Source organism: Coenobita brevimanus, chromosome 76 (genome assembly GCF_032717465.1).
Source record: "Coenobita brevimanus isolate Jiangsu-jjx chromosome 76, ASM3271746v2, whole genome shotgun sequence".
Taxonomy (NCBI): Eukaryota; Metazoa; Arthropoda; class Malacostraca; order Decapoda; family Coenobitidae; genus Coenobita; species Coenobita brevimanus.
The window spans coordinates 30,537,247-30,609,335 of record NC_137029.1 but is presented as its reverse complement, the minus strand read 5'-3'; the positions used below and the strand labels follow the sequence as shown (position 1 = coordinate 30,609,335).

Here is a 72,089-nt window from a genome sequence, read left to right as displayed (position 1 = left end):
AAAGAGCTGGATTAATATTCGTTTGTCCGTTCGTTAGTAAGGGCTTCAATACGCCTGCGTCAGCCTTGGTCACATGATATCGGTTCTCCACGCTGCTCGATCTCTAGCAGCCTCTCTGTTCAATCCCTTATCCTGCAAGAAGAAGGGAAAGGTTATCAGTTTTAATGGTTGTGGAATTATTAGATATTTTTGCTAACAGTGAAGGAGACTTTTCCCAGTGAAAGGGTTGAGAATGAAACGGTGAAATGTCTCGTTAACTGTGCAGTGGGGAGAGGGAGGGACGTATGGGGGAGGGAAGGGAGGGCGACGGGGGGAGGGAGGGGGAATTAGAGGGAGGGAGGGGGAGTTAGAGGGAGGGAGGGAGGTGTGGGAGAGAGGGTGAGGGAACAATCCGGTATCTCACAAAGCAAACAAAACAACATTGATAATTTCTGTGTACTGAGGAAAGGTTGACGGGGGTGACTATGAAGACTGGGAACAGAGCCATATCTTGAGTTGCAGTAGTAATAGTAGCAGTAGCAGTAGTAGTAGTAGTAGTAGAAGTAGTAGTAGTAGTAGTAATGGGAGCAGGAGTAGTAGTAGTAGTAGTAGTAGTAGTGGTGGAAGGGTGACTATAAAGATCAAGGAAATTAAATATATGTGGATTGAGAGAAGCTAGATTGATTTCGGAGCGAGAGAGAGAGAGAGAGAGAGAGAGTTGTGGGAAGGGTGACTCTATAATTTTTCAGCCATAGAACTGTATTGTCGTCAGCTTATGTGGCTCCCCAGCACTTCTTCGTTACTAGCATTATTTCTCTATATGTCATTCATGTGAGCCAGGATTCCGGTGGCTTAAATGATGAGGGGATGAGAGTGCGGCCCATTTAACTGAGCAGACTTTGGTTAGTTCTCTCTCTCTCTCTCTCTCTCTCTCTCTCTCTCTGGACCATGGACCCTTCCTCACTCTTGCCGTAGGTGAGAAAAGAGGTCTGGATGATGATGATGATGTTGATGATAATGATGATGATGATAATGATGATGATAATGATGATGATGATAATGATGGTGGTGATGATGATGATGACGATGACGGTAATGATGATGACGATGATGATGATGATGATGATGATGATGATGATGATGATGATTTTCAGTGCTTATCCACGAATCTCCAAACCAGGGAACTGTTATCAGATTTTTGTCTTTTTTTGGTTTTCTTTTCACATTAATATCCATTTTTGTTTACTTTTGAGATTTTTGATAGCATGGGCGTATCCAGGAGCGGGGGAGGGGGGGAGGGGGACGTTCCGAGGGGCCCAGAAAATATATAAACGAAAAAAAAAAAAATGGAAAAGTTAGCCATGTAGCCATTTGTTTATATTCTTATTTACCGATTTACCTGGTAATTATTTTTTCCTGGGTCTTATTTCCTCAACTATTTAAAACTCAATATATTTTTTTAGTAATCTAGATGCATTTAATACTTTCCGAGCATCTAAAAAAACTGACAACCAAAATTTAGCTTCCCCCCTTCCCCCCGAAAAAAAAATATATATATGAGCTGCACCAGTTTTTGGCAGCTGTAAAAGTGAAAATAGCGATAAAAATAAACACTCCAACTTCAGGATAAGAAATTTCGTGAATATGAAAGGCGGTATATGAGAAAAAGTAGATAAATGGAAGGTTAAGAATTTTTGTAGATGTGGATGGGGTCGTTTGAGGGATAAAAAATGGAAGGATGGAAGTTTTGTGAATATGGAAGGGACCGTGTTAGAAAAAAAAATAATAATGGAAAGGCAGACATTTTGTGAATATGGAAGAAGGAGTTTCAGGAAAAATAAATAAATGGAAGGGGAGAAAATTCGTAAATATGAAGGAAAGAGCGTGAGGAAAAACAGAAAATGGAAGGGCTTGGAAGGGTGACTCTATAGAAGTCTTGAGATGTTGACATAAACAGGATTATAAGGTAGAGGGAGTCGAGTGCGTTTTTATTGTGTTGGGGGGGAAGGATGGTGACTCTGTATATCCTAACTCCTTTACTTTTTTCTCTTTTTCTTTTCATTTCCTTCTCTCTTCCTTCAGACGATTTTATTCAGCTTCTTTACTGGTTTTTATTTCTTTTATTTTCTTCTCTCTTCCTTCAGACGATTTTATTCAGCTTCTTTACTGTTTTTGACGTTTTATTTCCTTCTCTTTTCCTTCAGACGATTTTAGTCAGCTTCTTTACTGATCCTTACTTCTTTATTTCCTTCTCTCTTCCTTCAGACGATTTTCTTCAGCTTAACGAGAGATTAGTTTGTGAGAAAGTTCTTTTTTTTCACTATTTTGGCTACTGTCATTTTCTTCTCTCTTCCTTCAGACGATTTTCTTTAATTTAGAGAGAAAAATGAGGCTTTGGAGGGGTTAATGGAGATTTTTTGACCCTTTCACTACGGATTAACTCTCCTAAACTGAAATCGACTTAAGGCAGCGAGAGTATAGTCAAAGAAAAATGCGTCATCGGAGTGAAAGGGTACTGCTTCTAATTTCGTCACTAAAAAATGGTTTATTCTCAGGTGAACTGATGTGTCCTTAAGCGCCTTGCCACAGCGAAGCGCGGGTAAGAATGTGGAGGTTTGGTTCGATGCGCTTGAGAAATCTGCACACAAGCTTAGTTATATGATCGGAGAGAAAGAGAGAGAGAGAGAGAGAGAGAGAGAGAGAGAGAGAGAGAGGCGAGGTGTTTGCATATAGACTGAGGCGAAGTACGAGGAAAGGTATATAAATCTTGACTAGGAAATGACAAAGATGGGAGGAAGAGAGAAGTGTGTGTGTGTGTGTGTGTGTGTGTGTGTGTGTGTGTGTGTGTGTGTGTGTGTGTGTGTGTGTGTGTGAGTTGTTGGCAGAAGGTGTTTGTAGAGACACTGAGTTAAAGGATGAGGAAAGTTATGTAAGCACTTGTTTAGGAAGTGAGAGAGAGAGAGAGAGAGAGAGAGAGAGAGAGAGAGAGAGAGAGAGAGAGAGAGAGAGAGAGAGAGAGAGAGAAGGTATTTACGATGTGGCAAGGTGTGAGGGAGTGATGTGGTGAACGGCAAGGTGTGACTGTGGTCTTTATGACTGTGGAGAAAGCGTATGATGAGGGAGGTGGTGGTGGTGGTGGTGGTGTGGTAGAGGATGGTGATGGTGATGGTGGTGGTGTGGTAGAGGATGGTGATGGTGTTGGTGGTGGTGATGGTGGTGGAAAGTGTGATGACAGTGTGGGAAAGTGTGGTGGTGGTGGTGGTATTGGTAGTGAAGTGTGGTGGTAGTGAGCGAGGGTGTGGTGATCTGAATGTGGTGTGGTGGTGAAAACGATAATGATGGTTATGTGAGAGGATGAGGAAGGATTTTATTTTTCCTTTTTATTCTTTACCCATCCATCACTGGGCATATAGAACCCTCATTGCGTTTCCATAGTTTAGCAATTTTCCAACTCGTAAAAGAGAGAGAGCTCATCCCACTTGACCACCGGCTCCCTCTCAACCCCTTCACCTTTGTTTCCTATATTCTTGCTATCCATAGACTATTTTAACTATTTTGTTCAATTCTGGAGACGTTTTTTTTGAACCTGAGAAAATATATATACTCTTCGTTCTCCCTCCCCTTATGAGAGAGAGAGAGAGAGAGAGGGGGGGGGAGAGAGAGAGAGAGAGAGAGAGAGAGAGAGAGAGAGAGAGAGATCAAAAGCCGAATTTAAAAGTTTGTTGATGGCAAAAATGTACTGAGAATTCTGTATTAAGACTGAAGGAGCAAATTATACCCTTTTTATTCTAACCTGACCTAAAATTGCCATCTCTCCATCTTTAGCGCTGATTTTGAGTACTAGATAAGCACTGGATTATGGTGCTAGTCACGAAGAAGTGCTATGGAATGGATGAAGAGCCTTAGCACTGTCTTTTTCGGCCGCTGAGCTACGTGACATAAGCTGCCAAAGGACGAAAATCTAGGCCAAGTTACAGTGAAAAGAGTATATTTTTTCTGATGAGTAAAATCGTCTGCCCTTGAGCCTGGAAACGTGATTTGATTTTGTTCCAGCATCTTAGACTATTTTCTTAAGCTGGGGAGGAGACACTCGATCTGAAGGGGTTAAGAGAAGCTTGGCTAAAGATACGAAGGAGTGTGCTTTGGTGGCTTAGAGTGTGAAAGAGAGAGAGAGAGAGAGAGAGAGAGAGAGAGAGAGAGAGAGAGAGAGGAAGAAAGAGAAAAAGTAAACAGAAAGAGGTAGATTATGAATATGTGTGTATGGACCCCTTTGTGTGTGTGTGTGTGTGTGTGTGTGTGTGTGTGCATAAAAAGCAGAGGATACTAGAAACCAGCAGGAAAGTGAAAGTACGAGGCTTTAGCGGAGTGACCAGCGGTGAAAGAAGCGCCAAATTTTTACGAGCCTGCAAAAACGGTGCTTGAGTTAGGGAAAGGGGAGGAGAGAGCGAGGGAACGATGCTGTAAATCCCTCTTACACTACTACAGAGCTCCCCAAAGCTGGATAAAATCGTCTGGCGGTAGTCGGAATAGCCAAGAGTGTGTAGATCTTTTTTTTATAAGCCTGCAAAATTAATGCTTGAGTTAGGGGAAGGTTGAGAAAGTGAGGGAAAGATGCTATAAACTCCTTCACTAAGAGAGTCCAAAAACTAAAGAAAAATCGTCTGAAACAGTGGTAAATTATGAGTACATCTGCGAGTTTTTATGAGTTACAGGATGGTAGGGAGTAAGCTAGGAAACGATGCTATAAACCCATCCACTACGAGACACACACACACACACACAAATCGTCCCGAAAAACCTATCCACAGTGAACAAATAGAACAGAACAACATGTATAGCTGAAGAATATGTGGTCAAGAGCATATAAAAATAACAGATAAAATAAACCAAGGTAGATTAAAATAAAAAAAATCGTGTTATCCGTGTGTCATGTGTTTAGATCAGAAAATTGGGAGTGTGAGGATGTACCCTAGATCAAGATGTATCATAAAGTAGGTACACACACACACACACACACACACACACACACACACACACACACACACACACAAGCCTCGAGGGGACAATGGGGAGGGACAATTTTCAAGCTGATGGGAGAACGGGTCATCCATGGCAGCGTTACAGATTTTACATGACTTGATGACCGCTGATCGTCTAGTGAACTCTGACCTACCCCAGAGAGTGATATCCCGGGCGAATGCAGGCGACGGTCACATCGCAGCTGCGGGTGAGGGTGGGGTGCTTGCCGTAGACGCGTTGCACCCCACGGTAGTCGTCGCAGTGCTGGGTGGTGACGCTGGTGGGACGTTCAGTATCAGTAGGCAGGGCTAGGACCTCCATGGCCCCCTCCCGAAGGATTCCCAGGACAGACGCCTTGGACACAGGGAGGCGAGGGGCAGAAAGAGGGGAGGCTACAAACCGCTCAGTTCAGGAGATCTACCTGCTCGTATCGAGTGTGACCAACATGGGCTGCATCCAAACAAAATAGGGCTTGAAATCTAGCCCGTGAGCCTATGAAGACGGGGCTAGAGGAGGAGGAGAGAAGAGAGAGGAGGCGAGGAGGGTTGTGAAGAGAGGCAAGGGCTGCTTGGGAATCGCTGATGATCGAGCCTGAACGTTTTATAGGGGAAGGATATCAGGGGCCGAGATGAGAGCCAGTTGGGGAGACGGTGGGAAGTGAAGACTGGAGAAGCAGATTAAAGGCAAGGCAAGCATCCCCCGTTCTGCCATTAGCAAGGACAGAATCATGAGTATAAACGTGGAGCTACTGAGTTGAAGGTTTCAGTGATTGGGAATGAGATTTTTTAAAATGTATAATATAGTTTCCCATAAATTTCTTTTAACATAGAAAACAAAACTGAATGTGTACCATAGAAAACGGATTATTTTGAGGGCTAACAAGCTAATATCTTCCTAACTGTATATCTTAGATTTCCTTAAGCTTCACATTGTTGACATTAGAATGTTCAGCAACCCTACAGAGGAATGAAAAACAGCCACAAATCACTCAGTGACACGTGAAGAAAGAATGTACATAACAAAGCATGATGATATACAACATCAGTTCTAACCCAATGCCCTGCATGGAATTTAGAGTTCGCACTCTACAATATAGCTCCTTTTTCAGTCATTCGTTTATTTCTGATTCTTTCCTCCATGTATCTAGCACACAAAGAGCATGAAAATTCAGTTGTCAACGCCAGGTAAGTGGATGTACAGCTTTCTTTTTCACGAGGTCAATCTCAAGAGGTTGCGAAGGCGATGGAAGCCACTAAAGTTACCAAAGGACATAAAAAAAGGATACAGTGGTGTAATACGCTTAAGATGTCGCAAAGTAAGAGGTGCCTTCAATAGAACAAACGTCTTCGTTCGCTGGCATCAGGGGGGAGCTTATAACTTCATCATCTCATTCTCACTGTCGGGGGGCGAATGCAGGGAGGCTGTGAAATGGTGCTCCACTACAAACTTACCTGGTAGTGTCTTATGTGCTGCAGGGATGGCTGAGTCTGCTGATGTAGGCAGTGGGGCCAGGAAGCGAACAACTGAAGCAGGGAAGACATTAATTCGGGTGACTGGAATACAATGCACACATTTTTAGTACACACCAGCCACTCTGAGGCACCAATTAGTAAAAAAAAAAAAAAAAAAAAAAAAAAAAAAAAAAAAATCACCCGTACTGTTTACCGCATCACGAGTCTAAACACAAACAAACAGTGGGTGTACTAGTCATATTTGTCCGCAGGTGTACATTTTCGTGTGGCACTCTGATGGTAGTCCTGGTTGTGATATTTCCTTTTCCTGTTTCTTGATGCCTTTCACTAAATAAATTACAGCGAGAAATGGATGATGACTGATAATGATGATCTCTTTCATGACAGTTTTCCTGCTCTTTGATTTTCCTTTTCCCTGCTTCTTGATCCTCTCTCTTGTTAGAATAGAGGAGCTTGTGTTGATGATGATGATGATGATGATGATGAGGAGGAGGAGGAGGAGGAGGAGGGGGAAAGGGAGGAGGGGGAGGAGGATAATGATGATCAGGAAGAGAAGGATAATGATGAGAGAGAGAGAGAGAGAGAGAGAGAGAAACTTATTCCATCTGCCTTGGGGTCCTTTCTATTTTTCACCCTCAGTGGAGGATTCGTCTCTCTCTCTCTCTCTCTCTCTCTCCTTCACCTCCTTCCTCCCTTGTACCTCTCTCCTCCCCGTTGAACCCTCCTTTCCTCTTTCCCTCCCTCCTTCCCCTCCATCTTAAACATCATGCTTCATAATCTTACTTTAGTGACTCCTTCAATCCTTTCAGTACAAGGACATGCTATTTTAGTAGTAGTGGCAGTAGTAGTAGTAGTAGTAATAGTAGTAGTAGTGGTGGTGGTAGTGGTTGTTGCTGTAATCCCAGGCTCTACTAAATATGACCCCAGTGGACTGCAGACTGAAATTACCCTCCTCCTGCAGGCCACCATCCTCCATTTGGGGGGATAGGAAGGGAGTTACGGGACATTTGTATATAACCGGACAGCTCCACCACCCACTTATATCGGTGCCACCACATGAAGGCGTCCCTCTCCACCACCCGTTACCCATTAAAGGAGATAAAGTGAGAGGCAGACAAGGCGAAGATTACTATACTCTGTCTACTTTAACTTGGCTTAAAATTGCCAAGTCTCTCCATCCTGAGCGCCGACCTATACAAGATATTAATGGTAGTTGTGGTAGTTGTGGTAGTGGTGGTGGCAGTTGTGGTAGCGGAGATGGAAGTTGTGGTGGTGGTGGTAGTGGTGGTGGTAGCTGTGGCAGTGGTGGTGTGTTACTTGCATGATATGGCCCTAGTCACGAAGAAGTGCTATGGAAACAGACGAAAACCTCCATCAAAGCCCTCTCACGGTCGGAGCAACTCTAAGACACTCTCGCTCACACCAAGACGTTAAGAGTCAGGTGAGAGTGAGTCATAGGAGCGTGAGAGATAAGGTGAAGGAAGTGTAAATATGAGGGTAGGAGGAACAAGCGTGTGAGTAAGTGTGGAATATGGTATTAGGAAGGATGGGGCGATTTGACTCTCTCTCTCTCTCTCTCTCTCTCTCTCTCTCTCTCTCTCTCTCTCTCTCTCTCTCTCTCTCTCTCTCTCTCTCTCTCTCTCTCTCACACACACACACACACACACACACACACACACACATTTGAGTGCATAGTTTTAGCCTGTACAGTTTCTCATATAGAACTGTAGTATATATATTTCCCTACTGACCCTCTCCACCCCCACCCCATGAAGGCTTCTTGCGCCCCCCTGTTAATTGCTCTCTTACTTTTGTGCTTAACTGTACCTATTTCTGGATCCTTCCCACTTTAAGCACTTGTAAAGGATGATGATGATGATGATGATAATGATGATGATGAAGGTGGTGGTGGTGGTGGCTGTGGTGGTAATGATGATGATGATATTGAGGATGATTGTGGTGGTGGTGGTGATGATGATGATGGTGGTGGTGGTGGTGGTGGTGACGTGGCTGTAAAAATGAATAACTACACAAAAATATAACGTAACTTTAAACCATACTCAATTTTTTAAAAGTCAATGAACGCTCTCTCGCCTTCCACCTACACGTTATATGATCGTTGGTATTACAATCATTAACCACGTATAGGCCTCCGTTCCGCCGCTCTCTCTCTCTCTCTCTCTCTCTCTCTCTCTCCAAACTTTTCCTTTTTCGCTCTGCTTCTCTCTTTTCGTTAGTCCCTTTTTTTTAATTCACATTCTCTCTCTCTCTCTCTCTCTCTCTCTCTCTCTCTCTCTCTCTCTCTCTCTCTCTCTCTCTCACCATAAATCGCGTTACATATAACCCCACGACACGCCAAGGGAAGCACTTCTGTACATCTGTGTTACATATATACGAGGGGGGGGGGTTCTGTAATCTCCCTGCCCTTCGTTAATGTATTTTCGTGAGTGGCGCGTAAGAGACACACCTTCACGCGGTGGTGCACGTATAGTTGGGCGGAGGAACGACCCAAAACTCCTTCCTATCTCTCTCTATGTGGAGGAGAGTGGACTGCATTGATAAACCTTCAGTAATTCCATGGAGGCGATTTGTTTGAGGTCACCCCTTACGGGATTAAGGCGTCTGGCAATAGATAGATAGATAAATAGTAATTGCTTCAGTGGTAACAGCAGCCTGCAGTTCACTGGGTTCACGTTTCAGATGAACCTGGGGCCACAACAACAACAACAACTACAAAAACAACAACTACCACTACTACTACGTCTTTTACCACTACCACAAACATCACTACCACCGCCACTACTACCACTTATACTACTACTACTACTACTACTACTACTACTACTACTACCACCACTCTTTCAGTACCATATCCATCCCAAACTGAATGTAACAAAAAACACAAATTACCTTCAAAATCTACAAAAATAAATTACTAATGGACGTTTGTGGAATGCGTCTCCACAAACTCTTTCCTTTATTGATCTTAGTCGCATTCTCGAGAGGGGTGGGAGGCGCCTTAGCAGCTATTCCCTTGCGATTTATTTTGAACTTTCACCTTAACATCCTCTTGCGTACTCTGTGGAGCTCTTTCTTAGGGACAGCGATTATAGAAATAGAAGAAAATTTTAAAAGTACTACATCAAGAAAAATCAAGAAAATCAACTGCTAGAAAGTCAGGTGGATTTAGGGGGCATGGGGGTCATCGCTCCCCTCCTCCTCCCCCTATTTTTGGCAAACTCACTTATAATAAAAATGAGTGCTGTTTACCAAAATGCATGCAATATCTCACATCAATATCATAAAATCACTTAAATGATAAGAGAGAGTCGTGACACATTTTGAGGAAATAGGTAATGAGTCAATACGAATTCAAGCTTGGAATCAGGTACCCCTTTTTTCTTATCTTTTTTCCTTTTCGTTTTTTTTTTTTTTTTTTTTTTTTTTTTTGTATGTGCTAGATCTGCCATGAAAATCTCCGTCGTTGATGAGAATACGACCCGGTGTGAGAAATTTGTGTATCATTTTTGCACCTTATCTTATGCAGGGACAGGTATGGATAGGAGGAAGGGGCGTGAGGAGTGTACGCCCTCTATTTTCGCCAAACTAATGATAATATAATAAAAAAAAAAACATTATTCTCTATCAAAATATATGCAATAAATATCTTACTGTCCTTGCATTTGCTGTATTATTGTATTACTTTTATTAAACATGTAAAATGAAAATAAATTTTGATAGTTGGATTGTTAATTAGTCATTCTGGTAGGAATCACCGCCTTCTCCCCCTTTTTTAAGCCCTGGATCCGGCCCTGAGGAAAATCAAGGTCAGGTCAAGATCTAAATATGTTTCTTTAGCATCAGGTTAGGTTAATTTGCTAGTCAGGTACGTGAATCCCTAGGGTAGATAGTTAGGTTAGTGTAAGAAAATGAGAAAGGAAGAAAGAATCAAAGAAAGAAAAGAAAGACTGAAAAAAATAAAGAATGAATGAAAGAAACAAGGAAAACAAAAGAAAATATAGAAGAATAATCATCCCTGGAAAATCGAACTTAATGCGTGGTGTAAAAATTCTATAAGTAACAGAAATCTGCTACGGGGCGCCATTTCCTGCAAGGCTCAATACAACGGGGTAAAGAGGAAGGGACAGCGCACGTACCCTTGCCCTAGATCGGGATTATGTACTGGGGGAGGCTTTATTTATCGATTTTCTTTATTATTTCAACGTCCTTCTTACTTGGATTTGATTTAGAAGCCGGATCTTTCTTGCTTTCTTTAGTTTTATGTGTTTTATTCCTAGTTTTTCGACTACATTCTTCTGTTTTCTGTGCAATAGTTTTCTGTACAGCTTTTCAGTCAGTCTACTAGAGGCCGAGCTGTAAAGAGACCTTGAAGTCAAGGTCACTGATCTGCATATCACCTTAGGTCGTCAAGGTTTGTAATTCCACCAAGTTTGGTGGCTCTAGCTTCGTTCTTTCATGTAAAATCAGGTGATTTTCTTGTCTTCCGGAGTAGTCCAAAATTTTGGACCATAGGTGATCTCAGAGAATAATGATCCAATCTGGACTACATTACGAGTAAGCACCGCATTCTGGTCACGTCCCAAGTATATGCCGTAAAGATTTTAGCCATCTAACTTAAGTGGTTCTTGAGCTTTAGGGCCGCTTTTTTTTCTGGATCTTCTCCAGTTTCTGGTAGTCGAATCAGGAGGATATTTGGTAAGAAAAAAAGTCCAACCAGTACTATAATATGGCAATGAATGAAGGCTGTAGCTCGAACGGTATGAGAATGGCAGCGATTTAGAACTTCCCTAGAATATTAATAACATTGACAAAAACAAGAAAACTCCCCACACGGATGTGGGAAGTTTTGACAGTAATAATAATAATAAAAAAAAAAAAATGGTTCTTAACATAAATGTGTGAAAGTGCCAGCCATACCCCAACCTGTGCACTCTGTTAAATCCACCAGCACAACTTTCACTGGCCGTATATTGAAAAGGCAGCACCACGCGCAAGAAAAGAATCAGTAGGTGAAGATGTGGAAAGAAGAAAATGCCTGACCGATGTATCGAAAATGAATAAGAGAGGTGTATGGAACTGAGAAGCATGCGAAGGATGTAGAAGAGTCAAAATAAAAAGAAAAATATAACACAAGCAATATTTTGTAATTTCCAGGGTGTGTTTTAAGTTTACTAGGTGTCGTGGTGGGAGGGAAGTTGTAAAATAAAGGCTGGCGTGAAGATAAATGGTAATAAGATATGGCCTTGTCAAAATAAAAGAAGATTATGGACGCGTAACACCTTTTACTTACTTTTTCCTGCACCGATTATCTTACTATCCTCCATTGACGCAAAGTATATCGCTATAGACACGATCTAAACAGCACTGAGGATACTGTTCAGGTGTAATATGCAAAATAAATCGCTTAGAATACGACCATTACATCAGAAGAAATAAGCCGCTTAGAGTACGACCATTACATCAGATGAAAGTCTGGGATGATCAAGAGGGGTTTCAAACTTAAATTAGCAAGATATCTCATATGTATAAGAAAATTGTATTACGCAAAATGTAGACTAGAACTTTAGAAGGTATATTTTGATATGGCCAAAATATTTCAAACCTGATGGGAGTGGGGGTGTGGGGGAAATATGATAAGCTATCCGATAAGGAGAAAAACGGTACTATATGAGTGAGATGACTAAAGCAAAGAAAAATTATAACAAGGAATAGTTTAAGACAGCCAAAATGAGGGCTTTAAACTTGGCGGGCATGGTGGCGCGGTGGATTGTGGTGTGGCAGAAGACGCGGGCAGAAGACGCGGGGTGGCGAGCCAATGGGAGGGCGAGGGAGCCGGCGGCAGTGAGGCAGACATCAGCGGCAGGACGGGATCCACTCGCTCATCCACCTCAGCACGCCCACCCTTGCCTCGCCAGGTGCGTTTCCTAGGCCTTTTGTCACCATTCTAATCCATTATTACAGTATTTTCTAATGTCTGTGGTGAGTTGGAGGGTGGATCTACCTGTCTGGATATTTATTTTGGGCTGTAGAGGTATTTTTGGCGCTGAATTAGGTGTTTCACGTCATCTGCATCATTACTACTACTTCAGCCGAGGCCCAGGACCACATCAGGATACTAGGAGCCGTCGCCTCTAATTTTAACAAGGCGAGAATGGTTGAAGCAGATGCTCTCAGTCCCCACATGGCCATTACGCGTCAGTAGTAGGGTTTGATGAATGGCAGGTGTGTTTGTATGCCAGTCCTGTCAGTCATTCATTCAGTCTGGGCTTTCGAGTGAGGGGGGGTGGGGGAAGGTTGCTTCATGACAGGTGACAAGTTGCAGACAAATTGATCACAGAGAAGCAATCTTATTTTGGTTTTTATTTTGTGTGAATGGAAGGCTATTAATATCGTAGATGTTGAATTAGTGTATAATAGTGTGTGGTTTATATTAACGGGGGGAGGGAGATTGATTCTCTGAATAGTATTTAATTATATGGCATATTTTAAGAGAAGTGCCACACAGATTAATGTTTACTGTATACATTTCTAAATCATAATTTATTGTGATATAGATTTTTTTTTTTTAGATTACATGTGATTGTACAGGATTTTATCAACAGGTTATTTATAGACTGCAGTATTTCATAATTGATGTTAATAAAATATGTAGTGTTTACATCGCTTCAATCCCCATTGTTACTATTAATACATAATATTTGCAAATTAATCTTTCTTCTCAGGAAATGGTGTATGTATACAGTAACCATAGCAACCAGGGTTTTCTTATTTTTAACAGCTTGTTTTAATAAATAGATGTACTGTCATATATTTCGACTTTGACAGTAGGCTAAAGAGTATATTAAACCTTTAGGTGTATTCACAAGTTACTCCAAACACCTTCAGCCTGGAGGACATCATTTATATATAGCCTATACAGTCTAGTTCTTGCTCTTTCCAGGTGACTATATTTACCTCAGGGATGTATGGAACCAGAGAGGTTTGATAAAAAAAACTTGAAGGATTTGATAATAGCCCTAATTGTCCCCTTCTGTGCTAGGGTGATGTACTAAGCTGAATAGAGTGGTGTGATATAATACATTCTTCTGGTCTGACAGTGGTCTATAATACACTTTCAGCTTAAATGTTGCCAACTGTAATCAGATTTGAGGAATAATTTGTCTGGTATATAACCAAAGAGACTTCTGTATCATGAAAATGGCTCGGCAAAAATCACGCAGCCATGACTAGCTGGAGGAGTTGCCAAGTTCTGTCAGATGAAAACAAATCAGCAGTAGTACAGTAGCAAGAATACATTATAAATTATGTTCTCAGGCAGAAGGTGGCAAAGGAAACAATGCTGGTTAACCTTGGAGTAACATATAGTGGGATGAGACAATGGGCTATATCTTTCATGGCGTAGGAGACTTTGTAGGGCCTCATGCTTACAATGATTTGCATGTATATTCTGTATTACACCATAGTAGTCATATGTGGTGTTTATTCACAATCTTCTTGATAGCAGAATGGTGCTAAAGAAGGATGCTCTCACAAGGTGGCACCGATGTAACAGGGCAACTACACTGCTTGGCTATATTGTACAGATGTTCATCTGCCCCAAAAGGAGGATGGTGTACTGCAGGAAAAGAGCAACTTCAGCCTGCAGTTCACTGGGTTGACATTCAGATGATCCATGGGCCACAGCAAATTAGAATAATATGCATCAGTATCAAAGTTACTTGCATCATCACTCAGATATCCCATACTGTACTGTATTTTAGGCTCGCTGCCTCCAGACAATTTTCTTAAGGGACTTTTCAGACTGAAGGGGTTCAGTATAGTACTTTATAGTAGTAGTTTTTGTTTAGCTCTTCACTAACAGTGGGTCGTCTGAGCTAAAATCTCTGGTGTTCCAGTGTTGATGGCAAAAATAACTACAAGAAGAAGAAATCTTTTGGAAGATGTGTTTGTGTGTGTGTGTGATGTGAAAATTAATCTCCATCACTATGGTGATGTATGTTTCATTAAATTCAATATACCAGCAAATGATTTGGTTCTATTGTCGTTTCAGCCAAAAACACAGTTACAAGATTTTGATCCGTTTTTTCTGTATTTTGGACAATTCTAAGACACTTTTCTTCTGTGGCATTTTCGTTGCAAATTATTTGTGTTTTACTCCCAAAGGTTAGGTTAGGTTAAGTTATCTAATCTTCAAAAGTAAAATAAAAATAATTTGCAACATAAATGCCATAGAAGAAAAGTGTCTTAGAATTGTGTAAAATATGATAAAAACAGAGCAGAATCTTGTAATTGTGTTTTGGGCTGGAACTATAATTTTACTTATGATTCATTATTAAAATTTGGAAGGATCTCCTAGTGAAGGGACTAAGGAGGGCCATATTTAACTTCAGAAAGGTAAGTTCTTCATAAATTGTCTGGAGATAGTAAGAATCAGATAAATAATGCATCACTGTAGTGAATCGGGGATTTAACTGCTAAAAACTGGGTGCTGCAAAGTCTCCAAAGCTGAGGAGGATACAAGGCAAAATGACAATAGTATCATAGGCCTCCAGTAAATCCTTGAATGCAGGACAGTATTGACAATTATCATAGGCTGCCAGTAAATCCTTGAGAGTATTGATTGCTTCCTGGCACAACCCAGGACCAGTATTTATTTCACCGTGATATTGATTGTCTTGTTACCCCAATTAGCCTCTAGGGGGAGCTGTGTCAGATATACACCGTGCGAACTAATTAGGGTGTCGTCATATTTGAAGAGATCTCTTAGTTTAGTGACCCCGGAATGGAGCTGACTTGCCGATATTCGTGACATTACTGTACAATAACTGCTTGTCATTACTTGCTTATATTACATTTTTTATGTTTGTAATATATTATTACTTAAAACTTGTCAGTTGCCTCCTTCAACATGAGAACTTTTGTTCTGATTAATGTAAGATGATTTCATTCATCTGAGGAGAAAACCCCAGTGGTGAAACGGGTAAGGTTCGAATTCTTCTGCTTACCTTAATTTACCAGTTTCACCCAAAAATAGGCTACAGCATCAGTTGTCTAGAGAAATATATGTTGAAACACATCCTTGATGTACAGTACTAAATGAAGACCTCATCGGTGGTTGTAACGAGCTTTTAACAAACAGCATACTGTATTATACTGTATTGTGTATGTCTGCCAATCATCGAAGTACCTTGCAGATTACCGGTACTTAAATTTACGCAGAAGTATCTCTCTCAGTGTACAGCACAGTCATGAATGGCTAGTTAAAAAAAATGCAGTTACCGTTCAGTACTAGAGGGCATCCCCTATCATTGGTATTACAGATAGCCTACTCACCAATACGTGGTAGGTGGTTTCAAATCTTAACCTGGTCACTGCAATTGTGTATTGTATTTTTTAGTTATGCTATTGTGATTTTGTTTAGGGGATAGCTTTGATGTAGCTACTCCATAAACCCATTCTTTTTGTCTCCTGTAAATTGAACACTGTTGTCGGCAGTAGCAAGAATTAAATAAGACTATGTCATCAGATTGAAGAGCTTAACTTATTCATTTTGATGATCTCTGATTTGTTCTTGCTGCCATTAGATTATTTTTCAGCTTAGGTCAGACCCATCAGAGTGAAGACAGCATCACTCCTCAAGTTGGAAAGCTTTCCTTAGCTGAATAAAATATCTTGCAGTAGTACAAACACAGATGGGGGCATCGTCTAGGATTTAACAATATGGTAGTAGGTCATTGCTTAGGCTGTATTTAGCAGGTGATTACTATTAAGATTATCCAGAACGCAGATTAATATATTTCATAGTATATTCTTCTATATTGTTATCCTGCAGAGTGTTAACATCCTTTTTAAATAGGAGTTTTAATTTTGTTCCAAGTTCCCACTCAAGCAATTTTTATAACTTTTTGTTTATTCTTGTACAGTACTGTTCTACTCTTTACAGTGAGCTGTAAGTCCAATGAATTAATACAAAAATTTCAGTTGGAGTATGTTTATTAAATAATTTTGATCTTATTATTTAGCAGAAATGGTTTTCTAAAATAGTTTTCTAAATTTGAAATGACCACAAAACTTAGTGAAGTTTTAGCTCATACTGGTACCATACAGAACTGAGGTAGACGGAGCTACCCCTAGTCCATGCAGTGATATTCAGTTCCTGTTAGGGCCTGGATTGGTTTCAAAGTAAAACTCATGGTTAATATTAACCAGTGTGTAATCATACTCAAGCTCATTAAATGAACAGTGTAATTTGCCTGACATTAATAAGCCAAAAATATATTTCCTCCCACTGTGACGTTGCTTTGGGTCTTACTAAAAACTGAAAACAAACCATTTTTGAGATTGTAATGGTGGCGTGGGTTCAATTGCAGCCTTGTAGAGAGCGGGTAGGGTAGATGTAGATGTTCTGCTGCCCGTCGCTTCTGGCCAGGTATGGCAGGGTGTAGCATGGCCGGTTTTCTATCCCCTCCCCCTCCCTCACATGACTTAAGTGACTCCCTCCCCCTTCTGATGGTCCCTGAAACCTTTGGGAAATATTGTAGGTGGCATTGGGTTCTTTATAGCATGTCATCCTTAGTGATTTATTTTGCTTGCTATACCTTAACGTTCTCTTGTACGTTGTTTATGCTGAAACAGTATGCATCAGTAACGAACAAGAGGATATTGGGATATAATGTGTAAAATTCCTTACAAAGGATGAGGTGTTGAGAAATATCCAGAGCCACTTAAGAATATGACCTCCACTCCTGTCGTGCCACCCACCATACCCCACCCACTCTGAATCATCTGAAAGTACTTGATTTCTCCCTCCAGTTGCTCTCATATCCATCCCCCACAAGCCATTGCCTACCCCCCAGTATTAACATGAAAAACCCTGACATGCGTATGGATAATGGATGCTCGGCCTTTTGAATCTCTTGGCCCGTTTGGACATCCCGAGCTTAACACCTGTAATTTGAATGGCCTGGCTTGATTAACCTGTAGACTTGCCCACCGTGGATGCATTTGATGTTAATTGTGAACTCTGTAGCTACCTGTTTGCTCTGTAGCTACATTTAACCCCTACTTTATAATGACAAAGCTGTATTTTAGCATATTCTTGCTGCCCCCAGGTGATTTTATCCAATTTAGGAATGGTCTCTTATTGAAGGGGTTAGAGTAGGCCATGTCTTAACCCTCCAGTCCCAGAGATCCCATAAACTGAGTAAAATCATCAGGAAATAGCAAGAATTAATAACGTGCCACAAGATTCAAGGGGTTTGGTGCCGAGACTGGAAGTGTGGGAGGGGGTAGAGTTAGTCTCAGAGTCCTTGGAAGAAATTATTGATCATTGTGAAACTGGAGTTGCAGCTTGGTATTGCGTGGCCCTCACCCTGTGTTCAGGCATTGCTGTGCCATTTTTGTCAAACATTTACATTAACTGTGTGGAACTGAAGGTATTGGCAGCATCATGACATTTGTTGCATTAACTGTTTGTTCATACTGTTGGTGGTGTTTTTTGGTGGCAGTGTGATGTTTCCTGCATCCAAGAGAGATCTGAAGTTTTTGTTGTTGGTCTACACTTTATAATGGATCATTGAATTCTTATTTACACTATTGTATATGATACATCATAAGGTGAATATATATTTGATTTTGTTGTATTAATGTATGTTGGACAGTTACAGTATGGTATGTGTTGTGGGTTAATATCAGAATGTTTAGGCCTACCAAATTTTTTGTACTGCTCTAACTTACATAAGACAAGTTAGCAAAAAATCATTATTAAGAGCACATACAGTATTTTCCTGCACTTGATGTCAGGATATTAATGGCTGAGGTTTACCATGACTCATTATGTGATATAAAGGCAGTGCTCAGTCAAGGTCAGGACTATTTACTGCCTTTCAGGATGTCATCGGACCGCAAAGCTGTGGTAAAGAATGCTGACATGTCGGAGGAGATGCAGCAGGATGCGGTGGACTGTGCCACACAGGCTATAGAGAAGTTTAACATTGAAAAGGTACTGTTATGTATTTGAATATTGAATCATTTCTCTACAGTTAATAGAAATGCTGCTGATTCATTTCTCTGTGATTAGAATGGATACTAACTTCAGAACCCAGTGAACAAGTTCTAAACTTACTGTTGGGTCAGTGCTATGACTGGTTTCCAAATCACTTCATCTGTCACACAGTTTATCAGAAAACTTTGTCCATACAAAATACACTACAATAGCATTCCCATGTCTGAGGTGGTTATGCAGTGCTGGGTTTAGTGTACCTTGATTCCTACTCATCTCACTCTGTAGTAAAAATTTTACATGGAATGATGTTAAAGAGCAGATTTTGTAATCATTACTGGGATGTTTCAGAGAGTAATCTATGGTTTCTGATTCAGAGTCTTTGCTTTGCAGGATATTGCAGCTTACATCAAGAAGGAATTTGACAAGAAGTACAACCCCACTTGGCATTGCATTGTGGGACGAAACTTCGGAAGCTATGTGACCCATGAGACGAAGCATTTCATTTACTTCTACCTGGGACAAGTTGCCATACTCCTTTTCAAGAGTGGCTAATCCTCGACATGCTATCCTTCCCCTCCTAATGTCCGACTTGGAGGTATTCACTCTAATAGATGTAAATTTTTTTTCATCCGGGTGAATAGCCTGCTGTACCTCCCCAAATTTTTTCTGAGCAGGTGTTTATTATACCTCCCCCAAATTCCTTGAGTGGATCAGCAAAATGCCTGTAAACCTCTCCAAAAAAAAATTTTTCGTGCAAATGAACATGTCAGCGTGTATCTTACTAAATTATGGTCAGATTCATTAATGATGCTTGCTGTTCCTTCCCAGATTTTTCATATTGGTCAGTCTGCCTGCTGTACATTATCACATTAGTTCTGGTAAGAGACCCTTAAGGGTGGGCATGACATAACCACCGCACCAGCTGACTACAGCTTGCCTGCCGTACTGCCAGGTTGCTTCGGCTCTCCACTGCCTTAACTACTTCAGTACAGTGACACTTCTGTCATTTTATTCTTGTTACTGCTAGACAATTTTGTTTTGCTTGGAAAGATCTGTACGGAGGAGGTTATTGAAGGCAATATCTAACCTCGCCAGTGAAGTCTCTCCAACTAAATGGTCTGTTGGTAGCAATAATAGGATGTAAAATGTCTTCGTAGTGAAGTGGTTAAGCTACACATTTAATCATTTGACCCTGGGAACCAGGCTGATGGAAGTACTAATTCCATGATGATGAAATTTATTCTTAATTTTGAATAGTAGTAACCTGGTGGTACAATACCCATTATGTTCAAACTTTTTTTTTTTTTTTTTTTTTTTTTTTATCCTCAACCATAATTACTGGTTGGTCCAAGGTTGTTCTTGACTGAACTACAACAGTATGGTTTGTCCTTGTTGTAAGTTGCCTTTTTCTTACTTTTTTGTGCAGTTAGGTCCAAAATTAATTACAGAAAGTGCGTAAAGTACTGTTGCTACCGATAGAACCCAATTGCCAGTCTCTCACAGTTACTAACTGCAGTACAGTTAGTCTTCTATTTAAAGGTGTCTCATCAAGTTGCTTATGTATTAATGCTGATTCTTCACAAAAATTGTTTGTGATTCTTTGTAAGTTGTATTTAAGTCAGAAATGAATGTTTTGTGTACGTTATAACCTCTTAGTCATGAACAAGACGCATTTTTCATTTAATATCTCACAGAAGGTACCCTTTTACATGCATGCATCATGAACTTTAAGTGAGGGCTGACTGTACTACTTACATGGTGAAAGTTGTGATAAATGGGGGAAAGTGATTATTTTGGAATGCATCTTTCCTTGTAACTAGGACAATACATCCTACACTTACAACAGGGGCTGGCTGTAATCTGTGGTAGCGTCATGGCAGCACTTGCGTTGTGTGGAGCTGCCTTCGTGTGGCTCGGGGTGTGAATGTTGAATGACGTACTGTAAGGTATTTAGTACTTGTCACTCCTGTGCACAACTTTATAGTATTTACCTCTTAACCCCTCCAGTCCAGTGATGTCATTTTAAGACTTATACTTACTGCTACCAGGTGATTTTATTCCAATTAAGAGGGATCATACAAGCTGGAGTAGTTAATCTCTTCTCTACTACATATCCTTTTAGAGTTTAATAAAATCTGCTGATAGGAAGTGTAAAGTAAGAAAATGCATCATTGGATTGAAGGGGTTAAATATTTCCATATTAGGTAGGGACTATTTTCTCAGTACTGTGTCTCGCATTTGGATAATAATGGTCAAGTGTCGGTCCTTGGTGCAAAGAGTAGGACATGAAGCATAATCCTGCCTGTACTGAATCAAGTTCTGTACTTAAAAAAGTCTATTTGCTTGTGATGGTAATAGCTAGCTTGTAGTTCATCTCCATTCATCTTGAAAGTAAATTTCAAATTGTTGGTCTTATCAGCTTTCACATCAGTAGGTAGAGGCTTCAACCATTCCCCAGAAACTTTGAATCTCTGACTTCAGCAGAACTCACTCATAACTGAATTCACCATTGAGGAATGGTTTCTAGGAGCACTGTACTAGAGAATTTCATCCTCAGTAACCTCTTTCTTCCCTCTACCTACCCGTCATGTCATAAGGTGTCATGTATAAGATTCCTGAAAGCAGCTTTGCACTCAGATGTAGCTAGCTGATCAACAAATAGGTTTGTGCCACTGTGTAAAGAAACTATCATTGTCAGTTTAGGTTTCTGAGTTCAATATTTTTTTTTCTATGATTTTTTTTTTTTTTTTTTCACTGTAAATGAAAAAGCAGATTTGTTTTTGTCATGTCATTGCTGTGTTCTGTGATGTTCAAAGCAAATACAGTCTATTTGTGTCTTGATGTCTTATGTATCCCCTTATAAATGTTAGAAGCAAATTGTTTCTGGTAGAGAAAATAACCCAACATGGATAACAGTGCAGTGTAGGACGAGGGCAGGCATATTTGAGGAACCAGGTGTTTACCAGAACAAACATTTTATGAGTATCATAATTGGAATTATTTATCTGACAAGCCTATGATATTGATTCTGCATATTTGAGGGAGGGATAGGAAAGGAGAGACTGCAGATGTGATGAAGGGATGGGATAGAGAGATGTATGATAGAGTGGGGTGAGTTGGAGGGAGGGCAGCCTGCTGATAGGACAGTTGACGTGATAAATTTGCAGGCATCTCTAGAATTAAGGCTTCTGCTATAGATAGATATACAGTTGATGGAATGAAGTTGTTTGTACTGTCATCATCATCCAGACCTCCTTTCCCACCCTAGGACTGGGTGAGGAGTGGCAACGTCCAAACAGCCTAAGTCTGACCAGTCCAATGGGCCATGCTTGCATTCACTCATCACTCAAGCCCCCCAAGTCCTGGTTGTATCTGATTTGCCAAAAAAATTTACCACATTCTGTAGCATCACATAAATATATCTGATAGAGTCAATCAGGACTCTTTCACATTAAAAAGAGATGCCAAATCCTTAATCATGCACTTCTTCTCAACATTCATCCAGCCAGCTCGATATCTTTTCAGTTCCCTAGCCTCACCAACTTCCGTACCTCTCTTCCTCACACACTTAACCCCTTCTCCTTGGCCTATCTCACCTCCTCCCGCCTTCAAATTTGCTCAAATATACCTTTTTCACCACTCTGTTATCCATTCATTCCACATGACCATACCATCTCAGTACACTCTCTTCGATTTTGGTGTCCACAGACTTCCACACTCCGCATCTTTAACGAATCAATATTTCGTATCCTATCCACTCTCTGTACTCCATGTACATCCTCAGCAATCCCATCTCCACTGCCCCCACGCTTGACTTTTCATTTTTATGCCACACCATAGTCTCTCATCCATATGTTAAAACTGGCATCAACACCCCTTCATGGAAGCTTCGTGTAGTTGCAACACTAAAGCCTCTGTTTCTTATCAAGTTCTTCATAGCACCAGCTACTTTCCTTGTGTCACCCTACTTTCCAGTTCTGCACATTTTCCTCTCTTTTCTACCACTGCACCCAGGTATTTGAACTCTCACCAGTTCCAGTCTCTCTCCATTCATTGTAACATCACACTGGGAGTCACCTTCTCCTTCAGTTACCATCTCTTTACTCTTCTCTGCATTTACTCTCAAGGCACAATGCTCATAGACATCAACAGAACTCTGCACTAGTCTACCAAGTTCTTGCCTGGTATTTGCAAATAGCACTGCATCATCAGCATACATAAATTTTAGATATTCCATCCATCACCATTCATTACCAGTGCCATCCCTCTCTCCATTACTTGTGTTTTTACCTCTCATCACCCCATCCATATACAGTATATATATATATTGAACAGCCATGGGAACATCATACAACCTTGCTGCACACCCACATTGATTGTGAACCATTCACTTAGATGCCCATTTACCCTTACACATGCCTCACTATCATCATAAAAACTCTTGACGGCACCTAGCAGCTTACCATCTACACCGCACATGCGCAAAACCTTCCTCAATCCTCTGTGTACTTTGTCGTATGCTTTTTCCAGATCCATAAATGCCATAAACACCTTATGGTCTTTCTCACAAGCCTTCTCCACTATCTGTTTCACTGCAAATATTTTATCCACATCCTCTGCCACTCCTAAAGCCACCCTGTTCATCGCTCACTAGGACTTCTGGTATCTCTGTGAAAGAAGAGTGAGGAAGCCTATTGATGGGGTGGTGAAAAATGTATATGGGGGTGAGTTTGAAACTGGGAGATGTATCAGGCCAAAAAGGTGAATGGATATGAGTCTGATAGACATTCGGATATTAAAAGTTGAAGAAGCCGAAGGTGACAAGGGAGTGGAGTATATGAAGGATGTATAGAGAAGCGCATGACAAGTGTTTGCCACCCCTTTTTTAACGTAAAAGTTAACAATTATTTTGACAAGTGCATCTGTTTAGGATTATAAAAAAATGTCTGATGATTTTGCTTGTGAGGTGGATCTCTGTTTCTATTTCCAATATTATCACTTGTCTTACTGCTTTCCACATCACACATTCAACAATTTTTCCCCCTGCTTCCTTCTGCTTTAGTGCCATATAGCTTTATTATGACATAGTGCTAGTTCTTCATTCTTTCTTTCCTTCCTTGTAAGGTGGAGGCAGGATTCTGAAGGCTAGAAAGATGTGTGAATGCATGACACATTTCACCAGGCATGCCATTTGATAGTGATCCATCTTGTATTCTTTCCCTTTGTTTTTGGATTGTAACTCGCTCCATTTTTTTTAGGTGAGAGGGTTGGAATTATGACAGTGTTTCAAAGTGTTTATTGAATGAAGTCCATTTGGTTTGGTCATTTTTTTTTAAATGCTCCAATAGAACAACATTCACTGCAGGCTTGGTGCTGGAGTTGTTGAGGCCCCAGAGTTATGTTGACATGAACTTGCTGGACGACAGTAGCCAACTTACTTCATGCAGGTAATCCAAAGTGATTTTTTTGTAGACATTTGAGGGAGTGTAAGAGCCCATTAAATTTTGAAATGGATCCAGATCCAGATGCAGGAATAAATAATAAATTTTATTGGATGTGAGACAATAAAAGTACAGGTACTGTATTCATCTGGTAGAAAGGAATTATAGCAGGAAGTCATAGGTTTTATTTGTGTTGGTGGAGATATGCTAGATACATACTGTAGTCTTTGCATTGTGTTCTTTTCATATTATAGCCAGAAACTATATTAAAGTTCAAACATGGCTGTCATTCCCCATTCTTTCTCATTTAATCAAACGTACAGTTTTGCTGTAGTTTGTGGGCCTGAATATATTATTCAGACTAACATCAAATTACATTCATCTGAGAGTAATGTTAACAGCTAATCTTCAAAAACCATCTCGACCAACCCACTCTAAGGATACCTAGATGTTTTACTGAGGCTAACACCAGATAACTTTCTATGGTTATGAAAAATCCCAGCACTCAAAGGGTTAAACCAGTCAGTTCATACCATCAGGGTTTGTTTCTGTATGAAACATCATTATTATCATCATTAGCATCATACCTTTATCTTTATTCTAATCCCGGGATGGTGTGAGGGAGGATATGAAGAGGAAAAAAAAAAAATACTGTTAGAATGAGAAGTAATCAAATCTGCCAATATGAATAGGCCACACTCATTCACTCAGCATTGAGGATCCTAGAATCCTGACTCCACATCATAGACATTGCACATCCACACTTAGTTTTTTTTTTTTTTTTAATGTGTATGACTCTGGGCATAGGCTTCACAGCCTGCTATCAAGGCCCAGTAGTCCTCCTGCATACCATACACCTCTACATGTCACCACTTCGGTGCTAACACTCACTGTCCATATTGAATACATGCTAGGGCTGTCTCATACAGGTCTGGTGTATTGGTATTAGCGGGGGTATTTTTACGACATCTTGGCGGGTCTTCTGGTAAATCAGTAAAGTCTGCTTTTTATGAAATTCAAATCCTTAAACTGTTCCCTGCCCCAGCAGGGATTTGAACCTGGGTCCGGTAGGGATGCAGGCCACCTCTCTACCGACTGAGTCACCGCCTCTCCCTAATGCCACTCTTATCAGCTACTTAATCCAACAAATATCACTTCACCAAGAAAGATCAAGATTTGCCAACCTTTGTATACACTCCTCCATATAAAACTTTTACAGCCAGCTCAGTCTGCTGTCAGCTTCATAGCCTTTCACTTTCTATTCCTCACTTTCTTACACCCATTTACCATTCCCATCCACCTTCTTGGCCAGCCACACCTCCTCCCACCTTTATTCTTGCTCAGATATATCCTTTTCAGCACTATATACACACCCATTCTCCCAGTATATCACTGCACCATTGAGGCACACTCTCATCAACTCTGGTTTCCACAGATTTCTTTACTCCACGTGTTTTATGAATCACCTTATTCCTTATCTCGTCCATTCTCCCCACTCCACATACATATTCAGTAATCCCATTTCCACTGCTGTTACTTTTAACTTCTCATTTTCATGGCACATCATATTATTCTTATATGAAAGAAAGTACCATTCTACAGTTATAAGTGAAAAATGTGCTCTGCAGTATCCTTGCTTTTTTCCATACAGGTTAAATAAATCACAGGGAAATAGCCAAATCAGCATAATAAGTAGTAGTGGAAATTGAATAGGCAAGATTTCTTTAGTCTGATGTGGTCTTAACCCCTACAGCCTGATGATACATTTGTTTACTTTTTGCCAGAAACTTTCTTAACCTTAAGTTTATCTGGTAGGAGAAAAAAAAGTCACTGGGCTGAAGAGACTTATTAAACTGTGAATTATATTCACAGTAGTCAGTAGCTGGAACCCCAAGCTCGTCTGGATGTGAACCTAGTGGACTGCAAACCAAAGTCTGCATTCTCCTTCAGGTCACCATCCTCCTATTGGGGGATAGGGAGATGCAGAATGTTTGTATAATCAAACGGTTAAGTAGTAGCTTAGCTATATCAATGCCACCAAGTGAAGGCATCCCTCTTCATGTGAATCTTACAGAGGACTTCCTGTGCTTACATATAAAACAACACATTTACAAAGAATATTTATTGATTAACATAAACAGTGAAGCAGAACAAGGCACAGCACATGGGGTAGTATGGAAAAAAAAAAAATGAAGCTAACAGGCAGTCCCATATTACCTTCCAAGTGGTACAGGGACCCAAGGGTAGCATACCCTAGTCCAGCACATTTCACATTTTTACTACAATGATGCCATTTTATTTCATTCTGGCCACCTACAGATGATTTTGTTCATCTTGGAAGAGGTTTTAAAATTGGAAGGGTTACAAAAAGCATTTATTAAACTTTTCACTGTCAAGAGTCTCTCCTAAGATGAATAATACTGTATAGACTGGTGGTAGCAAAATGAAACAAGACACTACGATGAAAAGGTTCAGGGGATATGACCAGCCAGTTCTCCTTTGTATGATAACAAGTGATAATATACTGTACTGGGAGAACTGAGGTTTGACTCAATATCTTTGTATAAAATTATGACTTACAAGCTGTTCATGGAAGACAGTATTATAACAGCATTAGCACCAACTGAGAGTTTGTTAAAAATGGTAACAAGCATATTGTGTAGCCTACATGTGCAGACTGCTGAGTCAGTACTGGTATGTGCAAAATGTCTCTGATGCTAATATTCAGAAAAGTTTAAATTAGTATGAGCTTTGTACTGGGTGGTAATACTTATTTCATATACTGGTAGTGTACATCAATGTGCAAAAGTTTGCCAACAATCCTCTGCCTGCATTGTGTCCCGCTATCCGGATTTTTTTTTTTTACCTCTGCAAGCAATAAAGTATACTTCTTTCTTGTACTCTTTAGTTGTGCACTTCATACTGCCATCATACATAAATAATTCAAATAACACCGTCCACCGCCTTGGTCAGCAAAATCTTGCTCATTGCTGTACATATTCGAGTTTACTGAAGCATGTAACGTAAGAATTTGTTAAAGTACCAATGAACTAATTACTCTCTATTTGTCTACATGCTAGGCTTCACAATTCATGTATGCTATATTACAAAGTAGCTCTTGTAATGCATATATAAAGCCCTTCACCAAAAGAAAAGTATAATACAGTACACTATATACATGCACTGAACGTCATCACTTATTCATTTCCCTCAAAGAAGTTGGTGAAATTAAAAGCAAGCCTTGAGGAAAGAAGCCATATGCAAGAAAATATATCCACTTCAACAAGGATTCGGTTTATTCCGTAAAATAAAATCACTCACTTGCACCCTACACCCATAAGAATACACTTATATTCTATCAGTATTAATAGCCATAACACAGTGAAAAGACCTATACCTCATATTTCACTGATGTTGAGCTCATTGCTTTTAGTGTTACCAAGACCAAGTCAGTTTTCACTTACACAAGAGTAAATTAACATATCACCATTTTGGTACATTACCTGTCTGTGATGTCAGAATTTATTCAAGTTTAAAATTTTTCAGTATCATCATGCTGACCTTTTTTTTTTTTTTTTTCCCCACCTGAGAATAGGATGAATTATGTCAAATTTGTTCTTCAGTTCTCATTATCATCTCTGCATACTGTAAGTTAGGACTACTACATTATACCAGTCAGTGTATATGAATATGATGAACAGCTTGAGAATAATTGTCACTATATACAGCACTGTATATGACCTAATCCAAATAACAGTAAGTAGGATTGGTGGATGTACTGACACCAGGAATCCAGTTTAATCAAAACAAAAGGGGCTTTATTCTTCAAAATCCCCACAGAAAGCTTATAAATTACAATAGCATAAAAAAAAAAAAAAAAATTGCACATTATTGTATTCTCACCAAGCTAGAATTTCAAACATAGCCTTGATGTGGATGGAGCTCAAGCTTTGATCATCCTCCAGTCAGTCCAGTGACTTTTTCTTTTGGTACCTCCAGACCATATTGTTCAGATTTTTTTATTTTTTTTTTTATTTTTTTTTTTTTTTAACTGCAGGTGCCTTCAATTACTGCTCCAGTACCGGAAGTCTCATAAACTGAATAAATTAGTCTCGAGGCAGCAATAGTAAATAAAGAAATTACATCGTTAGACTAAAGGGATGTACCCTAAACAGGTTATTACTGTACTCTTTTCATCGCTTAACTCCTTCTGTCCAATGAGGTAATATATTTTACTCGTTACTGCCAGATGATTTTATTCAGTTCATAAGACATTTTTAATTAAAGGCATTAGGTAAACCTGACATTAAACTCTTCAGTACTTTGGTGTTCTAAGCTGAATCAGATCATCTGTAACTTGCAAAAATATACTGGAAAAGTACATCATCAAACTGAAGAGGTTAACTGCATGTAGTTTCCTCATCTCATACGATTGAGCGCTGGAGCGATGGAGGCAGATGAAGGCGGTTGCTGATGTCACTAAAAATCCCACTGGTATATGAATTTCCTTTAAGTGATGTGCTGACTTCATGGATGAGGTCTGTTAGCTCTGTGCAAGCTACTGCCCCTTCTGCAAGCCTTACTTCTTCCACTGCTCCATGGTAGGCCTAAGGAAAGATGGTGTTATATTGTTAGATTCGTATACAACAGCAAGCACGTACATAGAGTTCAATCCAATATTTCTTTCATGTGACTAAGAATAATATTATTATCTCAAGCCTTATCTCTTGACAAAAGACTGAACTGTGCTAACGATATATGATGCTGCTCTCAAGAAGTGTCAGTTAAGTAGCAACAGTATGAAACAATGTGATAGAAAAAAAAGTTGTGTTGCTATCTCTATAACCAATATGCCAGTTCTCTCAGCTCTCTCAATTTATTTTACTAATTGTATGGAAGAAGTTATAATACTCTGCAACACATCCCAAACATATAGCCAACACTCATTATACCTGCACAGTGATATTGACAGAGTTTGAGGGTGATCCCAGGCAGTGAGGCAGGGGAATGGTGCGGGTGATGGTGAAGCGGGGGGTCTTGCCATCTATCCACTCCACTGAACGCAGCTCATCCTCAAGCTGCTTCAAACCTGTTGAGGAGGAGTGTCTACACCATGTGTACTGTATTTAATTCTGTCAGTACTGCATCTGTTTCAAAATTAGGGGAAGTCTATTATTTTCCTCCTTGATACATCATATCAAAATGAAATATCCCTAGGCAAAAAAACAGCAAGTACTCACTAAACCTGGCATAACATCCCATAACTCATCCAGCATTATGTAATTTTATAATGGCTCCAAACATCTAGGATAAATGCAGGAATGAGAACTACTGTACCTATATTACCACTACCACAACAACACTAACCAGGGAACCAGTCATCAGTGGGGTTGACAAGGGTGAATCCATTGGCAAGTACAGGGTCCTCTTCCTGGCTGGCAAGGTATGCGTGACCCACACTGGTCATGAGGCTCTCCACCGTCAGGTCCCCGGCACCAGTCACATCCCCAAGGTTGGTGATCATGGACGGAACACTGGCTGTCGCTCGGCTTTTGATGGTCTGGGGAAGAAGGTTGATTAAGAGTGGTTGCTATACTGTACTCTTTTCAGTTGTGAAGGTTGATTTAGAGTGGTTGCTATATTCTTTCCACTTGATTTAGTGAGGTTGCCACACTCTTTTCACTTGAGAAGATTATTTAGAGTGGTTGCTATATTCTTTGTACTTTAACCTGGCCCACAACTTCCATCATTCCATCTTGAATTCTGAGTTGTGACAATAGATTAATGCTAAATTATGGTGCTAGTCATGAAAAAGTGCCATGGAAAGGATGTAGAGGACTGTCTTTTTCTCCCAGGATGGTGGTTGGGGATGGTACACTTGACTATCACTTGGCTTTTGATGCTCTGTAGAAGGCTGATGTAGAGTGACTGCTAAACTCTGTTCACTATAATTTGGCATAAAATTTCCATCCATAACCAACGTTGATCTTCCTTCTAATCTTTCTAAGAAGCAGGTAAAAAGTTTGGTAAGCAAGAGGAGTAAGTTTCAACCCTTTTGGGTGATAGTTTTTCTTTTGACTGAACAAAATCCTTTAGTGTTAGCCTCAATATAATTCCTAGGTGAACCACCAGCAGAGAAAGGGTTACTCAAGATTGTTTTTAAAGGTCTAAATGTCTGATTGTTTTAAAACTGTTTATATACCTCCAAATGCTAGGATTTCTTTCAGTTCTACTGAAACTTTCGGTATTAGCTTGAATAATATACTGTAACAAGGTGCATCAACCACAGCAAATGCATTAAGAGAGGCAAACAAAGCTATAAAATAATACTGAAAGCTGAAACTGTACCTTATCCCCCTGTAAAGCAAGCCTGAGTTGCTGGCGATCAGTCCTCACCAGCAAAGTGCAATGGTGGTAGGCAGTGGTACGCCCAAGCTTGGCTGCCGAACCAGACACCTGTATAACCAGACATACTGATTAGGTTAGTTTAGAATAAGTTTTGCCTGGCTATATACTGTAACTATGCCTCATCATCATCATCATCATCATCATCATCACATCTGCCTGACCCTTATTTTCATCTAGACATGGGGTGAGGACTTTTTCATTTTATTGCCATTACCTCCAGACGGTTTTGCTAATATCTGTGAAACCCTCAGTGTGTGTGGATGGAGAAAGTGGGGGAGGGGGACAGGAAAGCAAGTGTGGGTGAGGGGTGGGGGTGGGGGAAATGGAAGGGGGAGGAGAAGGAAAAGAAAGAGGTTGAGGAGAAAGGAGAGGAGGAGGTGGTGGGGAAAGGAAGGAAGGAGGTAGTGGGGAAGGGAAAGGAGGAGGTGGGAGTGAAAGTAAGGGAGGAGGTGGAGGAGAAAGTAATGGAGGAGGTAGAGGAGAATGTAATGAAAGAGGTGAAAAGGACAGGCTTGGTTGTGGGGAAAGGATGTAACTGTACTCTAACACACCTTTCTTTCACTTACTGTATCTTCTTGGCCAAACATCTCTTCTCCTCTTCCCATTAACCTTCCCCTCCCCCCCAAATAAAAGGAAAAAGAAAAAAGAAAAACAAAGGAAGAGAGGGATGGGGAGGAAGAAGTAGAGGTGATAAAAGGCATGCAAGTGAAAGTAATGGAGGGGATGGGGAAGTGGTTTGGGGTACGTACCGGTGTTTGTTATTACCATAAATTTCCAATAATGATGATAATATGCACGAAGGATGTGTGAGGTGGGGTGGAGATGGGAAGGTGAGGGGTGTGTGGATGTAGGATTCAAGGTATTGGCAGCTGTCAATTGCTGCATAAAGTCTCTGTATTAAGGCAAGTGTAGGTGAATGTGAGAGATATGGATGGAGGTGGGGGTAAGTGTGGATACTGTGGATGGTGGGTGAGGGAAGTGTGGATAGGAGTGGGAGAGGGGCAGATAAATGAAACGTGTGAATGAGGGTAAGGAAGTGTGGATAGTGGTAAAGTACACGTGAGGTGAGTGTGGTGTGGTGGATTGCAATATCTGTTACTTTCAAACAAAAAGAATGCCGGAGTGAGTGCGGAACAGGAGAGGGTGTGGGTGGGAGCAAGGGTGGTGTGATTAGGCGGGGGTGGGGGTGAGGGTGGTGTGACTGGGTGGGGGTCAGGGTGGTGTGAGTGGGTGGCGGTGACGGTAGTGTGACTGGGTGGGGGTGAGGGTGGTGTGAGTGGGTGGGGGTAATGTGTCTGTGGGGGAGATATGGGGGAAGTTATATGTCTTACCTACTGTACAAACTCACAGAACCAATATATAAAGAAGAGAGTTGGGTGGGGTGAGGGACAGGAGGAGGAAGTCTGAGCTGGGGGTGAGAGAGGTGTGACTGTGGGGGAGGGGAGGAGGAGGGGAAGTAGCTGAGGGGCAGTACAAGTGTTACTCTCAATAACTAAGATGACTCAGGAAAGCGTGAGTAGATGTAGTAGATGTGAATGTGGGTGGGGGTGAAGCCTAAATATAAGCATGGAGGGCGTAAGTGTGGGTGTGGAGGGTGTAAGTGCAGGTGTGGGTGGCGGGTGTAATTGTGGGTGTGGGGTGTACAGTAAGTGTGCGTGAGGGTGTTATGACAGTGAGTGGGTAGGGGGGATGCAGATAAAGAAGGGTGTCATAAATTCACACATACTGAGGACAGCTTGGGTGAGTGAGGGAGGGATGGTTAGGGGTGCGGGTAGGTGGAAGGGAGAGTGGTATGCGTATGGGTGGAGGAGATAGATGGAGGTTAGGCTAAAGGTGTTAAGACTATCATAAACTTCCATTATACAGTATATATTAAGAAGAGCATGATAAGGATGAGGGAGGGGTGGATGGGGATAGTGTGAGTGTGGATGTGTGTGTAAGTGTGCAGGAAGGTGAGTGTGTGGACGTAGGTGAAGGTGGTGTGAGTGTGTAGGTGTGACGGTAGTGTGATTGTGAGGGTGTACTGGAAGGTGAAGGTAATGTAAGTGTGTGACTGGAGGTGAGGGTGGTCTGAGCATGCGGATGTGGGTGGGTGGGGTGTTTATGGGTGGGTGGATAGGGGTGGCGTGGGCTTGGGGGTGGGGGTGGGGGTGAGTGTGCCGTGTCTATGTGGGTAGGGGGGGGGGAATGGGGATGCCGGGAATGGGGTGGGGGGGGAGAAGGGAAGGGTACGGTACATGTGTGGCAAATCCTCAAATATTTTCCACCACACCCCGGCCAACAACATCCCTCCCTTAAAAGCTGTGACTGAAAACAGGACGAGGATAAACTTAGAATATACTGTTTCCAAATTTATTAATACATTCAGCCCTAGGAAACACGGCAGACACGAGGCCACAGCGTGATAAGAGGGGGGGAGAGAGAGAGAGAGAGAGAGGGAGTAACCATGGAGACGAGCCTACAACAAACATTCCATCTGCTAAATTCAGTCCACCAATCCATCATTTCAAATATTACACAGATTTAAGCGCTATTTTATCAACGTTTAAATCCAATATAAATCTTTCTACTCGTTTCCCTTCAGCCAACGTCATTTGCTACGCTATTTATTGTTCTCCAGACGATTTTATTCGGTTCATTATTATTATTATTATTATTAAAGACGGCCGTAATAATTTTTTTAGGCACTTGCTCCAACCAATTACTGTACAGTATTATTATTACTATTATTATTATTAGTAGTAGTAGTATCTTTAGAAGGAGAGCGAGGATGGGACTGAGGGATGTACTTGAGAGGTAGAGGAATAAGGGTAGTGTGAGCTGCAAGGAGGACAGACAGATGGCAATGGACAGGGTGACATGGAGGCGATCAGCTTAGGACTGAGACAGACTGATCGATAAAAAATAAATAAAACAGAGCCAGAGAAACAGGTTGATAGACAGACAGACAGGTACACAGGTGATTTAGTTGTGGACAGGCAAAGACACAGATAGATATAGATATATAAAACAGAGCCACAGAGATACAGAGACACAGATAGATAAATACACACATACATACAAACACAGATGGACAGACAGACAGACAGATACATATAGATAAAACAGAGCGAGAACCAGGGACAGACAGACAGATAGACAGTCACCTTATTATCATGGCCAAAAATATCGTCACTGTGGTTGGCCTCAGCTTGGATACCGAAGTAAGATAGACAGATAGATTGACACGGACAGACAGACAGATAGACAGAGAGATAGACAGTCACCTTGTCATCATGGCCCACTATGATATCGTCTCGGTGGTTGGCCTCAGCCTGGATACAGAAGTCATGGTTTAGCACGTTGCAGATCAGGTCCAGATTCTGACGACGATTGTACCTGCAAGAAAGAATTAATGGGGCTTAGAAATCTGAACACGCGCACACAGGTACACAAACACGTACACATACAGGCTACACACACACAGGATTAGACAAAGCCGTCAATCATTCACACACACACACACACACACACACACACACACACACACACACACACACACACACACACACACACACACACACACACTTGCTCAGGCCACGGTCCTCGCGTCCCCAGGTTGAGAACCTGTTCTAACCTATAGAGGCTCCCTGGCACTTTTTCTTGTTAATTATAAATACAGAGAGAGAGAGAGAGAGAGAGAGAGAGATACCCTAAGCCTGCCCCCCAGGCATAGCATGGTCAGGCTGACGTTTCGTGACAGATTTAAAAATAAACTTAAGATCAGATGCCTTACGTAACTAATAATAATAATAATATCTCCAAGTCTATTTCTTCCTCCAAAAATAAGTTCAGTTGCGAGGGGAGAGCTGTCTTAAGTTTTCTGACTTTTATCCTTCGTTACCAGGGACCCCCTTGGCAACCCACGCACTTTTACGAAGACTCAAATATATCTAGAAGGTCACTGCCTACCTTAACTCCTCCCTTGGGTTGTTTATTTTAACATCTTCAACAGCGCGATGTCGATTTTTAACATATTCGGTAGTGCGATATTATTTTTCAACATGTTCAGCTATTATGATGTCCAATATAACATCTTCGGTAATACGATGTCCATTTTAACAGTAATGCGATTTTTTTTTGTTTTTACATCATCGGCACTACAATGTCCATTTAAACATCGTTGGCACTACGATGTTCACTTTAGCATCTTCGGTCGTGCGATGTTTATATTTTATCCCTAATATCTTTATATGATGCTCTTACGAAAATCCTCTTGTGGGTAAGAGGTTTGTCTCCGTTAATCGCTTATTATTTTTAGGCTACTATAATTCTCTTTTATTAATCGCAAGGAATACCGTTAGTAATTAGGTAGTTATAAATAATCTCACAACACCGTAAGCGTGATAGTCGTTTGTATTATCATTCCTATCGTCAGTATAAACACAGTGGATACCCTTGTCTGTATACCGTATATACCTGTAGAGTCGAGGTTATCATACACCACTAGCTTATGCCAGGAGTGTATATTTTGGTCACAGTACAAGCGAACTAGACAGCCTACTACTACTACTACTACTACTACTACTAACTTGCTATACCTTACTACTGCTATTAACTTCCTGTGCCTTATTCACTAACCCTCATTACTACCGTACCACACAAAACCGTAACTCCTCCATCCCGTCATGGTACCTACACGACACCTCAACCAGAGAGAGAGAGAGAGAGAGAGAGAGAGAGAGATTACGTAAAAGCCAGGCCGTCATCACGTGCATCCCCCCACGTGTTTCCATGGTCACGTGGGATCAGGGGGAAGGGAGGGGGAGGAAGTCACGTGGAAGCCAGGTACCCCCTCTCCTACCCCTCCCCGCCCCCTTGAGTACGTTCCAAGCCCCCTCCCCTTTGTACTCTGGCGATTGGCGATATTGGCGGCCTCTGTCTCCTCCCATCTGCACCAGCCTCTCAGATTTAGCCCACCTAAATACACCTTAAGTCAGCCTTCACCTTCATCTTCACCTTATACACCCTACACACTCCTCCCTCATCATTTTAGGACTTTATTTAGGACACTTAGGATATTTAGGACATTCAGGACATCATTTTAGTCCCGTATTCTCGTCGGCTGAGGAAGCTCCCTAACACCTTTTCCTAAGCGAGTTATTTTATCACACCTTACTGTCCTCTTCTGGGTTACATAAATCCTTCCAATATCACTATACCCTGCGTTATTAAGAAGGCTTCCTCATACCCTTTCCTAAGCGATTTATTTTGTTTATCACACCTTACTGTCCTCCTCAGTCATGCATAAATCCTTCCAACATCACCATACTCTGCATAAATAACTTACAGAACATTAACCAGCCATATCCAAAAATAAATCGCTAGGGAAGAGGGGTTGGGGAGCTTCCATAATTAACCGACAAAAATACGAGCCCAGGTATCTTTCGAGGGAAGTCTTAAAGGTATTTGAGTCTTCCTACCTCCTTAAGATTATGTAAGAAGGATCCAATCTTATATCGATTAATTACCATCCTTCAAGTCCTCCTGCTACTGGATGATTCAAAATAACGGTAGATTTATATATTTTTATTTATTCATGCATTTATTATTTCTTTACTCATGCATTTTTTTTTGTTCGTTTTTCGCTATCAAAGGGTTACATAAAGAAACAGGTAACATAATTAACTGGTATACACATTTTCTGTCAGGTAAGGTAAACATCATCAGCCCACACACACACACACACACACACACACACACACACACACACACACACACACACAACCATAATTCTTTACACCCTCATACCAAACACATACTGTATACATACACCCGACAGCCAAACATCCTTCCTCTCTCTAACCCTCACTTCTCTCTCTCTCTCTCTCTCTCTCTCTCTCTCTCTCTCTCTCTCTCTCTCTCTCTCTCTCTCTGCTACCGAAATCTGTGGTACGGTACTACAAATCTTGTCTGCTACAAATGACCTCTATATTCATCATCATCATCATCATCATCATCATCATCATCATATCCCCCCCCCCTCTCTCTCTCTCTCTCTCTCTCTCTCTCTCTCTCTCTCTCACACACACACACACACACACACACACACCGCACCAAGCACCCACCTACTCCGTATCATATTGCGAAGGTCATTCACCCTATCCAACCCACGCAGAGCTAAATTCACTCTTAAACCTCTTCTATTTTATTGTGGCTATTTTCAGACGATTTTACTCAGCTTAGGAGAGATTTTTTGTTTTTTAGTGGATGGGTGGTGCTTTAATAAACCCCCCTAATATTTGGGGGGATTTTATGAGTTAAATAAAATCGTCTGACTAGCAAGAAACGAATGATTACGTACCAATCTGTAGGTAGCAAGAGAGAGAGAGAGAGAGAGAGAGAGAGAGAGAGAGAGAGAGAGAGAGAGAGAGAGAGAGAGAGAGAGAGAGAGAGAGAGAGAGAGAGAGAGAGGGAGAGAGAGAGAATGAAGAAAATGAAAGTCAAGAAACGGTGCCAGATCGACAGCGTCAAGGCAGCGGCTCAGTTCTAATTGCCTTTACAGTCCACCTTGATTTCTAAATTTAGCTCTTCCGCCAGACAACACACGAGGTCAGGCAGCATAGTGAGATTTCAAACGAGGCCTGTCTTCCGTAGTTCCCGCTAACTCATCAGAAGTCGCGTACATAAACGTTTTTGAGTCGAAGGTGTGTGTAAAGAACGTTCGCTTTTATTTTTGAACTTTTGTTATTACTGCGGGAAACGATTTTATTTAGCTGTATAATAAATCCACTGATATAAATGAGAGCTTATTCCAGTGGGCTACCGGTATATTCCTTTCAGTTCCGATATGGCTAACTCGAAAACTTTTACTAGCAAAAACAACAAAAATCTTCAGCCATACGATAATAACACAGAAAAAAAAAGTACATAAAGAAAGAATGGAAGACAAAAAAATGGGAATAACAAAAAGCTTCAGATGAACAGTAAACAAAAAAATCCAAAACACTAAACTACGTAAATAAATAAATAAATAAATGATAAATAACAACTGTAGTCAACCAAGCATAAGCTGAATCATCTAAGAAGAAATAGGAAGTTGCAAAAGCCTGAAAGCAAGAATGACGATGCAACAATTGTGCAACTTTCAGTCAACAAAATTCCTTCTCAGTTCTCTTGTTCCCTTTTCTATTCCGTACCAAGTCATTCCTGTCTTTAAAATAATAATAATAATAATAATAAACTCGTCTACCGGTAATACTCGTATGAATAAATAAAAAATGTATAAGTGAATAATGAAGGACCTTCTTTTGCATTTTCGTAATTTCTGAGGAACACACACACACACACACACACACACACACACACACACACACACACACACACTCTCTCTCTCTCTCTCTCTCTCTCTCTCTCTCTCTCTCTCTCTCTCACACACACACACACACACACACACACACACACACATCGTTATCATCCAGTATCTCATCAAAACAACCACTATCACAACATTATCGCTATACTTAGTACGGTGCACACACACACACACACACACACACACACACACACACACACACACACACACACACACACACACACACCAATCGACAGGTGTTAGAGACAAGGACGAAAATAACCAAAATGAACGATTACCGAGGACTCAGATGCATGGGCTTTTAAAATAATAATAATAATTAATCATCATCATCATCATCATCCTTCTCTTTCTTCTGCTCCTCAGTCGCCTCCTCCTCCTCCATGGGTGTACTTCTTGCTGTTGCTAGAAAATTATGCTTAACAGGAGAAACACTTCGTAATGAAAGTGCTGTACTAGGAAGTCTATTAATTCCTAAATCTTATATAATTATATACCATATACCCTTTTAATCTTGAGAGATTAGTCAGCTAATTTACCATAATCTTTCTACGTGTCTCTATATAGGTCACAGTCCTTACCATACAGTATACGGTGTCATAATGTTGTATATATGGTATTTTAATAAGATCTGTGTTTAAGTTATAAGTTATTATCTTGTAAATATTACTCTAATCTTATACAGCTATTATGCACTATGAAGAAGTGGTGCTTTGTGTAGATGCAAGGAGATATTTTTAGCTATCACACTGATTCTGACTTGGAACTTGAAGTCTCCAGGGAATATACCCACCCTTCTCTCTCTCTCTCTCTCTCTCTTAAACATCATTTGTACTGATGTGAACCTCACTCACTTCGTTCTTCCCTGAAGATGTGATTAACACGAAGGCGCTCGGGCCATTTTCGTCTTTCATTTCGTTGTGGATATCAGCATATCCATGAATCAGGCGTAACCATGTGATTTACTAGTATGCAGGTAGATTGACAGACGGTTGGACAGATAGACAGATATATACAGATAAAGGTACCGCCAGACGATTTTATTAAACTTAAAAAAGCACCATACTTGTGCTGGGATTAATTAATGAAGGCTATTCTAATCCCTGTAGGAAAGAAAAAAAAAACTAAGCTGAATTAAACCGTCTTGTGTCAGCAAGAATAAGTTAAAAAATGACGCATACTGAACAAATTGAAAGCAGCACATGGCCAACTCACACCAGATTTGACCCAATTATACCCATATATATCACAGCAAAACCTTGTCCTGAATGCATTTTTTGAATTCCATGATTTGACATGCTTTTCTCTGACCCCCATTCTAAAAGAGGCCTCCCCAAAGATTAATATAATTGTTTGGCGGTAGCAAGTATAAATAAAACTAATTCTTCAGTCTAGTAAAGTGGTGAAGTAAACATTAGAATCCACGCCATTTACCTGTTTACCGTGGCTGCTGCACATTCAACAAAAACTTTATCGCTATCACTACGACTGATATAGCGTAGCCTAATTACACCCAAGCAGTGTTTTTGAGGAGCATGAGGAGCAACGCAGAGATACAAACAGATAAGGAAGTGAGGGGGAGTTGGGAAGAGCATGTGACGTTCACGTGGAAAGAGAGAGACGGATGAGGAAGTGAGGATGCATTGCGGTGTTGATGTGGATGTTTTACAGAGCTTTAGGGGAAGTTACCTTTGAGATATTCTGGTCATCTGGAAAGAAGGGATGATGAGAGATTGGAGAGTGTACGTGAATGAGATGGAGGGGGGAGGGGAGGGGAAGACCGAGGACAAGATGGAGGGATGGGATAGAAAAACACAGTATAATGAGGGAGGGGGTGTGAGACGGAAAGATGGCGAAGGACGGGATGTCATGGAGGTGATTTGTTTGTGACCACCCCTTCAGAGATTAAGGAGACTTGTTACACACACACACACACACACACACACACACACACACACACACACACAAGGATGGAAGAGATTTTTCGAACACTTGGGGTTAGAAATAAAGCTCTTTGGCACCTTGAGATCCTCCTTAAATTGTATAAAAATCGCCCGACGGTAATAATAAACTAAAAAAAAAAAAAAAAATGGGATTGAATGGATTATTATTATTATTATTATTATTATTTTGCTATGTGAACTTTGGCCCCAGGGTGAGATAATGGAGGTAACGAACTCAGTGCTCAGTGATAAGTTAATCCTTCAAGAACTTGACACTCACATATCAGAACTGCACTTTGACCCGTAGATAACTTGCATGAGGTGAAAACGTGATGGGGGGGGGGCACAACAATCTCTCTCTCTCTCTCTCTCTCTCTCTCTCTCAAAGTTAACCTGTTCTAGTTTTCAATCACCATATTTGCAACTCTTTAAGTACTGATGTATGAATGTTCGTATGCATGTATATGTAGAAATTTTCCTGGTAACTATAAAGATTTTTTTTTTTTACCACAGTTACGTAGAGCTGAAAATAGGGACCTAAATAGTAAATCAACGGTTGTGCATCGTAGTCAGGGGAAGATTGGGTCGTTTTCCTTGTCAGTATCTCACCAAGGATTTTATATGCCGTATGCATTAGCCTGGCTCACGTCAGAATTCGTGGTGAAGGTTGGGGGAGGCCTTTGTTCAGCAGCTGACTTACAATGGCTGATGATGATAATGATGATAATTGGATGGTGATGATGATAACTGGTTGGTGATGATGATGATGAAATATAAGATCAATAATGTCTATTCTAAGCTGCTGAGAGAGAAGGGTACACGTAGGTGAAGATTTAGAACGATATCCACTCTATTTTTGTCATTACTTTGTCAAGAAAATCCATCAAATTTAGTGTAATTTACATTTAAGTATAAAGGTTGTTTTAATTATGACTCTCTCTCTCTCTCTCTCTCTCTCTCTCTCTCTCTCTCTCTCTCTCGTTTCTCTGACAGCTCCTACTTCCTTCCTTACTCCCTCCCTCCCCCTCCTCCTCTCACGTAGTGTCCACGTGTCTCTCTCTCTCTCTCTCTCTCTCTCTCTCTCTCTCTCTCTCTCTCCCGTTTCTGTGACAGCTCCTTGCTTCCTTCCTTACTTCCTCCCTCCTCCTTCTCCTCCTCTCACGTAGTGTCCATGTGTCTCTAGTCTCTCTCTCTCTCTCTCTCTCTCTCTCTCTCTCTCTCTCTCTCTCTCTCTCTCTCTCTCTCGGGGCCAGAATAACGAAGTGATGGTAATCAGAACAATGCCGACTCAGTCTCTCAGGAACAATAAGGACGTGACGGTAGCCAGAAAAATATCGACTCTTTCTCTCTCTCTCTCTCTCTCTCTCTCTCTCTCTCACCTTTTCCTGGAGGTGAAGAAGGTGCAGTTAAGATTGCCGTGATCATGGTACACGGCCCCTCCACCGCTGCCTCGCCTGGCCACCGGAACCCCCGCACTCTCTAGGTAGGGCAAATTAGCTTCCACTCTGGGATTCTGGTGCCTCCCTATCACCACACAGGGGGAGTTACGCCACAGGAAAAGAACGCTACGTCGATCGAAGGACCAGTTCTTGTAAAGCCAATCCTCCAGGGCGAGATTGGAGAACACGTCGGTTGACTGGGAGATGAAGACGGCTCTCCTAGGCACCTTGGAAGTGCTAGGAGTGCTGGAGGAGGTGCTGGCGTGTAGGGCAGGGGAGACTGAAGCCAAGGACCCGCAAGTGCGAGCAAGATCGCTAGTAAATTTCTTGAGGGACAGCATCGTGATTTGTTTGAAGTGGACTGGAGTTTAGGCGATGAAGGACTAAAATCAAAGCTTTTATTCACTCCAAATAACACTAAAATCCAAGCAAAACTAACGCGTTACGTTGTCTGTGGAACACTTACTCTTGAGAACGTGAAATTCGAAACAATAATTTATTTTTTATCCCTGAGGTGCTGACTATGAGGTTCCTAATGAGATTACGGAGAACACTTAAAACTACACCTCTCTCTTCATGAATACCCTGGTGACACTACACTCGCTCCCTTCCATCAACATGAGATGGTCGTGGAGATCCTGAGTGCAATGAAGCCACTTATAGGTTTGATGCAAGGCTCCAAGGCCGTTCCTCCGGAGGCGTGTCTCGTAAGTGTTGTCCCTTTTCACCATTTGACGTATTCTTCTAATTTCTTCAGGTAAAATTCTCACCAGACACAAAGTTTATCCGATTAGTTTAGTTAGAGAAGATAAACTGACGGTTTGGGATGGGATTATTACTTCCTTTGCCAACACATTCCCTCTCACTGTCACGGACGTCGTACGGGCTTGCCAGCATCAGCTGGGCCTCACGCTGCCGGCCAGAGGGAAAACATTTTGTATGATATTCAATACAGTATATATATATTTTCTGAGGCAATAATTAGTTGAATATTTAAGTAAGGTTCCTATGTATCAAGTTAGTAGCCAGTGAATATATTTCCACACAAAGACTCTATTTTCGTACGGTTACTTGTTAATCGTTCGTTGTCAGCTCCGTAATCACAGCTTCTCAATCTCTAGCATCGAACTGAATATTGAGTATTGTTTGCTTTATTATTTATCTTTTATGCCGGTATATTACATCATTGTTTTTTCATAAAGTTATACTCTCTCCAGCATATTGATTCTTATTGTTTTCCACATGGTTCTAAATAACAAATTATTCTAACAACGCATTCGAACAGTTCCCCCAGCAACAAACTGGTTCGTCCTAGAATAACAAAAACCGGATGAACGTGTATATAAGGTGCTTAACACTTACATCTTTGATAATACGTATATATTATCAGTTACTAAGTGAACGGTATAATGTTGGGATATACTTTAGGGTAATGATAGATTTTAGTTTTTTATCATTGTTTACCATAGAAGGGTCATTTTCTTTGATACATAATTATTGAGGTACGTTTTCTATGTTGCTTACTGTAGGGTAAACTAATACTCAGTTTGGAAGAAGCGCGAGTTGGTAACCAACTAACCATTATCATTTATTATACCAATAGAGGCCTTCGATCTGAAATGAATATGTGCTGTGCTTACGTTAATGGAGTATGCTGAATTATAGCTGTAAGTTAGGCGACACACATGTATAATTTACCACCATTCTGTGAAACAAACGAAAGTGAGCTTCGCCTTTCAGTATTAAAAAAAAAATAACAATACTGCTTGTATACCTCTGTGTATATCTGATAGCCAGTTCTGTATGAGAGTAATCACTTTTGCCAATATACATTTTCTTGACTATTCCTCTCCAGATACTTTCATTCTTCCAACTCATTCCTTCCTTCCTAGATTCCTTCTTTCTCTTCCCTCAATAAACACTGCAGAAGTCCTTAATTATCATTAAATTTGCAATACAGATAACGAAGAAATTATAAAACAGCACGAACAATCTGAGGTAGCCAGTCAGGCTCCATCTCGCCATTTGTGGTGTATTCATAATTGCTGATTTTATCACATTTTCACTGTCTGCACTGTAGATTTGATAAGAATGAAGACCACATTTAATGTTGATCCTGAATTTTAGGAAATCCTCAGGCAAAGAGAAAAATACTGCACAGTTCTGCATCCTAGACCGTCCGTACTGCCGGTGGACGGTGGAGGTATGATTTCGTGACATATTTGTATGTCTCATGACTTGTGAACATCATTTCTATGCATGAATGCTAATATTCAGTACAGTATTATGTTGCGTGTTTATGTTTTAAGGAGTATTTGTAAGTGTCATATGGGTGATCCAGACTGCATGTCAACATAAGGATGATCCAGACTGCGTGTCAACATAAGGATGATCCAGACTGCGTGTCAACATGTGGGTTATCCAGACTGCATGTCTAGTCAACCACGATAGTTGAAACATATAATTTGCAGTGATTAGCCACTTCATATGAGGCTAGCGTCCGGACAAAACAAGTCCAGATTATTAATTTTTTTTATATTATGGATTACCCAGTATATATAGAGGAAGTGTTGTGTGTATTGTAATTTTACTGAAGTGGCATAGGAGACTTATAGCAACTCTTCATTAGTGCTTTATTTGGCATATTACTCCTGTACATTGTCATATATTTATGTACATTGTCTTTATTTCAATATTGGGACAAAGAATTGGAGAGCACCTATTAACAAGTGATAAAAATTTTGACTGATTGTTGGAAGGACACAAGTCAAGAGTGAGAGCAGTGGAAATGAGTTATTTAAGAGGAGCCTGTGGAGTCACATGGAGAGACAGGCTGATGAATGAGGATATAAAGGAGCGTTGTGGTGTTGATGTGGATGTGATAGGAAGCGTTATGAGGAACACACTGAGGTGGTTTGGCCATGTGGAGAGGATGGAGGGTGGAAGACTGACGAAGAGAGTGTATGTGAGTGAGGTGGAGGGGGAAAGAGGGAGGGGGAGGCCGAGGATGAGATGGAGGGATGGGGTGGAGAGGTATATGAGAGAGGGGGGTGTGAGCTGGGAGCAGGGGAGTGAAATGGTGGGGGACAGGGCGACTTGGAGGCGATTTGTTTGTGGCCACCCCAAACGGGATTGAGGCGTCTGGCAATAGATAGATAGAGATAGTCTTTCATAACTGTATATTCATTTATGACACCCAGATTCTGTGGAAATGCCATGTATTTTATTGTATTATTCATTCATGACACCCAGATACAGTGAAAATTGCATGTTACTCAAGAGCTCAGAGTTATTTTGTTGATGTCAGGAGCAGAGTCCTACAGAGGACAGTGGGTAAATTCAAACCCTAATACATTCATCTCCCAAATTGTTTAGGTTAGGTTTGGGTAAATTAGGGTAGGTTAAGTTGTGTGGGGTTAGGTTAGGTTAGTATGGACAGGCAATGAGTGATGGATTGACTTTGGACCCAAGTTAGCCAAAAGTCCGACATGGCGAGTGGCCGTTTGCCATGGCTTGCTGGTAAAAGTGATAGTTTTATGGTTGGTATCCTCAACATTATGCATTTCTGCAACTTTATAAAGCTATCACAAATATAATTGTTATAAATTTTTGAGAAAAATATACAGTTTAAATTTTATGCATGGGAACTCTCCTGCAGTTTGATCATTTTTCTTTCACTATAGTTTTCATCAGTAACATTAAAGAAGATTAAAATGGTGTTGTTTAGTAAGCAGTCTGTCTGTCCGAGCAGACCCATCAACTTGAGGCAAGTGACAACCCCCTACCGAGCCATCCCACATGTGATGAACCAGTGTTCTCTTGTGATAGACAGTGCCTCACCAGGCACTCACAGTTGACCTTCTGGATGAGGCCAAAGTTAGGCCTGTGGGTCCACCTCAGTTACACTAGCTTCATATGTGGTGGCGGTCAAGTTATTTTTATTAATTTGTATTTTAACTTTATAATCATAAATTAAGCCCTGGGTACTACAAACTTCATATAAATTTCTCTCAAAATGCAGAACTGAATATGAATCCACTACCTGCCAGAGTAATACATCCCAGTCGTTTACAGTCGTATTGCAAAATGAATACAGTACAGTATTTCCATTTATCTGATGTGGTTCTTTCGTCATAAATCTTATTATGGCCTCCTGTTGACTGGCCCTCTTGCAACTTAAAACTATCCTGGCACACTGCAGAGTCCTACACTCTGCACAGCAAAGAGTGTGATGGTTTTGTTCTGAGATGGATGCTGCATTTGCATCTCTCCACCCAGCTAACAAGCTCCATATCGCCCTGGTACTGTCTTTGGTTATCACCCCTTGATTTTAAATGGTTTACTGCATTACAGGGCACTTTTAGTTTTGTCATTCGGTGTAGAGCCAGGTGAAGTGCAGAGAAGAGTAGTAAAAGGGAATAAGAAGGATGGGAGAAATAGGAAAAGTGGAGAGCAGACACACAAAAAAATAAAAGTTAACAGAACAGTAATTCTGTTAACTGCATCAACTTTTTTCTTTTCCTATTTCTGAATCCTTTGCAGCTTATGTATTGAGTGGACTAAAGGTTAGAGCAATGAGAAAGTGATATTCATTCTTCCACAAGGAATGAAGTGCAGTTTGATTTACAGGAGTATGGCAGACCCTCGTTTTATGATGAACCAGCATGCAACGAATCGCTTATATGATAACTAAAAAGTTAGGACCCCCCTTTTCGTATAGAGTCGCATTTTTGCTTATATGATTATTATGATTCTGTAGGAAACCTCAGTGATCAGTATATAATTGCAGTTTTTGCATAAAGATGGCCTTTAAAATTGGTCATTGTTAGGTACAGGCTGACCTCAAAAAACGATACCCCTAGATCCAATACCCCGGCATAGCGAAGAGGGTAGAAATACCACCCTACCTCACCCAGTGATGCCCAAGCCCCAGTATAATGATGGGTTTTGTTTTGTTTTTAACTAATTTTGATTATATTTTAGACTTAAATTTTGTGTTTAGGTTGATTTATAAATTTTTAGACTTAGATTAATGTGTTTTAGTCATAGGTTGGGTGAACATTGTCGTTTTGGGGTACAGTTTACTAATTTTGATTTTTTCCAGACTTTTTATTATTTTCATATTTTATTTTTGGGTTAGGTGAGTTATAAACTGCATTTAGGCTTAGTTTAGCTTGTTTTAGAGCTATTTGGGGGTTTAGATTAGCTAGAATCTTGTTTTTGGACTTATTTGGGTGGGTTTAGGATTGTTTGGATGGGAAACCCAAGGCTCAAAAACGCATCTCTATACTTTACGTGTTAAATCTACCCTGAGGTACGATACCCTGCCTAGCAATAGGTTTTTACTTAACCAGTTGCATCGTTAAACTGGGGTAAGCCTCTGCCTGTATGTTAGTGTCAGGTATGGAGCAGTAATGTGATGGGGTTCAAACAGCTAGTTCAGTGTAGTTCAGTGAAGTAACTGCCAGAGTAGGTGAATGGAAACTAATTGTTAGACATATTTTGGGGTGTAAGTAGTAAATGAAGTTCAGTGAAGTGAAATACCTACTGGTACCAGTTTTAGTCTGTTGGAAACTTTAGATTATTGGGTGGATGACCCATGGGCAAAAACATAGGCTATGCCCAGTGATCCTATTTTTTAATTGACGATTGATAAATTGTCAGAGATGAATTTTTTCAAACACATCCTGAATGTTAAAATGAGGGCATACAATTTCTTCTTCTTTGTCTTCTTCTGTCTCTTTTTTTTTAATTAACATGACAGTTCCTTTACCATGTTGTTACCATAGTTACACATTTCTTTCTTGTCCTCAGACTTGATATGGCAGGTTCCAGTTCTAACGCTACGCAGGACATTGAGGAGGTTCTGAAGGAAGCTGAGAGAGAGAAAGCAACTCTGGAGGCAGCCAGCAGTGGTGGCCTGATGCAGTCAACCACTCCCAACCAGGATATCACCCAGCCTGTGACATGCTAAGTTCCCCACACTGCCCTGCCCCACCTCACTCTCCCACCTCCACACCCACCCACCCCATCACCACAGTTAGCAAGAATATTTTCTAGCTGAGCAAAGGAATTATGTGACTACCCCCTTCCTTCCATTCTTCCACTCCCCACCCCCCCAGCCTTTTGTAGTCCATTTGTAGTGTCGATTATATGGTAAGATCTCAGTTTATAGAACTTAGCTACATACACTGGATCTTTTTAGGAGCATCTAAGTGAATGGTTCACGATCAGTGTGGGAGTGCAACAGGGTAATGAACTTGGTAGACCAGTGCAGAGTTTTGTTAATGTTTGTGAGCATCGTGCCTTGAGAGTAAATGTAGAAGAGTAAATTGATGGTTATTGAGAGAGAAGGTGACTTCCAGTAGGATGTTACAGTGAATGGAGAGAGACTGGATATGGTAGGAGAGTACAGTGATAGAAAAGAGAGGAAAATTTGCAGAAGAACTGGAAAGTAGTGGTACAAAAGGAAAGAAAGTAGCTGGTGCTATGAAGACTATGTTATGAAACAGAGGCTTGAGTGTTGCAACTGTACGAGGCTTACATGAAGGAGCATAAGTGCCAACTTTAACATGTGGATTTGAGACTGTGGTGTGGCATGAAAATGAAAAGTCATGAGTGAGAGCAGTGGAGATGGGACTGCTGAGAAATGTATGTGGAGTACAGAAATAGTGGATAGGATATGAAATAATGTGATTTGTGAAAGATGTGGAGTGAGGAAGTCTGGGAACACCAGAATTGAAGAGAGTGTACAGTGCTGAGATGGTATGGTCATGTGGAGAGAATGGATAACAATAGAGTGGTGAAAAAAGGTATATCTGAGCTAATTTGAAGGAGGGAGAAGGCAAAGTAGATCAAGAAGAAGGTGGAAGAATATGGTGGATGAGTGTGTGAGGAAGATGTATGGAAGTCGGTTAGGCTAGGGGACTGACGAGATCGAGCAGCCCATGCTTCTTTTGGGGGTAGGGGGAAAGTTGAGGGATGGCTGAGTGGGGAGTGGAGACACGTGCTTATATCAGTGCCACCATGTGAAGGCGTTGCTACAGCTCCATCACTAATTTCATGTGCTATGAGATCATGGAAAAGCCATATTTAACCCCTCATTAGTGAAGGAGTTAACTGTATTCAGATTAGAGCACTAAAACATTTTATTTATTTATCAGTATTTATTTTTTTCCTTATTGACATATATTTATCATTTGACAGGATCATAACCACCACAGCTACTGCAACTACCACCACATAACCCCAGCTACCCGGTACCATAGCAATCCGACAGCTGCCACCATCATTACCTCTACCCATCTCAAATGTGAGTTACCCCTTTCATGGTTCACCCACCATAACTTGGCAGATATTCATGTACTGTACTTGCACTTGCAACTTATTCCCTGTAACTCACTTTGCAAAAATAAGACAATGCTGCGCTTATACAGTCTCTCCATAGCAATTCTGCATGACCAGCACCATATTCTAGTGTTGATATCTTGTTGCAGCTGAGCGTTCTTGATGTAGAATTACAGTTCTAGGCCAAGTTAAAGTGGTCAGAGTATATTAACAGTTGCTCCCATACTTACAAAATTAATTGATATTTAGAATTCCTTGCCCTGTCCTTGATTGGGAAAAGAAGTTTAACTGATGATGATGTGGAAGTGCAGGAGGAGGAGATGAGATATAGTTGTGGTGCACTATGACTTATGCTTTGACCTTGTGGTGGACTACTCACCCATCTAGGTATACAAGGCCTCTGTACCATTCATGTTACCATTTGTTATTCATAGGCGTTTTGCTTGATCTTCATTTTATGTACCAGTCAGTGCCTCACCAGGATTCAAACTTTGGCACTATCAGATTGGCAGCTTTGTAACAGCAGTGATATCCACTTGCTCAGATAGAACCATATGTGGTAGTGAAGTTCATAAGTTGAAGTTTGTAAGTGGGAGAGCAACTGTCCTTATTCTGGCTAACACCAGATGCCTTTATTCAGCTGAGAGTTAATCATAGGAGTGTAGTGGCATTAAAATGAATGTTCATACAGAGGGCATATTTTACCCCTTGCAGTTAGAGCTATGTTTACCTTTGAAAAGAATCTATTGAAAACCCCAAGTGAGGCTGTTTCTAGGAATTGGTTTCAGGGTAAGGCTGGGTTAGGTTACATTTTGGAGGTAGAGTGAGAATAAGGTACGGTAGATAACCCTCGTCATGCATTGAACTTACGATTATCCCTTAGTGTAAAGAAAAAGTTCCCTTAATGTTAGAAGGGGTAATTATCTTTCATCAAGTCTGTTATCACCATGTAAAGAGAGTGAGGACCCAGGGCTAGGTTACCCATTCCAGAAATTTAACGTGTGTCCAATTGCATCCTCATGAATGGCATCAAATCAGCAGTAAACCCCAACCCCACCCGAGATGGAAACCTTTGTGAGTCACAGTTGGTTGGAGTGTCCTAACCATGTACACCACAGACATCCTCACTTACAACAGCATTTATTAAATCAGTACCTGTAACTAATCTCATTGTAAAGCTGCAAACACTTTCAAATTAGACATCCACACCAGACAGGTTAAGTGATAACTCCTAATCTCATTTCACCCATTCCTAGGCTTGGCTACTGTCCCAGTACTTTTGAGGTGTTAATATTAGAGTGATGAAGACACCTTAGGTCGGCACTGAGAAAACAGGGTCTAAGGGTCTCAGAGTATGAAAATATTTCCCTGAAAGTTCACCAAACATTGCTTGAACAAAATATAAGAATCTGGAAAATTTTGCTGAGCCATTTTATTTTTTCAAAACAACATGTAGTTTAACCTTAAGAAAATAGTGACACAGCTATGTACTAGACACCGAAAAAGAAAAAATAAGAAAAGAGTTAAACAGTTTATATTAATTTCATATAATGTAACTTAATTGTTTGATTTAATTTAATGGGTTTACCGGTAATTTAATGGAAGGTCACTCTTGCCTTTACTGCCAAACTTAGTTGCCAGAGAAGGGCTGTGCCTGTTCAATACTGATGACCATGACTCAGTTTTGCAAAATTGGCTTCTTTGCTCCTCCAGTACTAAGTGCCTCACTTACTGGTAGAGAACCAGCCAACTTCCCTAGATGGCATTGTATTATGATCCAAAAGCATTCAGACTGGGGCTTTCTAACCACAAAACCACTAGGCATTTTTGTAAACGTTGACCTTGAATTCATTGTTAAGTGCTTTGATAGTTGTATATGTGAAGACAGACATGTATATAAGTAATCCCATATACACTAAGCTTAGCAGTGCTTATAAATCAGCCCATTTGTGTTATGCTTCTCTCACCTTAACTTGGCCCGGGTTTTCATCCTTTTAGCAGTGTATTTCATGTAGCTTAGTGGTAGATTAAGACAATACTACTGCTGTACATTATTTTTGTTGCACTCCTTTGTAACTAGTATCAAATTCTATTCCTGACCAAGTGTAACATCTCAGTATTCATGATCGGTTGATGGTAATGTTAGGCTGAGTTAGAGTAACAGTTGTAAGCAAATTCCCAAGGTATACTGGTGACAGATAAAGGATTATCTACCCCATATATTTTTTAATGCCCTTGACTGCTAGTAATTCTCTCTGCTGAACAAAATCTGGTGTTAGCCCATATAAAAATAACCAGTGTGTATAAAAAAGCCAGTATGATACTAGTTTAAGTGTTTCATATTCTGATTGGCTTTGGAGATTTCTTAACGTCATTTTTTAGCAGTTTATTTTTCACATTAAACCATGGTAACCCTTGGATGTTACTCATGGAATGTATGTCATTAATAGTAGGATATAAACTTATTAAGAGAGACTGCTAAGGAAGAGATGGTACAAAGCCTCCTATGCCACCTAGAAAACACCTAAATGAATTATACATGTGAATATTGCCATGATTATTGGTATTTAGAGATACAGTATACTGTAATCATTCCGTGATTATTCGTATTTAGAGATATACTGTAATCATTCCATGATTATTTGTATTTAGAAATGTACAGTCAAGGACAGAATGTTATAGCCTATGTGCCCAGTTCTTTTATATCAGGCACTCAAATTAGCATATTGTTTTTAGCATTCTGTACCGTATAATATCCAACCTGCCAAATGTAATAGACTAATCATTTTTTAAAAAACATCGCTTTCCAAAATATTTTTTTCACTCAAATTTCCCACAGCCCTGTATTGTGTGCCACTCAAATATTGATTACATCAGTATGTGTAGGGCTCTGGAAAGAGAGGGGGTTCTCTCTACTTATGTTGGGAGGAAGATCTCTTGAGACATGCAGGCAGCCCTGGCATGGGACAACCACATTGTCCAAGACTTTGTGGAGGTGTCGTGAGAGGGTTACTATAAGGGCTCTTTTTTTTCCTATATTTTTTAGTCCACACAATGTTTCAGTGATGGGCCATCGACCTTATCTGGCTGTCGTAAGCTGGACACAGCACACTGTGTTCACATCTATGAGATGCTGGACAACATATTCACTGCCACCCATTCGTTAACCAATTTTTAATTTCTCCTCTTGCATAGAGGCCTGGGATCAGGTTACTCAGTGATGTAATCCCTTATGGGTCACATCCAGCTGGAGTGCCTTAACTCATTAGACCACTGTGTGTTCATTTGCTTTAATATTACCACTCAGTGTAGTAAATGGTATCCTGCATTGCAAGAAACCCCTTGGCTTGTCACTCATTGTAGAGTCATGTGAGTGAATGATGGGTAATAGTAATATAATCAATTTGTTTTTGCCAAACAATAATGAGCCACTCTCACAACATGATTACCACGTCTTGGTTGCGTGAAATTCATTGAGCGATAGTTATTAGATTGAAATGAATCTCCTTGGTTAGTAATCATATCAGACTTCCAGTCTGACTACATCCTGCCATCAGCAGAGGGGGTTAGGGGTCTTAGTCATATTCAAGTATAGCAACTAAGGGTACAGAGAACTAGAAAACTGTATGCGCTGCCGGCTATAAAATGCGTACCAAGACTTCTGTTATCAGCGTGAGCAAAAGTATGTTGACACTTCTCTGCTGGCTTTTGCATGAAATATTTAATGTGATAGCAAAAGTAGTGCCATCTTCCTCCTGGGGGACAGAAGGGATATTGAGAGATGTTTGTTTAACCAGGCAGCTTCACTATCTGGTCATATCAGTGTCCCCACATGAAATTCTCTTGCATCAACAAAAAGAGTGTGAGAAAGTAGGATGCTCTGTTGTTTAAAGAGTAATAAAAAATATGGAAGACAGGCCAGAATACTGACAGAGGATTGTTGGCAAACTTTTGCTCATGGCTGTACATCAGAGTTGGAAACAGAGTCCTTGTTACCGCATATGTCACATATATACAGTATTTGAAAATACAAGGTGGTCCGTATATTATTGGACACAAATAGGCCTATCATGTTTTTTCTTGCTCTCTGGATTTTGCACCTCACCCCATCCTTAGGTGGGAAGAAGAGGTCAAGATGATGATTGTTATGATGATTATGATGATTAAAATGACTGATGATGATTATGATAATAATTATGATGACTCTTATGATGATGTGGAGAACACCTCACTCAGCATTACCAGTGCTTACTCTGCATCATTTTCTGTTTCTTATAGCCCTTTTTCTTACTGTTTAGTGACTGCATGTTTACATTGATAGAGTGGTGGTTGATTATCTGTTTCTGAAAACTAAGTTCTGCACTTTGTTGGCCATAAAGCTAAATGTCTGAACTTGCTGTGGTGTCTCCAGAGATTGCACATAATTTATTCATTTTAAGTACTTGGAGATTTTTGTCCTTGTGCAGTTTATTTCCAATAACTCAGTGCCAGAATAGGACAATGCTAAAGCTCAGTATCCTTTCCATGGAACTTCTTCATGTCTGACACCATATTTTAGCATTAATCTCTTGCTGCAACTCAGTGTTCAGGATGAAGGGATGGTAATTTTAAGCCTTGTTAAAGTGAAAGAGTGTAGTTGATGTTCTGTTTCTCAAAGCAATAAAAATATCTGCGTTCTCCACACCATCAGACGGAAATGTTCCTACAGAACACCAGATGTGTATGGTCAGTTGTGTATCACTTTTTCGGAAATTAGATGCTGTAAATTGAAGGTTGCTGCTGATTTGGCCCCAGACTCATCTAAAGTAATGCAGTAATTAAATGATATTTCACCAGTTTTAACATGTTTGTCAGTATCATACCAGTACCATTATTTGCTCCATGATGCAGCAAATCAGTAATAAGAAAGCAGTGCCAATAGGTATTGGATTTTTATCATTTTCTGCCATTTCTGTGTGTGTTGGTGTTCATTACTAGTGTACATGTATATCCAATTGATTGTTTTCACTAAATGAATTTAGAAAATTAGTTTGGGATACTACTACAAAAAGTAGACTGTTAGTAAGACACAAACACACATCTGCTGGTTAATATAAAACAAGATAATGGAGTTGAGGATAATTTCTGATGTAGGGATTATTTTGGATTTTTATCCATAAGAAGTCTACATTGTCTCTGTTCTTTCATTAAATTCTGGTATTTAGTTTCTAGACCATTTGCTATGACTTAGATGAACCTGGGATCACAGCAACAGGTATCAGATAAACTATAAGTAGCAGTATATATTTCAATAATTTTCTGATGACTTAGTAGTAAAATAAGTGCTTTAAAAAGGTTACATATAGGCTAACAAGGACTTGCTAACAGAAGCCATAGTGCTTATTTTTTTACTAGCTTAAATATAGGTGTTTTACATGTTTCATCCTACTAGTGAAAGATTTATTTTTGTACATTTTTATTCATATCATCTTGTAATGTACTTTTTTTTTTTCTTTGCCTTTGATTCACATGGACTTGTAATGGTGTGGAAAAGTATGTTATTATTGTTATCATCACTTGTGCCTGATTCATAAGCATTGTGGAAATATCTTGCGGTGCCATGAGGAACTGTAAAATGAAGGAATGCATTTAAGAATTTAGTTGATATTTGTCATACCTTTGGCAAAGTTTTATTTACTTATATTTTTCAAGATCATTCGCATTGTTGATTTGCTAAACAGTTCCCTTCCTCATAGTGTAATAATTAATTGTTTCAGAAATCAGCAGTATCATATATATACTGGGAGATTATTTTGTGTAGAATGCAATATTATAATAATGTTAAGCATGATCTGCTGTATACAGTTGTAAGTTCTGTAATATCACAGCCAATGATTTGTACATTTAGTGTTATTATCAGTATGCTGGAGAGGTTTATTCAGGATTCCAAGGGCTATTTGCTGGGTATGTTATTGATTGTTTTCCCACTTTGATGCTTTCTCTTTGTTTATGGATTATTTTAAAGTTTTTAATGGTGATCTTGGTGTCTGGTTAGATTTTGGTGATATATGATTACATTTTGGGGTGTCTAGTGAGAGAGAGAGAGGTTGTGTGTGTGTGTGTGTTCTGTATCATTCATGGTCTCATATTCCATCCCATGTAGTATGCACAGATAGTTGTTTTAGCTGCTGTACATTATGAAATACATTAGTAAAGGAAAATAATTTAAAAAGATGATTAGTGACCACAGTCAGTGATGGATGGTTGGGGTCCATATACTGTACCTGTGCCTGGAAATAATATATGCTTTTCACAACACAGTTCCTTTTGGGTGGAGGTTGATTAAATAGGGGAAAAAAAATGTGAAATATAGTGTAGTGTAGAGGAGGAAGAAGGATGTTGAGGCATCTCATGTACCGTTGTAGGTTCTGATTGGCTGTTGTGTCTAGGTAGTGACTATTTACAGTCTTGAAATACTAAAAAAAAAAAAAAAAAAATGCACATGAATAGGAAAGTAAATAAAACAAGAAAAAAATGGTCAGCAGTCATAGCCATAGGTGGGGTGGTTCCAGGTCCCCCCCGCCCCATTTTATTTTTTTTCTTAGGTTGGTTACGTGGTTAATTTGAGAGAGTGTGCAAGTGAGAGGTTTAGTACTAATTTCATAATGGTTTGAATGGGTGTAACACATTTATTTTCATCTGACAAACACCCCTAACTTTTTTTCAACTAAGTTAAATGGCTAAGTGTCAGACTGGAGGCTCAGTTTAACTAGTAATCGAGGAGATACATTCTTGTCCCATAACTAAGGTTCACCATATTTTATACAACCATGACAGTATTTATGTAGTGAAAGTAGTCGAGTTTTGTCTGATGAAAATGAACCAACCATTACGAAGAGGTACATAAAATGAGGCTGGAGAAGGAGTCAGCCTGATTAGGTTTGTGTGGAGGTCTTGTTGGGGTGTGATGGTTATTTAGGATATTTAAGTATTCAGGTTTTTCTCAGTTGAGGTCCCCATGGTTCTCCTGTGTCTGTGTGTTTAGCCACAAGGGATCTTTTGCATTTAGAGCACCAGCCATTGTTGTATTGGTGATGGTCTGGATGGGAAAGTTGTGGAGTAGGTGATATGAAGTGCTTTTATCAAGAAAAATGTGTGCGGATAGTTAGACCAGTAAAGTGGTCAGGATTTCAGGGATTGAAATAGTTGGTGAATAGGTTTCTTGTCCTTGTCACTGGACATGGTCTGGTTATATCAGTGCCACTGCATGAAGGTATCTCTGTAGCACCACCTTTGCATATACACAGCCCATGAATAAACCAAAATAGCACACATTGCATTTATTTAAAACATAGAGGCACATTTTTCCACACTGTTACAAACTGAATTTGTAAAATTGTGATTTTCACTTGTGTATAATACCAGCGAAAAGTAATTCCTCCCTTATTTTACATGTATTCCTGTGAATTTTGTGTGGTGAAAATTACTTGAAGTTAGGGTTAGTTATTAGCAACAAGGATTATCTTATCAAATATTTAAGAATTTCCAAGACTGGAAATGAGTATCAAAATATATCTCTGTATAAAAGCTAAATGAAAAGTCATTTTAAGCAACTAATATTTTTCGTTTAAAACAGGCATTTTTGTTAGTTGAAGTAACCTTCATATTTCAGTTCACACACTTACTGCTTCATTAAGAAGTACGTACATTATGTAAAAAAATGTGTTCATATTTTGACTGATAAGGAAAATGTGCTTAATGAAAGCATCTTCAATGAGGAATTACTTATATAGGTTGCACATTGAATTTTATTTAATATTATTTTAATATTGTAACAAGCAAGTTCTAGAGAATTTTCAAAATAGCACCACTTTCAAAGATGAAACTTAAACTAATGATAAGTCTTGTAGGCATTATACTACAAAATTTGTAGTATAATGCCTACACATGAGTCTGTTTTCATTTAATGAAAAGAGGCTCATTTGTTATTTTTATCACTGTGTAGTTATTTATTGTATTAGACACCTTCCTTATCTCAAGTCCCTCTCCTTCTTCTTCTTGTTTTTCACTCTCATTCCCCTCCTCCTCCTCAACCCTTCCTTCCTTCTCTTCCTTCTTTCCTCTTCCTTCCTCCTCTTCCTTCTTTCCTCTTCCTTCCTCCTCTTCCTTCTTTCCTCTTCCTTCCTCCTCTTCCTTCTTTCCTCTTCCTTCCTCCTCTTCCTTCTTTCCTCTTCCTTCCTCCTCTTCCTTGTTTCCTCTTCTTTCCTCCACTTCCTTCTTTCCTATTTCTTCCTCCTCCTTCTAACCTTACCATCCACCCAACCTCCCTGCAACCAACCCTGCCGCCACCACCACCATCACAACCCTGCATCCCACCCTGCCACCACGACTGTCCTGCATCCCACTCTGCCACCACCACCACTACCTTGCAACCCAAACTGCCACCCACCCTACCACCACCACCACTACCCTGCAACCAACACTGCCACCCACCCTACCACCACCACCACCCAAACAGACATGTTAGTATCCATCAGCCAAAGAATTACAGTTATGATTACAGTTTCACCCTCACAGCTTTGAGTTAGTCACGATTGCATTTTCTAGAGTTTCTAATTGATTACAGTTACAGATTACATTATCACACAATAGCAAGACATTTTAATCTTACAAAGCAGATGTTTTGTTATGACTGGCCCTAATGAGAAGTAAAAGCTATTACAAGTTACTGATATATAAAAGCAGCAACTTTCATGGAGGAACATAGCCTTACTCATCGTCTGCCTCCATCCCCTTTTGGTCCCATCATGCACACTCCAGACAGCCACTCTTCCCTTTTCAAAATATATATATATATATATATATATATTTTTTTTTTTTTTTTTTCATGCAAGGAAGAAAGACCCAAAGGCCAGGACCCATAGTAATTGTTTTCCCTTAGAAAAAAAAAATTCAAGATCCATTAATCTCAAGAAACTTTTTTTTTTTTTTTTTTCACAAACTGCTATATTGTCAGTAACTGAGAATAAAGCAGAATTTTCATGAGCATCTTCACAATAATCCCAAAAAACAAAAAGCTATAGCGGTATTCAGTATAAGTATGTAAAAAATGCTGTATTTTCAAACCTACAATTATCTTGGTGGCAAGCTGCTGGATGCAGCATCACATCTGAGCATAATCATTTCTCATGCCCAGCTCCCTCGTCATCTGCTAAAGTTTGACAAGCATAACACTTGAATTATATACTTTTCTTGAGTACTTTTTATATTCATTATAGTTGAAGTCACTGACAAATAGTGTAGGCCATTTCCATTTTATTTTCCCCCAAATTAAATATTTTCTGGAGAGAGCATAAATATGAGCTTCATAGCTGGGGAGTATCATAATGTAATTATTTTTACAATTATTTTGTACAGTGAAATTGATGAAGATAAATTTGGCTCTAGAAACAGTGGATTTGATTACAATTATAATTAACGAAAAATGGTATTAATACCAGTGATTACAATTGTTGATTACAATTTAATCATGTCAGCCCTACAATCACCACCCTGCCAGTAACTGTACCACCACCACACTCTGCTGTCTTCCCAGTCCTGCCCTTTTTTCCTTCCCTACCCTGTCCTGCCCTGACCTCTACCCTACACTACCTTGTACCTTACCCTCTGCTCTACCCAGCCCAGCCCTGCATATAATGTCCACCTGACTCTGCCCCCTGCCCTGTACTCTGCCCTGCACCCATGTCCTGCCCAGCATCCTTGCCCTCCCTTACCCTGCCTGACACTTGCGCTGCCATGCAACACCCTGCCATGTCCTCCCCTTCACCCATGCTATACTCTGGGATTCCAGCCTTGTCCTACTATTCCAGCCCAGCATTTCCATTCCTGCCCTGTCCTGCTCTGCTTTCTTGATGCTGTGCCTTGAACTTGCCCCTGTTTTCTTCTTCCCTCTCTGGCCCTATCTCATTTAATTTTCTAATATTAGTTTATATTGTCTGTAATTTGTTATAATAAATTTAAGTTCGTAATTGTCTTCTATAATCAGACAACAAGTATAATAGCACATTTATTTATTGTTTGTTCACACAGCATTTTTACGTTAAGTCGTTCTTATTGTCAGTAATCAAGATGGAGAGGGGGCAGATTTAATCCCCTAGTTAAGGTGAGCTAGTTATAGCATGTTATCACTCTCAGTCTCCTGTGTCTCGCTTTTCATAAAATAAAATCATTTGGCGTCAGCTGGAACGTAATATTGGATTTATTCCAACCGTGAGAGGGTTAATGGTGATGGTATTAACACTCTCAGGCTCCTTTGACACACTCTCAGCCGAATTAAATAGTCTGCCATCCGCTGGAATAGAGAACTAGAGTAGATCCGAACATTAGAGGGTTAACTTAGGCATTTGTTAACCCCTTGATGTTTGAGACAACTCTGGTATTACATTCCAGCTGACCCAGACGAGTTTATTCGGCTGAAAATGAGTCTTAGGAGCCTGAGAGTGTTAGTATCATCATTGGTAACTCTCTCACGGTCAGAACAACTCCATTATTATGTTCCAGCTGGCGGCAGATGATTTTATTCCATGTAGTGGGTCACAGGAGCCTGAGAGATGATAAATAAAAATAACACCAGAGGTGGGGGGCTATAAAAATTGGCTAACCCCTATATTGGAAAATTACAATTTGAAACATAACCCTCTTTCCATCCCATGACCCTTTTTGTGCATGCCTGTCTGTCTAGCTCTCTCTTCCTCTCTCTCAGTGTGTGTGTGTGTCTGTCTGTACCTGTATATTTTTGTATGTGCATTTTTTTGGCTATGTGTATTTTTTGTGTATATGTCTGTCTGTATATGTTTATAGGACATGTCAATGGGGCTTTTGGTTACTTTGTAAAGTCTGTTTTGTGGAAATTCAAGTATTTAAAGTTTCCTATGTTCCAGCCAGGACTTGAACCCAGGCCCATTGGATTGGCAAGCCACCTCTCTATCCACTCTGCCACCTTGCCCCCACTTATGTTGTGTCCGGAACTTCTACTGTACTTTATTTTCGCTCGTGTTAGGAAAAATTTACGAAGTCCAGAAGTTCCAAGTCTTGCTTCCTGAATGTGAAAATAATACTATCTCGAAAAGTGCTGAGTCATCATCTCCAAGTGTCCGCCCACAATCGGCTCTTACGTATAGGGCGTAGTGATCTCGACCTATTTTGTCTGTTAGTATTTATTTCGGCTTAAGATTTTTCGAAGTCCACATTGAAATACACACATTGTTAATAATGTACATGAAAGGAATATAATAAAGACATTGTGTAAGACATTGGTTTTATTTCCACAACATATATATACACTAGAGTGGAAGTGTCTACACAAGAGTGGCAGTGTTGAAAAAAAAACCTATCTCGATAAATAGGCCAGAAATACATGAACTGGTAACCTCACGGCTTGAAACCAAGCCGTGAGGTTGCCAGTTCATATTTTTGTGATTCATTTATCGAGATGGGTTCCCCTGTCCGGCTCAGGTTTTTACAAAAAACACGCCCTACCCATCCTCTGACATATGCCGTTTCAATACTAATACTCTCATATCACTCAATATATTAAAATTGAGCAATACAAGAACATTTGGCAACATGGCACACATCAAAGCATGAGCAGGGCTGATTAACCCCTTCAGTAAGAGGACATCTTTTCAGTTTTATTCCAGCTTATTTTTATTCAGCTTACGAATTGATTTCTCATACTGGAGAGAACATAATGTTCTTCAGTATGAGAGATCTTACGCAGAGTAAAATCATCTGGGTTTGCAACAATAAACTGAGAAAAGACGTCACAGTACTGAAGGGGTTAAAAGATACTAACATGCACTGGTTGTGACATGTTAAATATCCATTAACAAAATCACATTCAACTGAGTGTGACAATTTTATACTCTTCACCTTAACTTAGCCCAATTTTTTGTTCTTTTCCAGCCTTCTCACTCAATTCTAGGCATAGAAATGCAAAGCTATGGCTCAAAATCCTTTCACAGTGACTAGTAGCATGTTTTTAGTGTTAATCTACTATTTGCTCATCATTCAAGTCAGAAATTTTAGGCCAAGTTAAAGTTCAGAATATAATTCCATTGCAGTCAAATATGTCTCCCAAAATATATGATACTCTGAGAAAAATGAAGGTATGGACAAACTTCCAATTCTAATTTCTGGAGCAACAGACAATAGCATGACCTTTCTATTATTTATGACTAGACTCAGATGTGCAATGTTGGTATAACAATTATCTAATAATAACAGACTGTCCTTAACAAAAAATCTTCACTTCAATGATAATACAGAAGGCCTCAAGTTACGGTATATGTGTAATAACATTTCTCGCCTTTAAGACTTGTTCCCTTAAAACTTTGAAAAAAAAAAAGGATTAACTTATTCTTTAACAAACAGCTTCCAGCAGTTTACATCCCTTAATAAATTACTTATAATAAACTGAGACACTTATCTTACCCAAGATGGGCTGGATTTTAAATTTATCACTAATGGTCTTGTCCAAGTACGCAACTGATGAAATACATATAATATAAAATCATGTAACTCTCAGTCAGCTGTTCCTGGCCTACCCAGCCATTTCATACAACTGCCCTTAGGTTAAGTCAAACATGTAAGGGGAACAGTAGTCACTATTTGTTTGGCAAAGTTGTTCCCAGAAAGATATAAATAAAAAGATTCATATCACAGTGACTGGACACCAGTTAAGACAAATGTAGTCAGAAGAATAAAAACTAGCATGCTGCATTATTATGTGCCACTGTGACCAAACTGTTAAAGCATCCAATGGTTTTTTTTTTTTTTTTTTTTTTTTTTTTTTACCCCAAGAAGAGCATCGCTTTTTCTTAAACTGGAGTTGTCTGAGTTAAGTGTTTTGTATTTTAATTAAGATTCACGAAACAAGTTCATACCTCCATAAAACAATTGATTTATGATGAAAAGCAAGATTCACTTCATTACTTTCAAAATATTGGGATTTTACGACTGCCTTTCCAAAATCAAGCTGTTTTTCCTATTTCAAGTCTTAAAAGCTAAAAATGCACTCCATTGGATGAAGAATTATTCAAAAACATTTATGTAAAACTGAATCATTTATTGAAATAAAGAAAACATTTTATGATCAGCACATCATGTAAATAAATATATAAATAATGGATGTGGGATCATGAGGACTGCAATACACATTTTAATACTGGTGAAAATTCAACAGGTTCGACTAACAATGGGCTACTCTAAGAGATGCTTCCACATCCACAAATACATGAGACAATGCATATACATATGTCCTCGTTTAAAGTCACACGTATTCTGTTCTGTTACCTTTGTAAAGGTTTAACATATTTGCATGCACTGGCCTTGGTCACCTAATGATGGTTCTCCATTTTGCTTGATTTCTAGCAGTCTCCTTATTTAATCCCTTATCCTTGAGGCCACTCTCTGACTTCATCCCAGGTCTTTTTTTGGTCTACTTCTCACACCTCTCATTCTCCACACCCAACTGTCATCCTCTGTCCTGTCTACATGCCCAGACTCTCTCAATCTACCACTTCTCATCACTACATTAATGCATACAAGTCTCATCCTTTCTCTAATCTCTTCAATCATCCTCTCCCCCCCTCCCACCAGGTCTGTCATTCAAGGATGCACTACACACAAATCTAATCATTATCATTGCTGTATGTTTGGGCCTACAAATAACCTCTTCCTTTACTGCCCACAACTCACTGCTGTACAGGATTACACTCCTAACTTATGCCACATAAAAGGTCCCTTAGCACTGAGGGAGAGCCTTTTCAGTATTAGGAGAGGTAACAGCTCCCTGAACTTCACCCAACCACTTCTTACCCTACCCACAGAGCTATCTCCAGCCCCCCCCCCCCCCACCTGCACATAGCATGTCCCTCAAATAAAACTCCTACACACACACAAGAGACACCAGCAAGATCAATCCTCACATGCCTGATAATCTCTACATGCTCTCCCTGGCACACTGCATACATGAAATCAGCATTATTTCACAACATGCCTCTAATATCATCACATCTCTTATGCACCCACTTATCACAAACACTGTACAAGATAGAGTCATTTCTCACTCCCTTGTGGCAAACTGCACGTGGCCATACTCCCTCAGCTTTGGCAGTAGCAGCATCTGCCCTAGATATCACTTTTGTTTACTGGTCATATCAACCCTCCAATCTGAGTACACACTGCCATCAACCAAGACAAAAGGGAATAGGATGTCAGGTTTTAAAACATCTAATAATAATAAAATCTCAGACACCAGAAAGGGTTGCCTTCATGAGTGTCCTTGGTTACTAGTCCGTCAGGTGGTAGGTGGTGGTGACCGCCATCCATTCATACTACTGCCTACTTTCTCATCTTGCGTCATTGGTTCTATGTCTGTCCTCCTCTCTTCCTACTTCTTCCTATCCTTCCTGACAATTTTTCTCTGCTTTCCACTGTGTGGTTCTATATTGAGTGCCAAACCTAATGTTCTTCTGCAATCCAGAAAACCATTTGGAGTGCTGGGTGGTAACCATATAACCAGATAATGGGACAATTTGGAGCCTGCTATGGTGCCCCTGTTAACTGGGTGGAGCGGTGCAAATGCAGCATCCATCCGGAAACTTAACCTCCACATTTCCCCACACCTAGCTGTTGCAGGTGCTGTCAACTGCAAGGGAACATTAGTTCACTGTGTGGGGTGGTCCTATGGGGGCTGTTGCTTGCCTGTGGGTGATGGGTCTGCTAGACAGTTTCAGCAACTAGTCCCTCAATTCACAGTTTCATTAAACAAAGCATCCCTCAGTTCCTCCCTGTCCTCCCTAAGGATAATGGTGGACTACAAGAGTCTCCTTGGTTACTAGTCATATTAACTCACTTTATAGGCACTGGAGAGAGTTCCCTTCATAAGTCACCTTGGTCACTAGTCATATACCTCCCTATCCTTCCATAGGATAATAGACTACAGGAGTCTCCTTGGTTACCAGTCATATTAATCGACTTTATAGGAACTGGAGAGGGTTGCGTTCATGAGTCTCCTTAGTCATTAGTCATTCCTCCTTATCCTGTAGTCCATGTTCATGTTCCGATAAGCCTAGGATTACAAAATAATTCAGTGAACTAGTTGGATTATCAAATAAAGTCAGTAGGTAAACGAAGAATTTCTATATATTGTATACAACTATTGTTTTTTCACCAGAGATTTCCCCAACATGTCTCCATGACAAGCACTTCAACGAGGACTTCTGTATATACAACTATAGTTCTTTCACCTTAACTTGGCCAATATGAATCCTTTGGTAACGTACTTCACTTAGTTCAGTAGTAAATTTAAAAAAAAAAGCCAACAGCTCTACATCCTTTACACAACACTTCTTGGTGACTAGCATCCCTAATTTTAATATGCTGTAGTAGCTATAACACTCAAGATAGTCTTAGGCCAAGTTAAAGCAGAGAGAGAGATGCAGTTTTAACACATTACCAGTCTTCTTGAAACATCAGGCATTATCCTTTACACAGTAGGTTAATCTTGCTATCTTGATACGATCTTCAGTCGTCTTGTTAGAAGTCAACTCACTTCCTGCAAATATAAGGGGGAAAAAAAAAAAAAAAAAATGTGTAAATGGTTTGTTTTCATCTGATGAAACAATCACTCCCAAAACTGAAATATCAAGCTATGGTTGCTGAGACACCAAGCACCCAAAATTACTTGACCAACAAGCTGCTAAATACAAGATCAGGCACTCAAAATCACTGGACCGCCATTAACTCAAACTCACTAGACCACCAGGCACCCAAATCCACTGGGTCACCAGGCACCTCAATTCACTGGACCACCAGTCACCCAAACCCACTGGGCCACCTGGTTTCTACAGTAAATACAGTAATACACAGTAGCACATACCCCATCTAACTCATCTAACAAACTCCGAACATCAGCCCATGGGAGCACCGTTACCCACTAGACTACCTGGTGTCTAAACACACAGCAGTTAAAACAGACCTTAACATATTCCAAACATCCAAGATTGTAAATATTGTACCTGACAAAAACCAAGCATTCCAAAACATGTCTAGCTGAAGCACCTAGACCCACTAGACTACCAGGCAAACAATACACAACCACAAAGACCCACTAGACCACCAGGCACCCACACAATACACAGCCACTATGACCCACTAGACCACCAGGCACCCACACAATACACAACCACTAAGACCCACTAGACTGCCAGGCACCTACATAATACACAGCCACTATGACCCACTAGACCACCAGGCACCTACACAATACACAGCCACTATGACCCACTAGACCACCAGGCACCTACACAATACACAGCTGCCAAGGCTCACTAGACCACAAGGCACCTACACAATACACAGCCACTAAGACCCACTAGACTGCCAGGCACCTGCATAATACACAGCTGCTAAAGCTAACTGAAAATAAAACCACATTCAACTGGAGTTCCATTTCCCCTAACAAAATTTCCACAAACTGCCTCCACTATCTGTCACCAAGCTGCCCCCTTTCGATTTCAGAGCATCCCTTCTCATACACCTCTCCACACAGTCCCTCCACTTCGCTTTCCTAGTCAGTCTCACTTTCCATCACATCCACAATTTTTCCACAACTTTTTAATTAACAAATTGTCAACCCATTTTGGGGTGGGAAGAGATGATGATGATGATGGTGATGGTGACAGTGATGGCAATGAGGATGCTGGCCTCACATTAAGTTTGTCAAGACAATTTTTTTTTAACAAGACAAGAACTGGAAACACTGCTAATACACCTAAAGATAATTCACCATACTCCATGTGCCTTATCTGTGTCTCTAGCTATATCTATGCTGCTCTTATATTTCTAGATGTTTAACTATAAATAGCTAAAAGAAAAAAGTAATCCTAGAAACTATTTTAAAATTTGGATTACATTAGATTAGCAAGAAGATAGTAAAAAATATACAGTATTTCCAAACAAAAATTGAACAAACTCGAGATCCATTCATTGAAAGATGCCTGGACACTACATATAAAAGATTGTCACATGCAGAAGGAAAGTCAGTTGGTCAGTAACAGTCACAGGTAGAGGAAAAGTAAGTCACAATCACAGGCAGAGGGAAAGTCAGTCACAGGCAGAGGGAAAGTCACAGTGACAGGCAGGAGTCACAGCAAAGGGCAGAAGGAAAGTCACAATGACAGGCAGCTGGAGAGTCAGAGCAACACGCTGAGGGAAAGTCACAGTGACAAGCAGAAAGTCACAGTGACTGGCAGAGGGAGTCACAGTGACAGACACAGGGAAAGTTACAGTGACAGGCAGAGGGAAAGCCACAGTGACAGGCTGAGGGAAAGTCACAACAACAGGCAAAGGGAAAGTCATAGTGACAGGCAAAGGGAAAGTCACAGTGACAGGCATAGGGAAAGTCATAGCAACAGGCAGAGAGAAAGTCACAGTGACAGGCAGAGGGAAAGTCACAGCGACAGGCAGAAGGAAAGTCACCGTGACTGGCAGAGGGAGTCACAGTGTCTGGCAAAGGGAAAGTCACACCAACAGACAGATGGAAAGTCTCAGTCACAGGCAGGAGGAAAGTTAGTCACAGCAACAGAGGGAAGGTCACAGGAATTTTATTTATTTATTTATTTTTTTATGAATCTACGGTACTTAAAAAGGAGGAGCTAATGAGACTTCATGTGTTGGGCCTAATATAATAGAGCTGCTTAATTGCCTGTTAATAGGAACATTCCTCAACTGCGTCCCTATCCACTGAAGAGAGGATAGTAGACTGCTGGAGAGGGGCAACATAAGCCTGCAATCCACCTGGCTCAAATTTCAGATGGGCCTTGAGATCTAATTCCTTAACTCTAATGACATGTTTTTTTCTTGCTACCACCAGGCAATTTTACAAGAGACCAATAGCTCAGATGGGGTTAATGAAGGCTATATCTTCCAGTTCTATATGTATGTGAAGAACAATCTGAAAATAGCAAGAATAAAATAAAGTTATTTAAGTGAAGTTAAAAAGCAATAATTCACATAAAAGACAAGGCTTTAATACCACCACCACTGTTGTCACTTTCAAATGCAGGGTCTCCAACTGACTAGTTTGACCCAGAGAATTGTCATTTTTTTAATTTCTGCCAACCCCCGATGATTTATCCAGCTTAGCAGACTTTTTTGTAGTGAAGGGCTATAATTTATTTCTACAGCTCCAAAACTAATTGTTTATTACAACTATAGGCTATAAAGAAGTCATAAGATGGAAGTGGTGAAAATGATGGTTGTCAGGCATACCGCTGAACCATGACTACACCAACTGAAGGTATTTCCATTTAAGATAATGGGATTAAGGTATCTGGCAATATATACTACTACTATTATTATTATTATTATTACTATTATTATTATTATTGTTGTTGTTGCAGTAGGTGGGGGCGCTCACCATCCACTCACTCGATGTAGCGCTGCTCTCGGGTGTCTGCCCTTTCCACTCCTCCCTCCTCCTGTCTTTGCTTAATTCTTTCCTCATCCTTCTGCCTATGGGTGACTTTACACTGCCTCTCTTTTCTTTCTTTCTTTCATTCTTTCCTCTTCCTTCTGCCTTTGGGTGACTGTACACTGAGTGACAAGCTGAATGATTTCCTGTACACCAGGAAACCATTTACTACATTGGGTGGTAACCATATAACCAAATTATGGCACCTGGTGGTTTAATGGGTAATTACGGTGCTCCAATCGGATTGAGCCTGTGAAGGTTAATATCCAAGGGATGGTTGAGGTTATTGCTCACATAATATCACTCAAGGAATGAGTGAGGCTGGTCACTCTCATGTCAGGACCAAATTTGCCTAGCCCTGGGCTCCTACACTCCACATGAGGAAATGTGGATGATGGATGGATGGATGACTATATCAAACCCTTAAGTCTAAAGGAATCTATCAGTTAATATTCTTGCCATACAGGTAAGTACCTATCACTCAAAAGGAGGAAGATGGACTGAAGAAGGGCAATTTCAGCCCCAAGATGCACATACAGGTAAGGATGAACTCACAAATGAGTTAAGGGCTCTAGTAAATAAGTTTATCACTAAATATTCACACCAAAATCTGCATATTAATAATTGCATTTATTCCTATACAGTAAAATGCTACACTGTGCCCTCCATAAGTCAAACTAGCCTCCATAGAGCTCTAGGGTAGTCTAACTGGAAATAATTGCAAAAAAAAACTATTACCCCCTACAATAGTCGGATATTATATGTGATTACTTATTTACTGACTACAGCATTAAGCTATCAAACTAAAAAAGGACAAAAATCTATACCAATTAAGGTGAAAAAACTGTACCATCTGATTCCAATTTCTTAATAGAAAAATTACCTTGCCACTAGAAAATTCTTACTGCTTAGTTACTGTATACTGTAGTTTATTCACCTGACAACTGAGCCACTTCTACAATTTTAGTACTTGATTGACTACACAAAATTTCATCTATTTCATACTTATGGGGTAGGATTGAGTTTCTTTTGTTACTATGACCAGTTTGTTTTCACTGGACAGAACTAACAATCCAACATCAGTACTGTGTGGTTGCTTGAAATTCAGTTATCTAGCCATCTTATCTAGGCCAGACACCTTAATCCCATGTAGGATGCCCACAGACAAAATATCACCTCTCTATTGACCTGTCCTCTGCCATTTGACTGTTCTTCCTTCAATTCACACCCCCTTTCCCACTCCATCCCTCCATCTTATCTTTGGTTTTAATATACAAAGTAGTGTCCTTGATCAATTTGACCCTCCATAATTAGCTTTCACTTTAACAGCAGAAAATGCTAAGGTAGGTAAGTTGTCAGATTAAAACAAATGCATAATAGTACTGTACTTATCTGAACAGATTTGACTCTCCTCCTAGCAGTCAAGGCCCCTCCACTACTGGAGTTATCCAGGGAGTCTCCCATCACTCCTCAGGCTGTCATTTTTGGAACCAGACCACAGTATCTTCGTTCACACTCATATGAAACCAGGGCCAGCATAGGAACACAACTGCAATGATTGCAGAAATATAGTACAAATTATTTATCTTTATAGTCGACATACAACAAAAATATACAGTAGATAACAGACCTGTTCTAACTTATGACATTTTCCCACAGATTTTGCCTTACACTGCTCTTTTCGCAGAGTGCAGTGGCAGAACAAGACAATACTACAGTTAGTTATCCTTTCCAAAGCACTTTTTCGTGATGAGCAACATTCTAGTACTGATCTATTATTACAACTTGAAACTCGAGATCTATCTATTTGTCTATCTATCTATTGCCAGACGCCTCAATCCCGTTCGGGGTGGCCACAAACAAATCGCCTCCACGTCGCCCTGTCCCCCGCCATTTCACTGCCCTGCTCCCAACTCACACCCCCCTCTCTCATATACCTCTCCACCCCATCCCTCCATCTCATCCTCGGCCTCCCCCTCCCTCTCCCCCCCCTCCACCTCACTCACATACTGTACACTCTCTTCATCAGTCTTTCATCCCCCATCCTCTCCACATGGCCAAACCACCTCAGTGTATTCCTCCTAATGCTTGCTATCACATCCACATCCACACCACAACGCTCCTTTATATCCTCATTTGTCAGCCTCTCTCTCCATGCGACTCCTCTTAAATAACTCGAGATGCTGAGAAATTTTAGACCAAGTAAAAACAAAGAGCATTGCATATTCTGATAAGCTTTGTTACAGCTAACTATTCAAGGTGGGGAGTTGTCACTTTCAGATTAAAAGCAAGGAAGTATAGCATATTCTAGTGTTAGCCTATCATTAAAATTCTATACTGAAGACAGGGAATTTAGGCCAAGTTCAAGAAAAGAGTATGGCTGCTTTGTTTGAAAGGTAGGCCTAAATTTGACCTTTTGCAACTTATTTCATATAGTTCAGTGGCAGAAAGAAAAATGCTGCAACTCTACATCCTATCCATAGCACCCCTCTTCATGACTAGCATTCATGGTTTAGTGCTTTTATCTTGTTACAGCTCAGCAATACAGGGTAGAGTAGTTTTAGACCAGGTTAGGGTATACCAGGTGTAATGCCATTAAGATTATGTTTCATCATGGTAAAGTTCAGCAAACATTTTAGCCCCTTGATTCCAAGAGTCCAGGAGCTTGAATGATGAGTAAATGGGAGTGTGGCTCATTCAACTGGACCAACTTTGGATAGCATCTCATTCTGTCAAGTTTTTTTCTGGCTCTCTGGATCCTACCTCACCCTACCCTGGGATGAGATAGGTCTGGATAATAATAATAATAATAATAATAATAATAATAATAATAATAATAATGATTCCAACAACACATTAGATACATATTCTTGCTCCTATATCCCACAACTCAAAACATGAAGATGTGGTTGCATGGAATTTGACGAGCCTTGCTTCTGACTTAGGAATAGATCATTGGTTACTATACTGCTTTTACTCTAACCTGGCCTAAAATTGCCATCCCTTTACCTTGATTACTAAGCTGTAATACTACAGTAGATTAGTACTAAAATATGAGGCTAGTCATGAAGTCCTAGGGGAAGAATGCACAGCCATACCATTTGTCTTTCTGCCAATGAGCAATGTGAATTAAGCAACAAAAGAACGAAAATCTAGTCCAAGTTACTGAAAGATCTAGTCAAAATTACCCTTCCAATCTGACTACGAGTACACTTGGCCATCAACTAGTTAAAAAGGGATTTGGGATTTTTACATAGTTGTTGCATGGAATCTGATGAGACTCTCAAGGAATAAATCTCCTTGGTTACTAGTCAAATATACCATCCCAGTCTGACTACACATGGCCATCATCTAACTGCAAAGGGGCTAGGGATCCTTGTCAGAAGAGATATTAGAAATACCAAATAATTTTTAGATGACTGAGCATACCAAAACCCTCCAGAAGAGCCTCTCCTAAGTTATTTAGTCATATGGAAATTGCAAGAATAAAGAATGGTACTAATTTAAAAGGCTTTGGCATGCTCACCAAATCTGTATCCAGTTATATGCCCTCTCCAAAGTGATGGTTGTGGTTGTGCTAATAGTGGTAGTGGCAGTTCTGGTAGTTGTGGTGGTGGTAGTCCCCTACAGCTGAAAGCCTTGAAACCTAGAGGGATGGCCACTAATTCGCTTCTATTCATTCTGTCCATCACGCTGCCCATTCCTCCAACTCTCACTCCTGAAAAAGAAAATCCTTATAAGCAATCACACAAAAAATACATTAAAAAAGATATCCATAAACATATTGAAAACTATAATTAAACCGAAAACCTGAGCCCCACACCAACCCCAAACTCCACACACAGTCCCCACCCCAAACTCCACACACAGATCCCACCCCAAACTCCACACACAGACCCCACCCCAAACTCCACACACAGACCCCACCCCAAACTCCACACACAGACCCCACCCCAAACTCCACACACAGACCCCACCCCAAACTCCACACACAGACCCCACCCCAAACTCCACACACAGACCCCACCCCAAACTCCACACACAGACCCCACCCCAAACTCCACACACAGACCCCACCCCAAACTCCACACACAGACCCCACCCCAAACTCCACACACAGACCCCACCCCAAACTCCACACACAGACACCACCCCAAACTCCACACACAGACACCACCCCAAACTCCACACACAGACACCACCCCAAACTCCACACACAGACACCACCCCAAACTCCACACACAGACACCACCCCAAACTCCACACACAGACACCACCCCAAACTCCACACACAGACACCACCCCACACTCCACACACAGACACCACCCCACACTCCACACACAGACACCACCCCACACTGCACACACAGACCCCACCCCACACTGCACACACAGACCCCACCCCACACTGCACACACACACCCCACCCCAAACTGCACACACACACCCCACCCCAAACTGCACACACACACCCCACCCCAAACTGCACACACACACCCCACCCCAAACTGCACACACACACCCCACCCCAAACTGCACACACACACCCCACCCCAAACTGCACACACACACCCCACCCCAAACTGCACACACACACCCCACCCCAAACTGCACACACAGACCTCAACCCAAACTCCACACACACACACACCCCATCCCAAACTCCACATACACACCCCAGACTCTACACACAGATCACACACATACCCCATCCCAAACTGCACACACAGACCCCATCCCAAACTGCACACACAAACCCAATCCCAAACTCCACACACATGTACCCCGAACTCCACATACAAATCCCAAACTCCGCATACATTCCCCAAACTCCACAAACACACGCCAAACTCCATATACACGCCCCAGACTCCACATACACACGCCAAACTCCATATTCACACCCTAAACTCCACACACACACACTCGAAACTCAGCACACAGACGTCACCCCCAAGTCCACACACACCTCTGTTATCCTATTTTCTGCTTTTATAATTTCAGTCATCAGGGTTAAGCTTTAGAAATACTCAGGAATGCTAACAGTGCAAACTAAAATCTATATCATCTTCATACATGCAATTAGAGTAAGGAAAAAGGAAAAATAGCTTACCAACAACACAGCGGGCCCTCACCAGCCACAGT

General features: G+C 40.5%; 2 protein-coding genes across 3 annotated transcripts; one reads left to right on the top strand and one right to left on the bottom strand.

Moving 5' to 3' along the window:
- The first annotated feature begins 12,337 nt into the window (after positions 1-12,337).
- LOC145408297 (dynein light chain 1, cytoplasmic) lies at positions 12,338-21,332 on the top strand. Of its 2 annotated transcripts, XM_080279071.1 has the most exons (4): positions 12,338-12,406; positions 16,862-16,920; positions 18,381-18,492; positions 18,886-21,332. In XM_080279071.1, exons 2-4 carry the CDS (start codon positions 16,892-16,894, stop codon positions 19,045-19,047), a joined length of 303 nt encoding a protein of 100 aa, XP_080135197.1. In that variant the 5' UTR covers positions 12,338-12,406; positions 16,862-16,891; the 3' UTR covers positions 19,048-21,332. The 2 variants fall into 2 exon arrangements, with proteins under 2 accessions (XP_080135197.1, XP_080135198.1); XM_080279072.1 differs by lacking the exon at positions 16,862-16,920 and having other exon boundaries at positions 12,345-12,406.
- Positions 21,333-26,043: 4,711 nt separating this feature from the next.
- On the bottom strand, positions 26,044-41,951 carry Lipt1 (Lipoyltransferase 1). Its single transcript, XM_080279050.1, has 6 exons — positions 41,021-41,951; positions 33,611-33,722; positions 30,285-30,392; positions 29,304-29,496; positions 28,889-29,025; positions 26,044-28,543 (listed from the first exon to the last, which is right to left on the bottom strand). The coding sequence occupies exons 1-6, from the start codon at positions 41,419-41,421 to the stop codon at positions 28,361-28,363; spliced, it is 1,134 nt and encodes a 377-aa protein (XP_080135176.1). The 5' UTR covers positions 41,422-41,951; the 3' UTR covers positions 26,044-28,360.
- Positions 41,952-72,089: the final 30,138 nt, after the last annotated feature.

Coding starts and splice junctions, on each gene's coding strand:
- Lipt1 (XM_080279050.1), bottom strand. CDS start 41,421: ATGCTGTCCCTCAAGAAATTTACTAGCGATCTTGCTCGCACTTGCGGG. Junction 33,723..41,020: donor TTCTTCACCTCCAGGAAAAG/GTGAGAGAGAGA, acceptor TCTTTCTTGCAG/GTACAATCGTCGTCAGAATC. Junction 30,393..33,610: donor TAGTGGGCCATGATGACAAG/GTGACTGTCTAT, acceptor CTGGTTATACAG/GTGTCTGGTTCGGCAGCCAA.
- LOC145408297 (XM_080279071.1), top strand. CDS start 16,892: ATGTTCTGCTGCCCGTCGCTTCTGGCCAG. Junction 16,921..18,380: donor TGCCCGTCGCTTCTGGCCAG/GTATGGCAGGGT, acceptor ACTGCCTTTCAG/GATGTCATCGGACCGCAAAG. Junction 18,493..18,885: donor AGAAGTTTAACATTGAAAAG/GTACTGTTATGT, acceptor TTTGCTTTGCAG/GATATTGCAGCTTACATCAA.